Consider the following 61,543-nt stretch of genomic DNA (forward strand, 5'->3'; position numbering starts at 1 on the left):
AAGTCAAAAAGGAACTTCAATACTAGATCAGAACAAAAGAGTGAAGATTGAGTTTGTCATCTCTGTTGTGTCTTGTGATGCTTTTGAGGAAAGTTTTTTCTTTTGATATAATTCTCATTAAGTAAGTACTGATGTGAGAGTTGTTTATTTGAAGCTGATTGTTCTGGTTCAAAGGCGGGGTGGACTGGCCATCTGACCCACCAGGCATCGTCCTGGTTGGAAGTCGACCCAAAGTGACTAAAATTGGGGAGAAAAAGCAGTCAAGTGTGGCCAAAAAATGGGCAAATAAAGAGGAACCAGGTGGGATGTAATGGCAAAGGGAAGCTTAAATGGGCAAAAAGTGGCAAACAATAGTGAAAAGGGGACAAATGTGGAACAAAAAGAAGCAGAATGCAGGGAAAAAGGAAACAAGTGGTATTTATTGGGCAAAATGTAGCTTATTGGAATGAAAAGTGGCCCAAAAAAAGAAAGGACAAAAATTTGATAAGTAAAATAATTTGCAAAAATTGACAAAAAACAAAGGAAAAAAAGGGATTTTTTTGGCAAAAGGAGCTTAGGTCTGATAAAAGTGTCAGAACTTTTTGAAAAAGGATAAAAATGGGACAAAGAAAGTTGCAAAATTGCCAAAGGAAATAGGTAAAAAAGGGTTATAAAAGGTTCCCCCTTTTAAGGTTTTCTGGGGGAATAATAACTCAAATTAAGACATAAAGAGCCACATGTTGAGCATCACTGACTTAATAATATATACTATATGATGTCTCTAATAATGTATTGATAATTTAGTGATGATGTCGTGGTTTAACCCAGGGCTGCATTTTTGTCCCAGTCTTTCCCTGTTTAAAGGTGAAGTCAGGACTAGGTTGAGGTTTTGTTTTTCTGTATCTCAGGAGAAGAATAAAAGCCTTTCTTGTTCTGTTGGTGCTGAAACCATTAACTATCATTAAACCTTCACCTGTTGGTTTCACATGTCAATATGCAGCTGTAAGGTTTCCATTGTTGGAGCTGAGAAGCAGTAACTCAAGCAGAGAGCAGAGGCGTGACTAGTGAAGGTTAATCCCAGAAACTATGTCTGCTCCACTGTTGTGTTTTTACCCCATCATCGTCATGGTCATGGCAACCAGAGCTGCTTCATAAAGCAGCTCAGCAGATGTTCAGGGTTCAGCTTCAGACCAAAAGGTTCAGGAACAGGTGAGTTTCCTCTTCTTCTGCTGCTTTCATTGGCTCAGATGAAGATCAATACATTTATTGGGTTTCATCACAGATTACTCATTGTATTATTACAGCTAATCTTCTTCACTTAATAATGTCATAGTAATGATAAAAGTAGGTTGGTTGGTTTGAACGTCACTAAAGAGTCAGACGTGCACGTGTGTCTCTCTCTCTGTGTGTGTGTGTGTGTCCTCAGGATGCTGACGGCCAGGCTGTGTGTGCTGTGCGTGGTGTGTGTGTGCTGCGTACAACGTAGTGTGTGTTTCTCCAACGGCTCTGTGTCGTACTCCTGCGATCACATGATTCCTGGACACAGCTCCATCGCTCCTTCCTTGCTCAGCGCCCCCTACGCTGTGTCGGCCTCTAGCGCCACCTACAGGCCGGGACAGAAGCTCACAGGTAGAGCGTGCATTAATCTCTGACCTCAAAGGGTTCTAATTGGCTCTGCTATAAACACTTCTTTAAACATTATATAAAAAACAAACAAATATAACTATGAGGCGCCGATTGTAAAGTTGTGCATGCTAAAATAAACTGCAATTTTAGTGAGGTACTTTTGGTAAATTTGCATATTAACTAAATATTTAGTTTCACCTGTGACATTTAGATTTATCATTTAAGATTTTAATTTAACATTTAGATTTAGATTTAACATTTAGATTTAGGATTTATATTTAATGTTAACCTTTAGATTTAAATTCAGATTTAATATTCAGATTTAGATTTAATATTCAGATTTAGATTTAATATTTAACATTTAGATTTAACATTAATATTTACATTTAACACTTAGATTTACATTTAACATTTCGATTGAACATTTTGATTTAGATTTAATAGTTAACATTTAGATTTAAACTAAGATTTAATATTTAGATTTAATATTTGACATTTAGATTTAACATTTAGATTTACATTTAACATTTAGATTTAACATGTAACATTTGATTTAACATTTAGATTTACATTTAACATTTAACATTTAGATTTATATTTAACATTTAAATTTAATATATAACATTTAGATTTAACATTTAGTTTGAACATTTAAGATTTACAGTTAACATTTAGATTTAATATTTAACATTTAGATTGAACATTTAGATTTAGATTGAACATTTAAGATGTACATTTAATTATTAGATTTAATATTTCACATTTAGATTTAACATTTACATTTAGATTAAATATTTACATTTAGATTAAATATTTAACATTTAGATTTAACATATATATTTCGATTAAATATTTAAGTTTTACATTTCATATTTTAAATAAGGTTTAGATTTACTATTTATATTTAATATTTCTCATTTACATTTACATTTAAGATTTAGATTTAACGTTGAGAAGAAACATTAAAAAAAAAATCACATACTGTTTTTAAACGTGGTTTGTTGCTTAAAGTTTCTAAAAGTTATTTTATCATGTGCAACTTTAAAATCAGAACCCCATAAGCAAGACCCAAACAAGCAGAGGAACACCAAGTTTGAAGTCTGTTCAGGGCCAGGCTCACTCACTCACACATGCTGTCCGTCAGACACACACAGACTAAAGTGGGTCACATGGTGATATATTAAAGTGTCTATGAACAAACCTCTGCCCAGAGAAAGCGGCTCATTTTGTTCCCTGTCGTTGTTTCTTTCTCTGCAGTGACGCTGAGCAGCAGCTCTACACAATTCAAAGGTTTCCTGTTACAGGCCAGGAGCTCAGAACACACTGGTACTGGGAACCAAAACCACACACACACACACACACTTGTCTGATATTGTTGGATTGATTATTTAATCTATATTAATATATTTGTTTATAGTTACGGAGTGGCCAATAGGAAGCTTCACCGACATCGACCCCGCCCACTTCACCGCCCTGGACTGTAACAATATGGCGGTATGTGTACACGCCTCACAAATTAACTCCAAAAACAAACAAAATAACTCCAAAAATGAAAAAAACTACAACACAAACACAAAATAACTCCAAAAAAGCACAAAACTACAACATAAACAGACCAACAACAAAAAAACACAAATAGACAAAATAACTCAAACAACACACAAAACTTTAAACTATCACTGGTGATGAAGTTATCTTTACAAATAACTCCATCAATGCACAAATAACTTCACAAATGCACAAAATGACCCCAAACACACAAAATAACTCTAAGAACACACAAAATAATTACAAAAATGGACCAAATAACCCCCCAAAAAACCCCAAAACACACAATTCAACTTAAAAAATGCACAAAATAACTCGTAAAATTGACAAAATAACTCCAAAAACGCACAAAACTTTACACTTATGCTTGTTGTGAAATTATTCCGTGACTGTTTTTTTATTCCCATCTTTGCAGCATTGAATGAAAAAGAGAAAAAAAAGTACACATTTGAAAAATAAAAAACTGGTGGCCCCGGGGCCACGTGTGGCCCTCAAAGTAAACGCACAAAATGAAAAGAAAAATACAAAATAACACAAACTCTTAGTTGTTTCCTGTGTTAGTGTTCTGATTGGTCATTATTCTAATGCTGACATGAATGCTGATCATGATTGTGTGTGTGTGTGTGTGTGTGTGTGTGTGTGTGTGTGTGTGTGTGTGTGTGTGTGTGTGTGTGTGTGTGTGTGTAGAACTCATCTGTCAGTCAGTCTTCAGGAGTTCAGAAGACGTCAGTGCAGATAACATGGGAGGCACCGAGCAACAGCAGCTATGGGGACATTTACTTCTGGTACACACACACACACACACACACACACACACACACACACACACACACACACAGAGTAAGCTGTGACACACATCTGTTGTGTACTTCTACAGTGTGTCTGTGGTTCAGAGCTACACTCAATTCTGGGTGAAGGTAAACAGCAGCTCCTTGAGTTTGGACAGCAGTACAACATCTGCAGCAGCTGTGAGTCTCTCTCTCTCTATTATATAAAGCAAGAAATCTCTTTCTGTGTGTGTGGCTCAAACATCTCTACGGTTCAGGGACAGACAGAGCTGAGAGTTTCAACATGGCTGCTGCTTGGTTCAAAGGTGTGCAACGTCAGATTTGTTTGGACTGCAATCATACCGTTAATGAATCATGAAATTTTAGAACTGATGACAACATCACTGTGGATTAAGCCTTTGCTGGCTTTGATCACGCAGAACAGTTGGACATATTAGAGACAGCTTGCGGGCGCACCACAGCCAATCACCCTGTGGGCAGCGGGGCAGAGGGTGTCCAGCCGGGTGCAGCCTGTCCCGGCGGAAGGCGCCGCAGCGGTCCGTGTGTGTGTGTGTGTGTGTGTGTGTGTGTGATTAATTCAGAATTAAATTTGCATTAGGAATTAAGTGTTTACAAGGTCATTTTAAAGAGGATTTAACTTTTATTCAGAATTAAAGAGGAAATAAAGTTGCCATATAAACCATCCATGAAAAAGCTACTTAACCTCCCACTTTTCTATAGCAACACATACTTCCTACGGACACTGCACTAGTATAAAACAATACATTTGAATAAGTAATAATGATACTATGAACAGTGTGAATATTAAACTAATATTCTGAACCTTTATTTATCACAGTATTAAGATTAGAGTGAAGGTGTGTTTCTGAGTCAAACAGAACAATTATTATGAACAGAAACTATTGTTGTTAAAATTATTATTATTATTATTCTTGGGTTTTTTCCAACCCTGTTTTTTTAATTTAATGTAAATTTTTTGCACATTTGTTGTTTTTTGTTCTAATTCATGTCTGTCCTACAGTTCTTACATTTGCATCATTATGTTGGTAGTTATTATTTTTGTTTCTTTACTGTCTGCTCATTTTTATTGTGTTGCTGCAACATGTAAATTTCACCTATTGTTTTCATCCTCACCATTTTCTATCATCTTTGCAGGTATCATCATCATCCTCCTCCTCCCTGCTCTTCATCGTCCTGCTGTCAGTGTTACATCATCTAAACACTCTTCACTTCCTGATGAGTTTCTCAAGCTAATAAAAACTGAGACTGTGTCCCACTAACATACTTTCCACTACAAACTCAAAGACTCAATGATACGTACTGTCTATTATATACTATAGTATGAAATGAGCGTTCCCACTGAAGTATATTTCCAAGATTCCCCAAGATGCATTTGGAACCTACAAGAACAAAAACCTGAAGCACACTGAGGCTAAATATCGTTAATTCTCCACCTTTGAAAGTTCTGAAAACATTTTAAGTCTGAAAGTGACCAAGTAGAATATCAACATGTGCTCATTTGATCCATAAAACTCAGACATTTCATTCACACGTTTTAAGAGGCCCTCCATTGTGCTACTGACTAAACTTCCTGCTCATTTCAAAACAAGAGCCATATTTACAAGAGTTAAAAAAACATGACTTTATTCTAAAAACCCACCTCTTTTCTATTGCATTTTCTTAATATGTTTCTTGCTGTCTTTACTGTTTTTATATGTTTGGTGTTTTTATTTCCCTGTAGCACTTTGAGATGTGTTTTCATATGTAAAGTGCAATACAAATAAAATTTATTATTATTATTATTATTATTATAATTTTTAGTATGTTTTAGTAGTGTAGCCCTTTTTTTTTTTTGTCCCGATGCCGATACATATACCCAGCTGCATAGTATTGGCCGATAACGATACATGCCGATACCACTGCGAGGGGGACAGGGTGAGACACAGACCACCCAGGAGGGAGCGGGGTGGCCGACTTACACAGTAACACAAACACTTTTGGTGGATTCTTCTTTAGTGGTGTTCGGCAGCTTATTCTTGCGTTCAGCGGACTATCGATAGTAGTTTGAAGGACAGCTTCCCTTAGAACATGTTCGTCTTGCCCAGCCAGTGCCGTGATAGCGGGGAGACTGGGGCGTGGAGGGCGCTCGGGTGCACGTGGGTGGAGATGGGGCCGGGGATTTCCGAGGAAGACAGAGGCAGACGGCCTCGTCGTCCTTGTTTTTAGCCTCACATCGTCGCTGCATGGAGGCCAGCGTGGAGCCAAAGATCCCATCCGCGACTATGGGCATGTCCAGGATGTCGCTTCTTTCCCCGTTGCAAAGATCAGCAAGGTCGAGCCACCGCGCCCGTTCCTGGTTAGGAATATCTTGCGAAGAGCTGTAGTATTACAGGCGGTTTAGCATTTTCCATTCCGTCAAGATGGCTGCTCCAGATGGCGTGACGTCACATAGCGACAAATCGAGATTCAAAATATATCGACTTTTTTGGTGACGAAGAAAAATACAAAATCACAATCGCGTCAAGTCGCGTTGCTTGAGGTTGCGTCATTTACAGTACATTGACTTTTAATGTAATCTAGTCACTTCAGCCGCGTTCAGTGTGAACGCAACTTTGTGGGTGTTAAAAGTTTGTAAATATTTAGTATTTGTGGGTTTTTGTGTACTGAAAGTTTGGTGACCTTTGTGATGAAAGTGGCTAAATTAGCGGTGATTTTGTGCAATCCTTGGTGCTGAAACATGGCAGATTTGACAGCTGTCACTCAGGGAGAGACGGATGCGCTCCGTAACAGGAGATTGTCTGTGTTTCTTTAACGCTGATTCATCATTAATTTATTACATTTTTAGGTTAATTAGTTGTTTGTATTCACGTGATATTATTGGCCCATTTAGTAAGAAAAATGTGCTTTAGAAAACTGCCATACCCATAACAAACATTAGTTGTAACAAACGTTATTTGTTATGGGTATGTGATTTTGGGAAAAAAGTAGCTGGGGCTTAAGAGGTTAAATGAGACACGGGACAAGCTCAGAGTTCATGTGACGCTTTACTTTATTATACACACAGTGTGTGAAATATATTAATCCAAAGTTTTACACACAGAGACACATACAACAGGTACAGGTGTGGGTTTGATTCCCAGAACAGACATCATCACTGAGCTGCTGTGGGACGGAGGACGGATATGTGTAAACACTTATTATCGCTTTGCGTTACAGTCATGTTGTGAGCATGTGAAGTCATTTCCTGTTTCACGTGATTAGCTACAAGTTTTACACGTGGAAATAAACTCTGGGATTAAAACGCTAACGTGCAAACTAAACACACGGTTCATGTTCTGAACTAAAGATCTTTGTTTAGTATCTGATCTAAAACTCATCTCTGCTCAGATTCTTAGACTTGTTACAGTTACTCTTTAAAGGTGAGGAGACATGTTGGCGTGGGACAGCCAGACGAACACAGTGGCGAGAAGGAGGAGGAGGCAGAATCTTCAGTCGTGCAGGTCGTACAGCACCTCCATCACTGTGGCAATAGACCAGGCCTGAGTCTCACAGCTGAAGGGACAGAACTGACCATTCTCATTGGTCAGCTCAGGAAGACCCTTCCACTTGGACCTGTGGGGGGTTAACGATGATCAAAGGTTAAATGATTAAAAAAAACAACATGCATGAGTGTTAAATTACAGTGTCTAATGTTTTTGATGCTCAGTAACCATGACAACGCCATGGCAACCTGTTGGCAGACACTGACAAACTGAACCAGCAGGGAGCGCCCTAAACACCATCAGCAGGTCTTTAGTTCTTACTTTCCGTGCGTTGCATGGCCAGGCCCCTCAGTATATCACTGACTTGTTGTGCCCCTACACTTCAGGGCGCACCCTTCGGTCTTCAGGCCAGGGTCTCCTAAAAATCCCTAAAACGTATTTTAAAACCCAGGGAGACCTGACGTTGCAGACTGTGGCCCCAGAATCTGGAGTGATCTTCACCAGTCCCTCCGGAAGCTTGACTGTGTGGACTTTTTTAAGAAACATTTGAAAACTTTTCAGAAAAGCTTTTGGTTAAATTGATTTTTTTTTAACTTTTATTATCCTAATATAATGTTGCTCCTGTTGTTTTAATTTCTCCTCTGTTCTGAACAGCAGTTTGTGATTTTTATCTGCAAAAAGCGCTTTATAAAAAAAAAATGTACGTACTAACAAAATAACTCCAAAAACTCACAAAATATCTCACTTAAAAAACAAACAAAATAACAGAGATGAGGGGGCGGGGGCTTATCCTACCTCTTCAGGTGTGTGTGTGGGATTGGGCGGGGCTTATTATACCTCTCCAGGTGCATGGGTGAGGGGGCGGGGCTTATCCTATCTCTCCAGGTGGGAGTGAGTGGTGCTTACCCTATCTCTCCAGGTGCATGTGTGTGATGGGGCGGGGCTTATTCTAGCTTTCCAGGTGTGTCCGTGTGGGAATGGGCAGGGCTTTTCCCACCTCTCCAGGTGTGTGTAGGAGTGAGCGGGGCTTATCATACCTTTCCACGTGCATGTGTGAGTGGGCGGGGCTTATCCTACCTCTCTACGTGCGTGTGTGAGTGGGCGGGGCTTATCGTACCTCTCCAAGTGCGTGTGATGTCGTGACAGAACGTTCTTCACTAGCGTCATGGTCTCAGCTAGCTCCACCTCCCCGCGCTGCTTAGCGAAGTAGAGTTTTGCTCTCAGGAAGTAACCGACAGGCCAGAGCCACTCCTACCACGGGAACAAGCTGCTCTGTGATTGGCTGTCAGCACCATCCAATCACAGCCTCTCTATGTGATGTCACTCACCGGGCCTTGGTGGTAGTTAAAGCCTTTAGACACGTTGTAGTTGTCGTTATCCAGGGCGTTGTCGTACACACCACAGTACACCATGTCACTGCAACACAACACAACTCTGTTACACAACTACACAACACACTGTTATACAACTACATAATGCTGCTATACAACAACACAAACCCAACACTAATACATTATTCAGAACTTCATTTGTAAATATATGAATGGATGAAGGATGAAGACTCACTCTGGGTCCAGTGTTTTCATTCCCAGGAACCCCAAAAGTTTCTGCTCCACAACTTTAAGAGACTTCCATGCACGTTCTACTGAGAACAGCTCAGGAGCCTGAAAACACACACGCACAAATCAATTGATCTAATCAGTTATCATTAATTTAAACATTTTCTAAAAGAAAGAAAAAATAGATTAAAACATAATATGAATGTGTGTGTGTGTGTGTGTGTGTGTGTGTGTGTGTGTGTGTGTGTGTGTGTTGGCGCTGTGCTCACCACCACCATGGCGATGGTGAAGTTGGGTCGTAGCTGGTAGTCACACCAGGGGCTGGAGGCCCCCACGCTGTCCTTGTAGATCTGCTTCTTATGCACCAGGTCCTGGCGCCGCTCGTTGGGGTCGTTGGGTTCTCCAGAGACCCAAAACCAGGCCTCGAAGCTCTGCTGGAGCTGCTGGTTCCATTGGCAGTATGACACACGGGTGTCTGCGCCTGCACAGGGACAATACGCACCGTCACACACATAAATATTTATAATAAAGGCAGCCATTTTACCACAGGCAGCTCTCTGGTGGAGCCTGTGGTGCCTGAGAGAAGGTGAGTGATCTACACAAACCTAAATACTCTTATCTCACTGAAATCTGGATGCATTTACAAATTGTTTGGTTTCCTAGCATTATCAAAAACCTAGCATTAGCATTAGCATAAACAAAGCATTAGTTTTGACCTAGAGTTATCATAAGCGTTACATTAGCCTAGCATTAGCAATAGCCTAGCAATAGCAATAACCAAGCATTAGCCTAGCGTTAGCATTACACTAGCATTAGCATTAGCCTAACATTAGCACTAACCTAGCATTAGCTGAACATTAGCAGTGAGGTTGAAAAAGGTTTAAATGGGATAAAAAAGTTTTTATTTATTTATTTATTTATTTTATTCAGTTTATTTCTGACATGGTAAGTTGAAGGTAGTAGCTGAACATGTTAAAGATTGAATGGTCAAAATCAGATGAAGAATGGCTGGGGAGAAATGAATGGGAAAGAAAAAAATTAGTTAGAATTTTTTTTTTTTAAGTTACAAATTCTAAAAGCGATTGATAGCTTATTTGTCAAAATCAGACAAATGGTGTAGGCGGAGTTAAAGCAGACGAAAGAAAAAATGGATAACAATAATGAGGATGCATAACGACACCTGACGTTTATAACAAACCAAATCGGTAGAAAACTGAGCAAGTTATGGTTATTTAAAAATGGTCACACACAAACACACAAGAAGGGGGGGCGGAGCCTCAGTGACAGGGCGGTGTTACCGTCAATCTTCACGGTGACGCCGTCGTACGGGAACAGTCCTTTAGCGTGAAGGTCCACCAGCCAACGCAGTGCAGACTTACTGAGGCCCACAATCTCCACGGCCGCTCCATCTCTGCAGAAGAAGAAAAACACGGAAACGTAAGCGCTGTTCCTCACATGTCCACGGGGGGGCGCACTGTTACTGAAACACTGACCCGCAGGAGGCAACACAACACCATTAAAGCTCCTGATGTAACAGCTTTATATTTATCAAATCTGTTTAAGGCTGCAATGATTAGTCGACATTATCGATAAACAAACAAAAAAGTTGTTAGTTGCAGCTCTATTTTAAACATTGTTTTTAATGTAAACAGTGACGGGGTGTCGGGTTACCGCGGCGTCGCAGGAATTCCTTTGTTCTTCGCTCGCTCGCTCTCGCCCATCTTATCCATCCACGTCCCACAGTTGAAGCGGTTTCCTCCAGACACAAATCCAGTGCTTAGGTCCACCTTAGCCACCACGTTAAAGCCTGAGACCCAGGTGAGAGGGTGAGAGACACACACACACACACACGCACACACAAACACGGGGCCCTCTACCTTCATCTCTCATGTTGCGATCAATCTGAGGGCCGGCGTTTCTCTCTCTGAAGGAAATTCCCACGAGGTGGCGCTGAAGGACCTCCTGGATCACATCGTACAGAGGCTGCTCCTACACACACGCGCGCAACATACACGTTACACACACACACACACACAGTGAGTCACACAAATGTGTGTGTGTGTGTGTACGTACCACCTCTCCAGGTGGGCGGGGCTCGCAGTCGTCCGTCGGGTACATGCGTGTGACGGGACATTCAAGGATCTGATGCCCCTGAGGGACGTGGACGGTGTAATCCTGCAGAATAGAATATTAGGTTTAGGTTCAAGTCTAAGAGTTCAAGTCTTTGAGTTCCGGTGTGATGTCTCTGTGGCATTGTGTGTGTGTGTGTGTGTGTGTGTGTGTGTGTGTGTGTGTGTGTGTGTGTGTGTGTGTGTGTCCTCACCTGGACACACTGCAGCCACCACCACACAGCGTCCCTACAGTTGTAGCGCGCACAACGTCCCTCTCCCAGCAGGTTGGGGATCAAACCGTGACGCAGAGTCCCGGCAAAGGCCAGGATGATGTTTCTATGGTAACACGGAGGAAGGTCACACACCCGCACAAGAAAAAAACACAAAATAAAACAACAACAAAAAAACACTTAACTTTGTGTGTCAGTAGCTATAACGTGTTGTGTGTCAGTAGTTCTAACGTGTTGTGTGTCAGTAACTATAACGTGTTGTGTGTCAGTAGCTGTAACGTGTTGTGTGTCAGTAGCTGTAACGTGTTGTGTGTCAGTAACTATAATGTGTTGCGTGTCAGTAGCTGTAACGTGTTGTGTGTCAGTAACTATAACGTGTTGTGTGTCAGTAGCTGTAACGTGTTGTGTGTCGTACCGAGCCTCCGTGTGTCTCCCGGTGAGGAGCATCAAACCTCTCAGAGCGATGAACGTGTCTCGACCCCAGCAGCGGAAAATCCCGGCAGAGAAGTGAGGAAGACCTGAAGAAGACGAACAGCAGACGTTAAAACACACCATGATTATACAAAGGAACTGAGTTTTTGTTGTCATTTGGTGTTATTTTCCTTTCATTTTGTGTGTTTTTAAACTTATTATCCTCTTTTCGTTCAATGCTGCAAAGATGAGAATTTAAAAAAAAAAAATCAGTCACAGAATAACAAGATTACCAGCTGATCCATCCCACCAGCTGAGGGTGTGCTCAGAGTGTATGAAACAGTCATAGGATAACTTCATCACCAGTCAAAGTGGAACACACCTGCAGCCATTGACACGCAGCACTGCTCCTCCTGGCCTGTGGTTGGACTGACGCGACGAGGAACGCCCTCTAATGAGGCGGACAGAGGCGGGAGGGCGGGGACTCGCCCCACACTGCACATCTGGACAGAACCCAGAGCCAAGTGATGGACGAAGCTGGAGCCATTCTGGATGAAACTGGAAGGAGAAGGTCAGAGTGAAGAGAGGCAGGAGGGAGGAGCCATGTTAGTGTGAGGAGGAGGAAGAAGAAGAAGAAGAAATAATCATTCTTTTCTTTTTTGAAGCTGCTTAATTCCAAATGAGCATCAGGTAATGTTGTGCTGAACTGGTGATCATGTGTAAGTTAGTGTTACAGTGTGATTGGTGATCTTGGTGACTTTGACGTGACTGGTCGTACCTGGGCATGAGTTTGTAGGCGGAGTCCAGCGCGGTGGTGTAAGCTGACACCAGGATGGCGTCAAAGTAACACGGGATCAGATAGCGAGGGACGTGCTTCAGGAAGGAGAACATGGCAACCAGCCAACAACCCACCTGTGGACGCACAACAACAACACAACTCAATGACACACACGTGTGGTGGTGGTACGTTTAAACCAATGGGTGCAGACCTGAGAAAGGGGGCCGTCCCTCGTCTTCAGACGATTAGACACATAGTCAATGAGCCAGTCTCCTTCTCTGAGGTTAGTGCACAGAGGGTGACCCAGGTCGTTGGTGGGACGGATGTCAGCCAGCACCGACATCAGTCCTGCAACATTCAAGGGTTTTTATTTTCAAAAATGGAGATATTGTAACGCAAGTGTCGTGCTTTGTGTCGCAGCGTTTCAAAGTAAAACTCAGTGTGATTTAGAATAAATGAACAATCCCTGGTATTGATGGTCTCGTCCACAACAACAGAACAACTTTATCCACAGATCTTCTGTAGCTCTGGTTAGATGTTTAAACACTGAACAGACGAAGTTGATTAAAGCTGATCATGTTCTTACAGAGCGATGCAGCTACACGAGAAACGGACGGAGTTCCACAGACACATTAAAGTTAAGCGGGCACTGGTCAGCTCGGATTTAGGAGTCAGTGATGATTTGCGTAGTTTTTTGGCAGTTTAGAAGGTGTTTAGTGCAGTTTAGACTGTGTTTGAAGTAGCCAGGACGGGAGGGGGGCGGTCGGTGCACCTAATAAGTGGTCCCCGAAACATTTCCCCATAAAAAAACATCCTTTTCCTCAAGGTGACGGCGTTTTTCCCAATTCTGTCCACTTCCGCGTTCAGTGGTAGATTCTGTTTTCATTGGACGATTCCGTCCGCGACTCTGTTAGCGTGGATTTTACAGGGCCCTAGTGTAGTTGTTGTTAACGCACTCAACTGAGGTGTAACTGAGACTCGCTGCAGCGCATACAAGTGTGTGTCCTGTAACCATCTCTGATTGGCCAGCAGCCCAAGAAGGCGGTTCTTGGCGATTCTGATTGGCGAACATACATATCACTCAAATGATGGAGACGGAAGAAAAAAACCTCCACATCTGAGGTTACGTTATCGCAGTAGTGAAAAGCTCAATATCAATGCGATTAAGGTTAACCTTTCAGCATTAGAATGAACTAACACACAAATGAGTGAATGAATGAATGAAAGAGTTCATCGATGAACAAACTAACAAATGAATAAATAAATGAATGAATTGAAACCTTGCAGGCCGGCGTATTTCAGGCTCTCCCATCCTGGAATGCTGTAACATCCTCCTCCGTCCTCTTGTTCTTCAGCGTCGCAGCGGAACAGCAGAACGTTGAGGTCGGCTAACGTTAGCTTAGACATTAGCCTGAACATTAACAAGAACATATGACAGTATAAAAGTCTGAAGAAATGGAATTAAAAACATTAAAAACCTGCAGCCATATTATTTAAATTATCTAACTGGATTTGGTGTCTGAAATTTACACTGAAAATAATTTGAGCTTTACTTTTACATCCTGACCAAAAATACATGTAAAACAAATGAATCATTAAAAATTTTCAGAGCGTTTCTGTTTGACTGCTTCTTATTTCTCATACAAAGATGTGAGGTCTATCAGTTCAACTGATGATCATTATAAATAGTGACTCGTCATGTCAGAGGCAAAGCTTTAATGCTGTTTTTTTTTTAATTATATCGCTCACGTTAATGTAAGCACTGAGTCACCAGTTATAACGATGACCAGTTAAAGTGATACACCGATGTATCCACTCACTGGGCAAGTGGTTTCTGCAGCTCCTCTGGGGGCGTGTCATCTGGCGTGCTGCCCTTCCTGTACTTGGGGCTGAACTGGGTCAGATAGTAGCGCAGAACCCCCACCATCCTCTGAGCCTCTGGATCCAGACTGACCCTGGAGGAGGAGGAGAGGAAGGGGGCGGGGCAAACAACATTTCAATCAGACGCTGTCGCATGTGGTGTCAAACAACTGACTCAGCAAATGTGCTGCGTGAAGATGTTAGATTTTAGATTTGTAAAAGAAAACTCTGACTCATCAGTTTCTTTGGCTCACTCAAAACATTTGCTGAGTCATTGGTCTGCTAAATCACGCACATTTAGCAAACGTACAAAAGTAAAAGGATTCTTTGTACTCATTGTAAATGTTGATGAGTTAACGATAAATATTAATGAGTCATTTGGAAATGTTGCTGGGTCATGGTAAATGTCACAGAGTCAGGGAAAATGTTTTGAGTGATGGATAAATGCTGCTGAGCCATGGGTAAATGTAACAGAATAATGGTAAATTTTGCTGAGTTATGTATAAATGTTGCTGAGTCATCTGTAAATGTTGTTGTAAAAGTCAAATTCCTTGTACTGTCCTCAAAACTGTACATGGCAAATAAAACATTTCTGATTCTGATTCTGATTCTGATTCTAAATGTTGCCGAGTCATCAGTAAATGTTGCCAAGTCATGGTAAATGTTGCTGAGTCATTAGTAAACATTGCCAAGTCGTGGGAAAATGTTGCAGTCAATAAATGTTGCCGAGTCATTGTACATGCTGCAGAGTCTTTGGTGACTGTTGCAGAGTCATCGGTAAATGTTGGTGGGTCATTGTTATTGTTGCAGAGTCATTGTTAATGTTGCAGAGTCATTGTTAATGTTGCAGAGTCATGGGTGTCTGACCTGAAGGCGATCACACTGCCTGGTGTGAGCTTCTCAAAGTGGATTTCCTGAAGAAACTCAGAGCGACCTTTAGACGTGGCCACGCCCACACGCTTCACCACAGAGCTCTGCTCCAACTACACACACAGAGGCTGTTAGCACACACACGTACATGCACACACATACACATACACACACACACACACCTGGATGTGCTCTCTGAGCTCCACGGTGTACTGAGGAAGTCCGTTGATGTATTTGTGGTCCTGGTGATAAACTTCTGCCTCTCTCTCCACCGTCCTGGCCTCCAGCACCACCTCCTCTATCTTCCCTGTTAGAGCCACACAAACACGTTTAACACAAAGATCAGAGAAATGCTGAGGGCGGGGAGGGGGCGTGGCCTCACCAGGGATGAACATGGGGGGCACGGTGCTGCTGTATGAGTGTGTCTTTGGGTCTTTGAAGGCTGTCCTGCTCACCATCACCACAGACTGATGGGTGCTGGGACAGTGCCGAGTTACTGCCACCACGTCCCTGTCCACCTGGTCCACAAACACCTGACACACACACACACACAAAGGAGCTGTTACACAAACACCTGACACACACAGGTGTGTCTTTTTGGTGCCATTTTGTTCATTTGTGATGTCATTCTGTGTGTTTTTGCAGTAGTTGTGTGTGCTTTTGTTGTCGTGTGTGTTTTTGTGTGGTTTTTGGTGCCATTTTGTGTGTTTTTGCAGTAATTTTGTGTGTTTGTGTTGTCATTTTGTGTGTTTTTACAGTCATTTTGTGTTTTTGTGCGTTTGTGTTGTCATTTTGTGTGTTTTTGGGTCCCGTTTCCTGTGGTTTGGCAGTAGTTGTGTGTGCTTTTGTTGCCATTTTATGTGTTTTTTGCTGTAGTGTATTTTATTGAACAAAAACTATTGGTTAATTGACAGATGGTTATTGTGTGTCTTTTGTGTGATCACTTGTAACTGACGTGTGTACCTGGTTGAATCTGTGCTGCTCCCTCACACACACACACACACACACACACTGATGTGTGTACCTGGTTGAATCCGTGTGCTGCTAACTCCTGGTGCAGTCTGTTCACTGCCAGTTTCCCAGCAATGATCCCACTGTGAGGTCCCACCTCATTGGTGGAGCTGGGATCAGCTGACGGGTTCCACTTAGGATACAAACGCTCCTCCTTCACCACCGAGATCTGCACACACGCACACACACACACACACAGAGGGAATAATAAAAACTATGTTCACGCAGTGTGTCTTGATGAGGAATGCATTAGTGCACGTGAGAGCGCTCGTGTGTGACCTGATGTGGAACCAGTTCATCATATCCTCGTGTGGATCCTGTAGCACAGCACGCCATGGACACGATGGCAGAGCTGGGCAGAGAGTCGAAGGCTGAGCGCAGCTGAGGACGCACACACACGCACACATTCAAACCGTTAGGCCATCTGTGGCCCCGCCCCTTTTTACTGGTTTGTACTGGTGTATACTGATTAAACTTGTCCTAGATGGGTGGGACACTCACCTGGATGGGACACTCGTTGTCGTGCGTGACGTCCAGGAACATGGCGTGTGCGATGGAGGGCATCAGTGGGCGGAGACTGGGCTGGACAAAGGCTCCCACTGGTTCTCCTCCGTAACGATAAACCAGTCGTCCTTCTTCATGGCTGTCAGCGGCCGACATGGCCTCTGAGTGAGGAGAGCAGCACACACACACTCAGCTCGTTTACTCAGAGAGGAAGTGACTCAACTCACAGGTCAACCACCAATCATTTCAATACACAGAGACGCTCACAATTCCAAAGTCCTTCAGTCCAAGTCTTTGGGTTCATGTCTTTAAAAATCTAGTCTTTACGTTCAAGTCTTTACGTTCAAGTCTTTACGTTCAAGTCTTTACGGTTAATTCTTTACGGCTAATTCTTTACGTTCCAGTATTCACGTTCAAGTCTTTAGGGTTCATGTCTTTAAAAATCTAGTCTTTACGTTCAAGTCTTTACATTCAAGTCTTTCAGTTCAAGTCTTTACGTTCAAGTCTTTCAGTTCAAGTCTTTACGTTCAAGTCTTTACGGTTAATTCTTTACGGCTAATTCTTTACGTTCCAGTATTCACGTTCAAGTCTTTAGGGTTCATGTCTTTAAAAATCAAGTCTTTACATTTAATTATTTCCATTCAAGTCTTTGAGTTCAGGTCTTTACGTTCAAGTCTTTACGGTTAATTCTTTACGTTCCAGTATTTCCGTTCCAGTCTTTGAGTTCAAGTCTTTGAGTTCAGGTTTTCATGTGACGTCTGATGTACCTCGTATGAGCGATGAGATCCCAAGCCTGGTAACGAAGACGTTATCAAGCTCAGAACTGCCGGTGAAAAGCTCAGCCACCACATACAGGTTAGGACACACATTTCTGGCCACATCCAGCATGAACTGCAAGCAGCGAGGGAGGAAGGGGGCGGGGCAACAGAGAAGCAGTGCAGTTAGTCCGTCTTCGAGGAATGACATTCTGAGGGAGCAGAAACCACCTCCTCGCCAGGATTACACACGCCACACAACCATCAACCAATCAGAAGAAAGGAACCAAATCTGACTGGCAGATTATCGTCCAATCAGAGGCAGTGATCAAACATCCTGAGACGGTTCCAATGTGTCACCTCATCTTACCTCTGTGTTTTGAGGAGGAAGATGCTGAACTAGTTGGTGTTGCAGTTTAACTCGTGGACATGTTATCTTGTGACTACTTTTCCTGATCTGAGAATACAGTGTTCTGATTGGTTCATAATGAATTAGTGAGAGCAGAGAGAGTTAGTTTTCACTCGTGCAGAGGTGCGGCACAAATCCAACGCCTCTAAGTCCGACAGCCTTAGAGGAACCGCGGTGTGCAGTGAAGCTAGGGCCGTCGTGCTGGACACGCCCACACGCAGGGACACGCTCACATGCGAACGCTACCTCGGATCAGGCTGGTGATTCCCAGACGGTTAACGAACACGTTGTCCACGTGCTCGCTACCCGTGAACAGCTCGGCTATCACATACAAATTGGGTCGGACTGCTCGCGCAGCGTCTAACATGGCCTGGAGGGGGCGGAGCAATGCACCGCACACATGATGGAGAGAGGAAGAAACACTGCAGTTACCAAAATAAAGGGATTATATACAAGTACACAGGCCTCTGACCCTGTGGTGTTACGCTCTGACTAGTGATCATGTTATCTTGTGACTAGTTTCTGATGTAACAACAGAACACTAAATCGTAGCCGTGTATTTTTGTTATATTGTGAAAAAATGAAATTTTCTGTAAAAAATATTTCAAAGCAATGCAACAATGTCTTAAATTTTATTTATTTAAATATAATAAAAAATTACACTTCAACTAGTCATCATGTTATCTTGTGACAGGTTTCATTAAATCATAGCTGTATGTTTTGAACTAAGGGGCCATAGGTGCAAAATGGCAGCCACGATTCTGCCCCAGGGCAGCTGTGGCTACATTGTAGCTTACCGCCACCGGTTAGACTGGTGTGAGTGACTGGTGTGAATGAAAAATGCTTTTTGTACGCGCTTTGAGTCTCCTCAAAAAAAGCGCTATATACAGTAAATCCAAGCCATTATTATTATTAACACACAACACAAAAAAATATACATAAAATCACTCAAATAACAAAAAACAACTGCAAAAACACACAAATAAATTGCAAACATATAGAGTGACAACAAAGCTACACAATATAACAACAAAAATATATAAAAGGAAAACAAAAATACACAAAAATAACAGAAAAATACAAAAACTGATTCTAAAAGCACACAAAACAAAAGAAAACATGAAATCACTCAAATAACATACAAAAATACAACTTTGTGATAATTGAAGTAAAATTAAACATTAATGATCGTTTGTGGGCGTGGCATGGTGTGGCGTTACCTCGGCGACGTGCAGTGGCGTGGAGTGGCAGTTGTCCAGTCTGACTCCATGGAAATACGTGGCAGTGATCTCTGTGTACTGCTTCATGTGTTCCCACAGGTAGGGACAGTCGTCTGGTCCTTTCCCGTAGCGTAGCTTCACGCTGTCGCCCCAGCAGATCAGCTCACGACGCAGGTACACGTTGGACCCTGTGATGAAGATGAGGAGGAGGAGCATCACTTAACACCACACGCGCACACACATGTATAGCTTGGGTTACCTGGCTCAGCAAAGTTCCTGAGCGGGTCGTCTCCCATCACCCAGCCATTGTGAGCCAAACAGTGTCGTGTTTTCTCAGGGTCTTCCATCAGCTCCAGCTCCTCATCCAGAGTCAGACCTTTGTACGGGAACGTGAAGTACCTGAGACACAACAGTCACAGGCTTTTATTTTGAAGGGCATTCATCTGTGCACTTCATTTTCTTACACAGTAACACACTGATATTCGTTACACCTTTAAAAACATCGTCTTTTTTATTACATATATAATCGGATTACAAATGATTACGGTGACCTCATTGTAATCCTCATCAGCTCTTTATCAGATCTCTGTGGATCATGTCTCAGAGTCAGTGTTACCTGGTCACTATGGGGTTCTTCCTGCTGATGGGACCCAGTTTGGGGCCGTGGCTGGCCAGACGTTCATACACTACGTTTTCCACAATGCAATTCACTGCCTGGTTAGAGGAAAGAAGGAGAAGAAGAAGAAGAAGAAGAAGAAGAAGAAGAAGAAGAAGAAGAAGAAGAAGAAGAAGAAGAAGAAGAAGAAGAAGAAGAAGAAGAAGAAGAAGAAGAAGAAGAAGAAGAAGAAGAAGAAGAAGAAGAAGAAGAAGAAGAAGAAGAAGAAGAAGAAGAAGAAGAAGGTGAGTTAACGATAATTAATAAATGTATCATCATGGGCTGTGAGTCGCTACAGTCGTGATCGGTGTTTTTATTACAGATGTTTTATCTATTACAGATGTGTTTTTATTACAGATGTTTTATCTATTACAGATGTGTGTTTTGGTTACAGATGTGCTCACCTGCTCCTGATGCTGCTGCACTATGTTTCGTTGCTCTTGGTTCAGTTGGTCCAGCTTGTTCTTCAGCTGAGCGCAGCATTCGTCCACATGAGGCAGTGATGAGCTGCAGAGAGAACAGCTTTTATTATTTATTGATTTATGATTCATATGATAAAACATCTACATCCTTTATTTATTTACAGTAATAGTTTCACCTCTCTTTGTATTTTATCTCGATGTTTTTTATCTGATCGTTCATTCATCTACAAGTTTGTAGCCGGTGTTTAGCTTTAACTGGTGAGCATTCTAAATGGTGATTAACCCTCCGTCTTTAATTTTTTATTCCTTTATTTTTGAAATCATGAAGTGTTTTTCTAACATTTCCAATACCTTTGAGGTACGAACGTCTCCAGAGCCGAGTCCATGTCCACACGGTTTCCATAGCGACGGTACTGCTGGTCCTGGACCATCTTCAGCCCTGGTTTCCCTCCAGTCTTAGTCTGGTCAGGCTTTGTACCTGCAGACAAACTCTCAGGGTTTACGGCTTCTCTTCTCCTCCTCCTGCCCTCGGGCTCCGCCTACTCCTCACCTTTCTGAAGCAGAGTCCTGAATGTCTCCAAGGCAACGTCCACGTCCACCTCAAAGAACTCCCACAGTTTGATACGCGGGAACACGTTGTCCCACAGCACACTGCGAAGGGCCTGAGAGAGAAAAACAATAGGCTCCGCCTTGGTGTCGCACTTCAGCTGGTGATCGTTATAACTAATGACTGAATACAAGCACAGGTTGAATAACACATGGCAGTGGTTCCCAACATTTTTCGTGTTGTGACCCCATTTTTATTTTATCATAAATTTCTGGCAACCCCAGATCTAAAATTAGTTTATTTTATCATGTTTATTGTACTGTGTTACAAATAAAAGATGTGCCAGCTCAGATATTTTATACTGTGTTTTATTTTAACTAGATTTATATTTGAGAAATTAGTGAAAGTATAGATTACATTTGTTTGGGATTGTGTGTAATATTTTAATTTAAAAAAAAATATATATAAATTGTTATTTAAGCTCTTTGAGCTTTCTGCCTCTTTATCTATTTATGTGCTATTATGTATCATTTTTTAATTGTGCAAAATAGATAAATTCATTAAAAAATGTAATCCTAATCAGTATTTTTAAATGTTATTATTACTAGAAATTTTAGGCAACCCCATTTTATTTCTAGGTGACCCAAAATGGGATCACAACCCCAAGGCTGAAAATCCCTGACATCTGGTCTTAGAATCAGTCAAAAGATAACACGATCACCAGTCGAACTATAACACCAATGGTAAGAGTACTGAATAAAAGTGCGTTTGTTTTAGTAGTTACTCAGTTTGTGTTCGTCTCACACTAAACAGTTTAATTGTTGGTGTATCAGTTCAACTGGTCATTGTTATAACTGGTGACAGTGTTCACATTCATCTTATTCTTCTTCATTATTAGTCACAGAATAACATGACCACCAGTCGAACCGTAACATCAACCCAATGACCAGGTGGCGGCTCCTACATTGAGCTGGGCGTGGTCTGTGATGTCAGCAGGTAGGCCCCGCCCCTCGTACCCGCCCTCAGACACCTTACAGGTGAGATGGTAGAGGGTGCGGTCCAGGATCAGAGCAGGACGCAGGTGAGGAGAGTTCTGGAGGTTGTAGCCACACTCTGGATGTTCTCTGATCCACTGACTGTTGGAGGCTGACACACACACACACACACACACACACACAGGTCAATTACATTAGCCTAGCATTAGCACTAATCTAGCATTAGCATTAACACTAACCTAGCATTAGCTGAACATTAGCAATAAGGTTGAAAAAGGTTGAAATACATCCTCACTAATTACATTCTCAATTACTAAAGTTCAATTACAATTAATCACAATTACTGAGCCTTTAATAAATCACCCTTATTAAACATAGCCCTCCTCTTGTGTCAGGTCAGTTTGACCCATGTCTTAAATCAGCTGTAGGATACATATAAAAATGTTATTTATTAGCTAATTAGTTTATCATCTCTAGGTTACCTGGTTAAGCTTCCTAATCAATGATATTATTGGTATTAAGATTTTTGGTGTGGACGTCTGAGGCTTTTTTGTCAGTATACACCTCGATTTATATACTTAGTTAAACTGGTAAAATTTGGGAAAGCTTGATATGAAACATATTTTAATAATTATTAACATGTGTAGAACTGTAACATAGTTTTGCGTTAAAATATAATTTACAACTTTTATAGAATTTTCATGGCAAATACAAAGTCAATTATCTGAATTCAATTACAACAGCAACATATTTTTAAAATTACAATTACATTCCATAATTGTATATAATAATTATTTACGCGATTACAACTATAATTGGCACGCACACACACACACACACACACACACACACACACACACACCACCTGATATACACACACACACACACACACACACACACACACACACACACACACACACACACACACACACACACACACTAACCAGTGTGGTTATAAACCACGTCAGTGATGGACAGCATGCCCCAGTCCGTCCTCAACCTTTCCACCAGCGCTCCCATGTCATCCCAGGTGTAGCTGGTGCCTGCAGGGCTGAACTCAGGGCTAAGGCTCAGCTGGTCGGCCAATGAGTAGCAGGAGCGAGACTTCCCCAGAGTCTGTAGAGGAGTGAAGTGGATCATGTTGTATCCTGGTGCACACAAACACACAAACACACACACTCTGTTAGTCGCTGTGTGGGGTGCCGTGGCATGGGGACGATGGAGGCCACACCCACCGGACTCCTTGGCCACTCCCAGCCTGTCCATCCACCCGTCCAACGTCCCCAAACACTTGGACAGGTACGTCTGGATGCTGATGCAGTCCAGAGGGAGGACCTGGTTCTCAGGGCCCACACGGAGCACAGGGTCCACCACGATGTACCCGCCCCCAGAACGTTCCACGCCACTGGAAGAACACACACTCATTATTACAACCATGTGTGTGTGTGTTTGTAGTACTGTGTGATGATAGATTTATATCCTGATAATGATATAGTATTTCTTCCTTAAAATGACATGAAATGAATGGAAAATCGCTGTTCAATATATTATTTTATTATATATAAAAAATGGTTTCTAAAAATTAATATGTAACATGACCTTTTCCTATTTCTCAGAACCTTTAAGATTAAATGGCCAATTTCTGTGATTGATACGACCTAAAACACCTAATTTTGCAGCAGCTTTTTCCAAATATTGTTTCAAATGTTGTGACAAATGCTACTTATTTTTTATAATAAGGCTTCATTATTTTTCTATAACTTTGCATTGACTGATTAATTTTCAACAACAAAAAAACCCTGATTGCTTTTCAATTTTTTCATATCAATACAGAAACAGCAGCTTCACAACAATTTACCATCTTCTCAATTCAGGAATATTGTGTGTGTGTGTGTGTGTGTGTGTGTGTGTGTCTCACTCGTATCCAAAGTAGAACTCGTAGGACCCGGCCGTCTGCAGATCCAGAGAACAGAACTTATCAGAGTCCTCCTCCCTCCCTGTGGGGTAGACCCAGGACAGGGATCTGAAGTGAGAGCGTACGAAGGATTTCCCCTTCTCAGGATAGTTGGTCTGGACCTGCACACGGGAGCCCTGCAGGCTGGGACCCAGGTGGAACTGGAGCTCAAAGCCTGAGACACAAGGTCACAACATGACATGGTCACAAGTTACACTGGAACACCAGCTGCTGCAAACAATTATTGAGTCTGAAGGAACATGACCAGTCTGACTTTTACACCAGCTGCTCTGAGTGTCACAGGATAACATGATAACCAGTCTGACTCTAACACCAGCTGCTCTAAGGGTCACAGGATAACATGATAACCAGTCTGACTCTAACACCAGCTGCTCTGAGTGTCACAGGATAACATGATGACCAGTCTGACTCTAACACCAGCTGCTCTAAGTGTCACAGGATAACATGATGACCAGTCTGACTAACACCAGCTGCTCTAAGTGCCCTGAGTGTCACAGGATAACATGATGACCAGTCTGACTCAAACACCAGCTGCTCTAAGGGTCACAGGATAACATGATAACCAGTCTGACTCTAACACCAGCTGCTCTGAGTGTCACAGGATAACATGATAACCAGTCTGACTCTAACACCAGCTGCTCTAAGGGTCACAGGATAACATGATAACCAGTCTGACTCTAACACCAGCTGCTCTGAGTGTCACAGGATAACATGATGACCAGTCTGACTCTAACACCAGCTGCTCTAAGTGTCACAGGATAACATGATGACCAGTCTGACTAACACCAGCTGCTCTAAGTGCCCTGAGTGTCACAGGATAACATGATGACCAGTCTGACTCAAACACCAGCTGCTCTAAGGGTCACAGGATAACATGATAACCAGTCTGACTCTAACACCAGCTGCTCTGAGTGTCACAGGATAACATGATGACCAGTCTGACTCTAACACCAGCTGCTCTAAGTGTCACAGGATAACATGATGACCAGTCTGACTCTAACACCAGCTGCCTAAGGGTCACAGGATAACATGATAACCAGTCTGACTCTAACACCAGCTGCTCTAAGTGTCACAGGATAACATGATGACCAGTCTGACTCTAACACCAGCTGCTTTAAGTGCTCTGAGTGTCACAGGATAACATGATGACCAGTCTGACTCTAACACCAGCTGCTTTAAGTGCTCTGAGTGTCACAGGATAACATGATGACCAGTCTGACTCTAACACCAGCTGCTCTAAGGGTCACAGGATAACATGATGACCAGTCTGACTAACACCAGCTGCTCTAAGTGCTCTGAGTGTCACAGGATAACATGATGACCAGTCTGACTCAAACACCAGCTGCTCTAAGGGTCACAGGATAACATGATAACCAGTCTGACTCTAACACCAGCTGCTCTGAGTGTCACAGGATAACATGATGACCAGTCTGACTCTAACACCAGCTGCTCTAAGTGTCACAGGATAACATGATGACCAGTCTGACTCTAACACCAGCTGCTCTAAGTGTCACAGGATAACATGATGACCAGTCTGACTAACACCAGCTGCTCTAAGTGCTCTGAGTGTCACAGGATAACATGATGACCAGTCTGACTCAAACACCAGCTGCTCTAAGGGTCACAGGATAACATGATAACCAGTCTGACTCTAACACCAGCTGCTCTAAGTGTCACAGGATAACATGATGACCAGTCTGACTCTAACACCAGCTGCTCTGAGTGTCACAGGATAACATGATGACCAGTCTGACTCTAACACCAGCTGCTCTAAGTGCTCTGCGTGTCACAGGATAACATGACGACCAGTCTGACTCTAGCACCAGCTGCTCTAAGTGTTCTGAGTGTCACAGGATAACATGATGACCAGTTTGACTCTAACACCAGCTGCTCTAAGTGCTCAGTGGGAACACATGGGAACTGTTTGATGAGCGTGTGTCAGATCACGACATTCTCTCAGCACACACACACACAAGATGCTGATTGGCTGGCTCAGAGCGTCCTCAGGTGGTCAAAGTGTGGTGCGTGTCCCTCACCCTGCTCCAGGCGGTACAGCATCCTCTCTAAGTTCTCCTTGTGATTGAGCATCAGGACTCTGATCTGCTTCAGATGCTGAGGTAACATAGTAGGATGGGTCTGTCCTCCTACACACACACACACACACACACACACACACACACACACACCATTAATTATTTTATCCATCTACATGGGTCAGACATTGGGCTTACAGTGTTAAAACAATAAATTTAAATTACAAATAAAAAATCCATTCATTTTCAGACAGGCTTTGTCCTATTTCAGGGTCACGGGGTCTGAACCTGAATTAAAATAAATAATATTAAAGCAGGTGTATTTGCAGGTGTTCTTGTGCTCGCTGCGTGTGACTAGAGCATCAGATAAACTTTAGCTTCAGGTTTGAGGAAGAAACAAAGAATGTGCAGAAAAACCTGCTCAAACATTTCCTTTTCCTGCTTCAGCTCAAAAATATTAATAACAAGTCGATCACAGCTGAAGTGGAATTTAACCGTCACACAGAGATAATTTGAAGAAATCCTTTTTTCTTATCAAAATAAAAGACAAAAGAAATCAGAATATTTGGATCTTCTGTTGGTTGGTCCTGGTGTCAGAATGCCGGCCTGTGATTGGTTGGTTCTGAATGCAGATATAAGTCAAAGTTTGCAGAAGATAAGAGAGAGAATGGTTCAATGTCAGACGTTGAAAGGTTGAGACACGACGACAGAGTTTGGAAATCAGCTTCACACACAAGTGTTGAAACGACATCAGGAAACTATTCTACACCACATGGATGTCAACGCTACGAGAATCTATTATAGAATCATCCTTATAGCAGTGAATTACAAGTTGATATTATTAGTTTAGTCATCAGAGTGTAAGTCCTCACATTTAGGTTCAGTGAATTACAAAAATCTTATTTAGTGCATTTTTAGTCTGTTTTGCCTGTTTTAGTAATTTATTAAATATATATTCAGTCTATTTTTTATTTCAAGTCTTTACTGTATTTTTCTGTGTATTTTCAGTCTAAATTAGTTTCATATAAACTGATTTTAAACATACAGAGAAAAATATTTGTTTTTTCGGTTGAATGTTCAGCTTTTATATTTTGAAACAAATTCCTTCCTCGCTCAGCAACAATATAAATAAGGCACATAACTTATGTTATAATAAATAAATAAATAAATAAAACTGTTTCATTGGACTTTGTGTTGTTAGTTTGATCGAAAAATGCTAAACTTTCAGGAAATAGACAAAAACTGACGCTTCAATAAGTAAGAGCAGCAGGTGTTTTAATCTTATATCACATCTGTAACACACACACGCACGCACGCACACGCACAACAGTATGTACGACAGGTTCACGGACCATGGATCTGTGAACGTTCTGCGTCTGCGCAGAACAAGGTCAGGAATCCAGCCTTTAATGTCACACTATTTTTAAAAGTCCCAGCTGTGTGAAGCATACTTTGTTCATTTCTAATGTTCTCCAACACTACACCATTAACACACATTTAACACTAAAATCACCCCCAAGTCATGATAAACACTGTGTTTTAGTGCAAACACGCAGAAACCGGCTGCGTTCAAAACTTAATTAACAAATGGGATCATTTATTGTCTGTGTAAAATAACATTCATCAAAAAGCAGAAAACACACTAGTTCTTGGACATGAAGGTCGTAGTAAGGATTCGGCTCATGTTTAGTGACTTTAACGCAAACATACTTTGGTTAGTTTGTCACATTGTTTGTCCGCGAGCAGCCGCGCGCCTCAGTGGGCGGAGCAGCCGAGCTCTAGTTTTAACGGGAATGTGAACGGACTTCGGCTCCGGTTCGGGAATCGAAAACCGAGGCGCAGATTGAACACGACAAAGAACGTTAATGTAAATATGAATACGTGACTCACCTGTGAGGTGTGTGGGTGTCACAGATCTGTCACACACACTGTTGTGTGTATTCTACTGCAAGCAGCGGCCGAGACGTGAGGGGGCGTGGCTTACACTGTGTTACCGTAATTATTGAACTAAAGGCGGCGAGAAAACCAAAACTATTTTTATCTTATTTCCTTTTTTTTAATTTCATGAACTTCTATTTTATTTCACGTCATTTAATAAAATGTATTATTTGCTTTTTAATATTTTGTTTTACTTTATCATATTTCCTTGTGTCATTATTATTTTATATTTTACTTAGTTCTTGATTGTCGAATGATTGTTTCATGATTTTTTTTTTTTGTCCAGTCTGTGAAATAAAGTCAAACACTTTGTTTTTATGCCTTAGATAAAAGTGATGGTGTTATTTCTACTGCTCCTTTTCACAAACATTACGTGGCACGTCTGCATTACGTAATGTGCTGCAGTCACTGGGCAGACAGAACCATAGACATGATATAATACATTTATTATATGTGTCTATGGACAGAACCAGTTTGAACTTCATCGAATGGTTTCAAACATAAAACGTTGTGATTTTTAATCAAAGAAACGATAAAAGTGTTTAGAATATAAGATAATGCAAAATTTTACAGCAAGTGAAGCTAAAAAAATGTGGATTTATTCACTTTAATTCAATCCAAACGGTGTTTATGTGAATTAAACACAATACACTATATTTCACATATTAATTTAACTCCACAGAGAATCAATTATAAAAGCTCAAATCATGACTTTTCTTTATTATACTGAAAATCACCAAAATATCATCTTTGAAATTTCAGTTTTCAGCCTCACAAACTGAAAATAAAACATGTTAAAGTTTATTGTCGGAAACAAGTTAAAGCAAACTCTCCACATAATTTAAAAACATGTGAAATAAATAAATAAAACATGTTAACATTATGTATACTGCTGTAAAATGTCTAACACAAAAATGTGAAAACAAATAATAATTTAGAATTTATTTGTTTTCTGCCATTATTCCTTTTGTATTAATGATAAAAAAAATAAAATTTCAATTTTCTTTATTTATTTTTTACGTGCGTAATACCATGTCACACCACATGTTGGAGAGGCGCTATTTCCCCGCTTTTAACAACAACGATAAAATACATTCCTTCCACTTTTTTTTTTGTGCTTGATTTGATCTTTTCCTGATCATGTTTTACAATTTAAAGTGATTTTGTGTTTTTGTTGCAATTTTGTGATTTTTTCTACTTTTTTGGTTGTTTAGTGTGGTTTTTGCATTTTTGGAGGCAATTCTGGTGTTTTTGTTGCCGTTTTGTACATTTTTTGAGTAATTTTGTGTACCTTTGTTGTTTTTGACCCCATAAACTGTTTTTGGACTCATTTTGTGTATTTTTGTTTACTTTTCTGTCATTTTCTGTGTATTTGAGAAATAAAACTGGTTAAAAGTTGCAAATTAGAGTGGTCAAAATCAGACAGAAATTAGTTTAAACTGGCAAATATCGGACATGACAAATGGTGAATGTGATTAAATTGGCAAAAAATATTCATTAAATATGGTGAAGAGGTTAAAAGTGACAATAATGGTTCAACATATGTGACATTAGGTGAAAAAGTGGTGGAAAGGGTTTATAAGTGCTGAAAAAGTTTTGAAAGTGGAAAAAATGTGCAGAAAAGGCTTTGATATTTGATGGAGAAGTGTCAGAAATTGAAGTAATGTAGGAAAAATGCATTAGAAGGAGCAAAAATATGGCAAGAAAAAGTGATGAAAATAGTTTAAAATATGGAAAGTTTGGTGTAGTTGCAGAAAAAGGGTAAAAATAAGCAAACATTGGCTTAAATTGTTCAAAAAAGAATTTCTTGAGGCATCTGTTTTTGCAGATGCCTCAAGGCATCTGTCTCGTGACCCCAAATGGGGACCTGACTAAAAGGTTGAGAACCCCTGCTTTAAAAAGTCACTCAAAAACTTTAAATCCTGTAAAAAACAACACAAATTTAACCAAAATAAAGATTTAAAAACAGTCACCATGATGACTAATAATATTGATTACTAAAACTGGGTCAAAATAAAATCATTTTATTAATAAATACAACATAAATAATACAATATAAAAATGTAAAAATAAAGTACATTTTTCTGTGTTTGAGTCACTGAAGACGTTTCTGTGATTTTCCCAGAATGCCGTGCAGCTCAGAGGACATGAAGTAGGGTTTCTGTGAACTACCGTCGTTTTGCTCCAAGTCGTCACCTGAAAGGAAGAAGCAGAGAGAGGAAGAGGAAGAGGAAGAGGAAGAGGACGTGGGACCAGTGTGAGGTCAGAGTGAATCATGGTGGAGTAGTGGGCGGGGCTTACAGAGGCAGAGGAAGAGTGTGTCCACACATGTGCTGTAAACGCTGAAGAAACAGTGAGCGACGAGGAAGGAGCCACTAGTCGCCATCTGACACACACACACACACACACACACACACACACAGTTACACAAGAAGAGTTTAAAGAATTAAAAACATCTGACGCAGCGTTTTCTGTGCTTTTCACTTTCTTTTCTAAACGTGTCTTCAATGTAATTTTGTATATCATTAAACATTTTGAGTGTGTTCATTGTTGTTTTGTGTGTTTTTTAGTCATTTTGTGTATTTTTGTTGATGTTTTGCATCATTTATTGCAATATTGGTTATTTCTGTTTTATTGTTGTGCATTTTTGTAATTTTTTTAGTTTTTGTGTATTTTTGTACTCATTTTGTTTGTTTTTGGAGTAATTTTGATATTTTAAGTAATCTTTTCTGTGTTTTTGTTGCTGTTATGTATATTTTTCTATTATTTTTGTGTACTTTCAAAGCCATTTTGTGTATTACTGATGCTGTTCTGTACATTTTATTCTTATTCAGAAGTAATGAAGAATGTTTTGACCAGAGAGACATGTAAACCCATGTAAATTTGCGATGGTAAAACAGGGGACGGGACCCGGATAAGCAAACTGCTTCTCTCGTCTCCTTTTTCGGCATGTACAAAAAAGACAAAAAAAAAAAGTGAATGTAACCATGTCGGAAATAAACTGAATAAATAATAAATAAATAAAATTAAAAAAATTCTTCTGCAATTTCCTATAATTTTGTATGTTTAGAATAATTTTGTGTATTTTTGCATTAACTTTGTATATTTTTGCATTCATTTTGTGTATTTTTGCATTCATTTTGTGTATTTTTGCATTCATTTTGTGTATTTTTGCATTCATTTTGTGTATTTTTAGGGGCCACATGTCACTAACCAGCAGGGGGAGCCAGGGGTAGTGGAGGATGGGGACCTGGTCCTGATCAACTGGGAGTTTATTAGAGAAGAAGAAGAAGATGAGAGAACCTGAAATAGAGACAAGCAGCTCTAGAATGTTACCATGGTGACCACATTAAGTTTATCATAATTTACTCATTCACTCACCGACTCCTGCTGAGATCAGAACTTTAGCCATGAACAACAGAGCGTCTGTTAGTCTGTCCACCACCGCCACCCTACACACACACACACACACACACAGTCAGTGAGTCACTCAGTGTGTGTGTGTGTGTGTGTGCGCGCGTGTGTGTTTCTAATGTGTTCTAACCTCAGAACGTTTCTCATCAGAAGGTAAAAAGCGTCTCTGGCTGAGGTGCAGAAGTTCTTTCCATAGATTGCCATCTAGTGGTTAGAATGGGAATGAATAAGTGTGTGCGTGTGTGCGCGCGCGTGTGTGTGACTCCTACCATGATGAAGGCGTTTCTGTTCACGTAACGAATGAATTTCTCCAAACAAACAAAACAGCAGCGAAGACAACACAACAGGAACCTGGACAGGCCGTTATTTACGCCTGACATACAATAAACACACAATAAACACACTCAGATAAACATTCACTGTGCGTGTGCGTGTGTGTGTGTGTGTGTGTGTGTGTACCTCTTAGTTTCTGCTCCATAAACTCCAGAAGGATTCGTAGAAGTTGAACCACAGAAATAATCAGAGCTCCAAAGGCCAAGGAGCCGCAGTGAAACCTGAGAACCAGCAGAGGGAAACACTGAGCACATTATTAGTGACAATGATCATGTTTATTATTAGTGCTTTAGGTTAGTGTTAATACTAGGTTAATGTTAATGCTAGGCTAATGCTAAAGCTTGCCAATGATAAGATCATGCTAACACTAGGTTAGTGCTAATGCTTATAATAGGTGAGTGCTAATGTTAATGCTAGGTTAGTGCTAACACTAAATTAATGCTAGGCTAATGCTAAAGCTAGCCAATGTTAATGCTAGGTTGATGCTAATATTAGGCTAATGCTAAAGCTAGCCAATGCTAAGATCATGCTAATGCTAGGTTAGTGCTAATGCTCATGTTAGGTTAGTGCTAATGCGAGGTTAGTGTTAACACTAAACAAATGTTAACGCTAAGCTAATGCTAAAGCTAGCCAATGTTAATGCTAGGTTAGTGCTAATGTTAGGATAATGATAGTATTAGGTTAGTGCTAACACAAGGCTAACTAATGCTATAGCTAGCCAATGCAAATGTTAGGCTGATGCTATAGCTAGCCAATGCTAATGCAAGGCTAATACTATAGCTAGCCAATGTTAACGCTGGGCTAATTCTATAGCTAGCCAATGCTAGGATAATGTTAATGCTAGGTTAGTGCTAATGTTCATGTTAGGTTAGTGCTAATGTTAACGCTAGGTTAGTGTTAACACTAGATTAATGTCAATGATAGGTTAATGCTAAAGCTAGCCAATGCTAATGCTAAGTTAGTGCAAATGTTAGTGCTAACACTAAGCTAATGCTAAAGCTAGATAATGCTATGCTGATGCAAGTTAATGCTAAGCTAATTCTATGTTCATGTTAATGCTAGCTAATGCTAAGCGGGCCAGCACCTGCATTTACTTCAGGAAATTCTAGTTGTTGGTTGAGTAGTTTGGTAGTGACTATTTTTTTGTGCTGCTGTGTCTCCTTGTTTGTTTGTTTGTTTGTAAACAAAGCTGGAGTAGCTACCTGAGCGCTGTGTGCAGTGAGCGTAGCAGCGCGTACGTCGCTACATCCGGTGGTTTCTTGTGAGTCCAGTAGAAGGAGGAGAAGCTTCCTGATAGGGTGATGTCCTGTAGAGCCAATGAGAAGCTGCAGCTCCAGCACAGCAGCAGCACATTAGAAACCTGCAGCAGCACCAGGTAACGCTGTATGAAGGAGGTCAAGGACCAGCTGGAGGAGGAGTTACAGCCAGAGCCCCCACAGCTCTGAGGCACACACACAGAGAGTACGAGTAATCAGATTACACTGTAAACTAATACAAACACAAGTTAAAGTTGGGAAAGTTTCACTTTAAAGTAATCTGATTACCTCAGAGTTACAGGTCAGAGTAATCTGATTACCTGGGTTACACTTTAAAGTAATCTGATTGCCTCAATTCGACAACAGGTTAAAATAATCTGATTACAGGTCAGAGTAATTGACTTCGAATCAGGAAAGTGAGGGTTCGAGTCCCTTCATGGTCTGTTATTGACTCGTCATTCTCATAATCATACAGGTCAGAGTAATGTGATTACAGGTTAAAGTAATCTGACTACAGGTTACAGTAATATCTGATTACAGGTTAATGTAATCTGATTACAGGTTAGATTAAACTGAGTGCAGGTTAAAGTAATCTGATTACAGGTAAACATAATCTGAATACAGATGAGAGTAATCTAATTACAGGTGAGAGTGATCTGATTACAGGTTAAAGTAATCTGATTACAGGTGAGAGTAATCTGATTACCTGGGGTGTACAGGTGCTGTTGTTGACGCTACAGTTCCCATCAGGTAAAGTCAGGTTGTGAAAGTGTTCTGATGTCGACAGGAAACTGGTTTCAATGGTTAAAGATGTTTCACACCAGTCAGTGATTGATGAATCTGATTAATTTATTCTAATCAATATGATTAACTTATTCTGATAAAAGTCATGTAACATATATAAAGATACAGGGCAGAGAGGGACCAGCAGGAAATGCACACGCTCAGTAGGATGAAGGTGAAGATGGGGAAGAACAGCGTGGACATCATGTGACCCACCACTCTGCGCACACACACACACACACATTAACACGCGCACACACACACACTTTAACATAAACACACTCCCTGAACATCCTTCATGTATCACCTGCTCGCTTCAGTCAGCAGAGCCATGGCTATTCTGACTCTCCTCCTCAGAAAGATCAGCATCACAACCAGCACTGTCTCCATGACAACCAGGATCACCACTGACACACACACAAACACACATTGGGACTTTAAAACACCGACAATGTTCTAATGAATGTTCCGATGAAGGTTCTGTGGGACTGTGTGAGACTCACAGAGGCAGACCCAGGTCTGTCTGAGGTGCAGGTAGACCTCCACGTTGGTCTGTAGACCCACCTCCATGACACTGAGCTCTGAACCAGGCCTGGAGCTAAGCTCAGACCACCGAGAACCACAGAACCACATACCTGCACACACCATCATCATCATCATTATTTGTATTTTTTGTCCTTTGTTTATTTGTAAAACTCACACAGAACCAACTACCAAACCAATGCCCAGAACTAACCAGCAGGTGACAGCAAAGCACCACTGATGACCTGAACTTTGGATCGAAGATCTTCTCGACCTGTTTATCCTGTACAGCAGGGTTCTCAAACTTGGGGTCAGGGCCCCATTTAGGGTCGTGAGACACTGGGAGGGGGTCGCCAGATGCCTTAAAGAAACTAAGAATAAGAATTGTTTCTCTTTTTTTCTGCAACTACACCAAATTGCCATATTTTCACCTATTTTCATCACTTTTTGTTGCCTAATGCTTTTTTGCAACATTACTCCCATTTCTGACACTTCTCCATCAAATTTCAATGCCTTTTCTGCACGTTTTTTTCCCTTTCAATACATTTTCAGCACTTATAATGTCATATGTTGGCCCATTATAGACATACTGTGATGCCGGTGAATCCAGCCTTGGTGTTGTTCTGTGTTGCCATGTCTGGGTTGCCACGTTGGGTGTTTCCGTGTGTGTTTGCCGCCCTGAATTAATGTATGTGATTGTGACGTTTCCTTTTGTTGTGTCCTCACTCTCGCGTTAGTTCGTGGTTGGCGGGAGTAGAACGAGGATTAATAAGGGTGGGCGGGAGGAAAAGGAGTGTGTTAGTTCACGTGCTGACAGTGTGGATGGTGTGTACGAGCACTGTGTGCGATTGTCCTGCTCCCTTGTTCAGCAATAAAAGGCAAATTCTGACAAGACTTCAGTAACCCTTATTTCACGGCTCATCCACACTACAATATGTTTCACCATATTTCATGATTATTTTTGTCAATTTAACCACATTCACCATTTGCCACTCCCCCTTATTTGCCAGTTTAAACTAATTGTCCAAATATTGACACTTTGAACGCTTTTTACCACTGTTTTTGGCCACTCTAATTTGTAACTTCTAACCAATTTCTGTGGTTTTTAAAATCCCAGTTCACCACCTTTTCACACCATTTTTAGGGTTTTTAACACATTTCATTTCTGATTAAGACAAGGATTTACTGTACATTTTTAAGATGACTATATATACTATGGCCCAAATAATAGTAAACTTCCTGGATAACAGTAGGTATTATTGAATTCATAGAACAATGACCATCATTTTTCTGACTTTATAGATGGACCCCAAAAATCTCTCCCCTTTAGTCCACCTTATAGATGGGCCTGTCTCCACATGACTCTTCTTCAATGTTCATGTCTGTGTTCAACCACCTTCAGCTACAGTGGGGTTCCCCGGGCTCTGAGGGTCGTGGGGTGAAAAGGTTGAGAACCACTAATGCACAGGGTCACATGGTGTTTCCAAACCTAAAGTCTCACCTGCAGTGAGCAGCATCAGCACCGATAGAATGATGATCCAGAGGAGGAGAGCAGCTGTGAACCTCAGCAGGAGGACGAAGAGCAGACTGATGATGGAGGAGATCAGCAGAGCTCTAAGGAAACACCAGATAAACATCTGGAGACATCAGAGAAACATCTGGAGACATCAGGAGGACACGTCACCTGCTGGTGTTCCACTTCAATTGGTCATAACAACACCACCAACTGGTTCATGAGTCAGGAACCAATCACAGGATAGCTGGATCACCAGGTGAAGCATGAAACCAACTGGGTTATGTGCCCGTCATGTACGGAGATTGTATGAGCATATATGCACATACACACTACCGGAAAATTAATTTTTGCTAATAAAAACAAAACTAAACATTTTTGTTTATTTTTGTTTACAAAGTGAAAGGACATGTTTTATTTGTTTATTGGATTAGGTTAGGGTTAGGGTTATAATCTCAGCACGGAGGCAAACTCAGTACATTACACCGAAACCAGTCACAGGATAGCTGGATCACCAGCTGAAGCATAACCATGTGATTGATTGTTATTGATCAGAGAATCAAAGGATCTGAACACAAACTTACATTAGGATCCATTTCCATGACTTAGTCAAATCTTCCACCACCTTCCTGCCGACCTCCTTCGAGGTCAACAACCCCGTCATTACTCTGAAAAACAGAGGAATTTCGCAATAAAAGTGCATGTGTAAGCACCTGGTTAAAAGTCAAAGGTTAAAGGTGAAGTGAGCGTACTGAGCGGTGTGCTGCAGGTCACCAACACTGCTGTTTGACACAGAAACGTTTAGAGAACGAAGGTCTGGAACACACCTCTGAAACACTGACACACACACACTTTGAACCTTCACACATCAAACAGTAACCAACAGGAGGAAGAAGGATAAGGTAACCAACCTGGGGTGCTCGGCATGATAAAGGATGGACAGTCTTCATCAGCAAGAAGATCTGACAACGACTGCAGAGAAAACAGAGAAAGAGAAGAAACATCATCCTGAGTGGAGAGATGGAGCGATGATGGAGGGATAGTGATGATAATGATGTCAGACCTTCTCTGGTTGGTTAAATCCAGGTCTGCAAAAATTTCTGTAGAAGCTCCAGGAGCTGATGTTGAGCTGAACCTCAGCCAATGAGAAGAAGCTTTGAGGACACTGGGATACACACACCTACACGCATCGGTGCACACACACACACACACACACACACACACACACACACACACACACACACACACACACACACACACACACACACACACACACACACAAACTGACTGACCGATGGTGATAGGGTTAACTAGCAGTGACGTGCAGTCAGGGTAGGCAAGGTAGACAGTGCCTACCCAAGGGTGAATTGATTATTTGTTTTAATTATAAATGATTTATTTTTCCATTTCCGATAGCCTACAGTACTTATAAGTTTGAAAGTGTCAGCATTTTGTGCTTTTCATAGCCCAAATGACTAAACATTGCTATTTCCTGGTACGGCAGAGATGCTGCACAGTCTCACTCCGCTGTAAGGCAGGAGGAGGCCACACCCCCTTCCAAAAGCCCATTGCTGCTCTGCCTCTATTCCATAGCATGTTTTAATGTGTTTATGCATGCGCAGTCAGTTCCCCAAGTTGACAACCATTTACGTAAAAAGGCAGCTCTCTATGCTGCTAAATGCTATACGCACCTTCAGAATGCATTAGTGAAGTGAAGTCACCAGAGCTTGAGCAAAGCAAAGGTCAGAAAATTGTTCGTATTTTCCACAGTGAATGGAAGGATTGACTTTCTGGATGCTCCTCACTGAGGCTGTTCTAAGTTGTTGTTGTTGTCTTTTTCTCTGTGTTTCTGTGTTTTCAACACAAACAATGGATGCGATGCCGTGTCATGAGATATATTTGTTGGGAGAGTATAGAGGCTATATCGAATAATTGCATATGTTTCTTTAATGGTGTTTTACGATGTTGATTTTGTTAGATGGCTAAATGCTTGTTCATATGGATCTTGTTGGGTTTTTTCTTGCTTATTATGAATTTTATATTTTGATAAGCGCATTTTGAGATTACTTTGTTGTAAATTGCTTTATACAAATAAAGTTGAATGGAATTGAATTAACACTTGCCAGCAGAAACATATGAAATTGTCATTGGTGTTGACATTAGTGGTCTCGATTTGCAACGCCCTGCCCACTTAACCCTAGTGCTCAAGGCACGTCACTGCTAACTAGGGATACTTACCTGAGGGTTGGGGCACTAACTAACTAACTAACTTACTAACTAACCCATGGTGGTACCTGAGGGGTGGGGCACTAACAAACTAACCCGTGATGGTACCTGAGGGGTGGGGCACTAACAAACTAACTAACTAACTAACTAACCCATGGTGGTACCTGAGGGGTGGGGCACTAACAAACTAACCCATGATGGTACCTGAGGGGTGGGGCACTAACAAACTAACCCATGATGGTACCTGAGGGGTGGGGCACTAACAAACTAACCCGTGATGGTACCTGAGGGGTGGGGCACTAACAAACTAACTAACTAACTAACCCATGGTGGTACCTGAGGGGTGGGGCACTAACAAATTAACCCATGATGGTACCTGAGGGGTGGGGCACTAACTAACTAACTAACTAACTAACTAACTAACTAACTAACTAACCCATGATGGTACCTGAGGGGTGGGGCACTAACTAACTAACTAACTAACTAACTAATTAACTAACTAACTAACTAACCCATGGTAGTACCTGAGGGGTGGGGCACTAACAAACTAACCCATGATGGTACCTGAGGGGTGGGGCACTAACTAACTAACTAACTAACTAACTAACTAACTAATTAACTAACTAACTAACCCATGGTAGTACCTGAGGGGTGGGGCAGTGCAGGCTGAGCATCAGTGAAGGGTTGGAACATTTCAGGATGTTGAAGTAGAACAGGAAGGGTTTGTTTCTGCAGCACAGGTTTCTGATTAATAATCAATAACTAATCACTAATAATCAATCATCAATAAAGATAAATAATCAATCACGTATAATCATAAATGATCAATCAATAATAATCAATCACTGATAATCAATAGTCAATCCTTCCTAAAGGGTCACTCACGCGTTGGATGTTCCTTCCTCACCGCACGACCAACCATAGCTGTCGGTCGGATGGAGAAGCTTTCTGAGGTCAACGTGAATCCAGGCTGTAAAATAAAACATCCAACCAACATGAAACATCCAGCCAAAATGAAACATCCAACCAACATGAAACATGTGTGTGTGTGTGTGTGTGTGTTTTCTCACCCACTGCTCCGAGGCCGAGGTAAGTGAGGATGACTAAGATGAAGATGAAACAGCAGAAGACGTCGGTGCATTTCCTGAAAGAACAAAAACAATCTGAGGATCTGTTTCTGTTTCTATGAAAAGATTTAAAGGATGAAGAAATAAAAACTGTGAGAAAACTAATGATTAAAAACCTACTCATTAATACTAATACCCTCATAGGAGTCACGTTTCTATGGTGTGTGTGTGTGTGTGTGTGTGTGTGTGTGTGTGTGTGTGTGTGTGTGTGTGTGTGTGTGTGTGTGTGTGTGTGTGTGTGTGTGTGTGTGTGTGTGTGTGTTGTGAAATGTTACCGTTTGCTGGTCGGGCCTTTAAAGGAAGAGTCAAACTGATGAGTTTCTCCTGCAAACACACCATAAATAATCTCTGTTTATGAATCTTTTTAACTGAATCACTGAGTCCTCTGAGGAGTCAGTTTGATTCATAAGAGTCCTGATAGTTTCAGGGAGGTCTGTGACTCTTTAGAGTCACCCAGGTCCTGTGAGTCCTGACTCTTACTGCTAGTGAACAAACACTGTTTCTGGGATTTGATTCTTTTGAATCCTTTAAACCAGCAGTGTTTATGCTGAATCTACATCCTGTGCTCAGCAGATCCACGAGTCATGGTTCACCACAAAGAGTCGAATCTTTATCCAAGATGATTCATTAAACCAGCAGCTGCTGAGTCGAGTTAAATTAAATAAAATGAGTTTAATCTGAGTCATTTTAGTCACATTAAATCACCACCTGTTAAAGAAGTTTATCTTTAAACATCAAATAATAAAATGTATAGTGTGTGTCTCTCTCACACACACACACAGCTGTGACGTCACACCGCATGAGCGTTAATTCTCAGCTAATCTTTATCTGAGACTAAAATAAACTCCGTGTGTTTACGTTGTTCAACCTTTTCTTCCGTGTTTTCCTTTTATTTCACACATTCATATGGCTTACATATAATTGATATATATTTAAAAAACATTTATATATCATGTTAATTATCACTTTAATGTGTTGGGACAAACACACACACACACGTACAATGTGTGTGTCCCATAAACACAGAATTAAAGGTGAAACCTCGACCTAACAGAGAGACCAGTGAGTATAAATGTATAAATATATAAGTAATAAAGATGTTATAGTTGAACTCACCGTGAGTTACAGAAGCTTTGCTCGGTGAGACCCGGGGAGCAGCCATTACTGAGGAAGAGGAGGAGGAGGAAGAGTTCCTGCATTTGTTTCAATTAAATTAAATAAATAAATTAATAAATAAAAACTACAACAGCGTTTTAGGTTCAACAATTCAATAAACTGGCCTTCAAAATAAAGTCTACATTTATGAAGAGAAAAATAAATACATTTGAGAATAAAGTTCAAATTTATGAGAAAAATAAATTAAAAAGACTTGATAATAAAGTCAAAGTTAATGAGAAAAAAATTTAAATGTTATGAAACAAAGCTTACATTAATGAGGGTAAAAAATGAGAATAGTCTATATTTATGAGGAAAAAAATAAAATATTATGGGATAAAGTCTAAATTCACGAGTGAAAAAATATTTGAGAATAAAGTCTAACTTTACAAAAAATTAAAATATTGAGGGATTAGTCTAAGTTTATGAGGAAAAAATGAAACATTATGAGAATCAAGTCTAAATTTATGAGAAAAACAATCGTGAATAAAGTCTTAATTTATGATTAAAAACAAATGAAATATTGAGAGAATAAAGTCTAAATGTATGATCATTTTTACTTTAGAATAAAGTCTAAATCTATGAGGGGGAAAAAATTAAAACAAATTGAGAATAAAGTTTAAATTTACGAGAATTACTCGAAATTTATCAGGGAAAAAAAGGACATTTTATGAGAAAAAGTCCAAATTTAAGAGGAAAAAAGGAAATATTGAGAGAAAAAAGTTTGAATTTATGACAAAGAAATTTGAATAAAATCTGAATTTATGAGGATAATATTGTCAGGATGGGGTTTTATTTTGTAGGGCATACAGGAACTCTTGGTCTTCCTCCCAGCAGCTTTCTCTTCCTGGTCACCAGCTGCAATTAACTGCTCTAAATAAATAAATGGGAGGCTTTGCCTTAGTTCAGTGCTGGAGCATTTACTACATTATCACTTGTGACCTGATCTGGGCTCGGGTTCATGCCAGTAATTCTTGGATCAACAAGCGTTTCTACTTTTGGACATCCTTCTTGATTACCCTCACTCTGTGTTCTTGGTTTTGTGGCTATCTGCCTCCTTGGACTGACCACTGTGTGCCCAATCCCTGCTTGCCTGACCGTGTTTAAACGAACAATAAATATTGGTTTAATGCTCCACCTCTGTTCCTGCATTTGGGTCTGCACCTACACCTGCACGTGACAAATATGAGAATAAAGTCCTACTGGCATTAGAAAAAAGCTCATACGATAATGAAAGTTGTAATTTTGACAAAAAAAAAACTTAAAGTTAAAATAACATAATTTTAAAAGATAAAAACTCTGCAACGTGGTCCTAAAACGCTGTTAAATAATACATATTTTAAAAGCAATCACAGCAGTTCTAGTTGATGGAGAAGGCAAGGCAAATTTATTTGTATAGCGCATTTCATACACAAGGCAACTCAAAGTGTTTTACATGATAAAACATACAATTGTTTAAAATCAATAAGAACATTTAAAATCGTCAGTAAAATCAATTCATATCAACAAACACATGACATCAACAACATGACCAAACATCTCTCTCTCAATCATACGCAGTAGAGAAAAAAAGTGCCTTTAACTTTGATTTAAAAATGTTCACATGTGATGCTGACTTCAGCTCTGCTGCAGTTTGTTCCACTTCTTTGCAGCATAACAACTAAAAGCAGCATCACCATGTTTACTGTGAACTCTGGGCTCCACTATCTGACCTGTAGCCATAGATCTGAGAGACCTGCTGGGTTCATACCTGACTAACATGTCACTGATGTATTCTGGACCAAACCCATTCACACATTTATAAACCAGCAGCAGAACTTTAAAGTCTATTCTGAGGCTGACTGGGAGCCAGTGTAAAGACTTTAAAACTGGAGTAATGTGCTCTGATGTCTTTGGTTAAGATCCGAGCTGCCGAAGCAGAACATTTTCTCCACAAAGTATTTCTGAAACAAATGCATCAATAATAACAGAAACATTTCTAATGAGCTTTCTCCATCTATTACTGACTTCATCTTGTTTTCCCCACAACATCCATGTGTTATGAAGAATAGACGAATGTGACAAAAACTGATTGTTTGACGTCTTTATTTCCAACATGATTAAATAAAACACACACAAACATTCAAACACTTTACATGAAAGTGACAAAGACGCAGAAAATCACGTTCACGTTTTTAACCGTTACGAATACAAACGGACATTTTTAAAAGCCTCCGCGACCCTGAAAAAAGGAACAAGGGGGTCAGAAAATGGATCGATGGATGAGGGATGTTTTAAAGCAGCAAAGATGACAAAAAGCAGAGGATTTGAACCAACAACCACTCTTTTAACACACACTTTTAAAATAGAGGAGACTCAAGTTTCAGTATGAATATCAACAGTTTTCAGCAAAACAAACAAAAACTGAGTCTGAGATGAAATGTGTTATTACCACAATAAAATGAACATTTGCTACAGTTAAACCATTAGAAATGTAATACTGAGTCTTTCCTGCTTTCGTTCTTAAACGTGATCAAACATGAGCGAAGGCACTGCATTGAGGACAAGAGGCAGACGTTTCTCTGACTCATTCTCACTAAATTACATTGTAAGAATTCTAAAAATCACTAAACGAGGAACAACGAAGGTGAAATATAAAGAAACACCAAAGTGTTTGGACCCAAAAATAAAAATAAACATCTACACTGTAAAAACGTGCAATGAGTTAAACCAGAGCCGTTTAGAGAGTGAGTTATGAAAACGGAAGTTCGAAATAGACTGAAATAGTTCCCGGAAGTGGCAGGCAATTCAAATCCATTGATTCCGAGTGACATAACTGGGATTTTAGATAATTTGTTGTCAATAACTGCATTGATTTACAATATTTATACAGTACACTGTCATATGGACACGTTAATGTATTATTAATTCTTCACTAGTTAATAATGCACACGTTAATTAGATATGCTGATGCTAATAATATCCAATGTGATTATTTAAACGTCTTAATATTCAAAAGTCATAAACGGTCTAATCCGCTCTAGCTCCATTGTGCTACAATAATCAACTTACTTCCAGGAACTATTGTGAGGCTCCATGAACCGCCATTGCTGTAAAAAAAAAAACCCAAAAAAAAAACGAACCATTGGAGTGAACGGAGATGTCGCAATTCTCTCTCTAACTGGCTCTGAGTTAAACTAATCAACACTGAACAGTTTTATAGCACACGATAATTATATTATTAATGAATGAAATACGGCAAAAAATAAGAAAATCATATTTTGCTGCTAAAATGAACACAAAGTGCATACGTTATCATTTTAATGTTGAAATGTTCAGTTTTAGGTTGTTAATAATCAGGTGTTTTCCCCAACTGTGGCTCTTAACTTTTTTTAATTTAAAAGTGACTCACCAGTGACAGATCACTGATATTTTTGTCGACTAAAAGTTTTCATCATAGTTTGTGTCGAAACAACTACATTTTTGACAATAAGTAGACTAATAAAAAAAAAATTCTAAAAAAAACATCACGATGTATTTTTGGCGACTAATAAAAAAGACAAAAACCCCTCAGAACTCATGTGATTAAGGTGATATTCATAAACCCTTTTTCTTTATAGTTTAGACAACTATATCTGATTTAGTCGACCAAAAATGTAATGTAATTCAGTTGACTAAAACTAAACTATACTTGAAATAGTCCTGATGACTAAATTTGGACTAAAACTATTTTGCATATTAGTCAAATGACTAAAACTAAATCAAACTTTGTCGTGAAAATGAACACGAGTGCAACTTTTATCACAACAGGAGTGACAAACATCATGTGATCTAAAGGTCACATGATCCACATTAATGTCAACGTTTAGAATAAAGACCAATCAGAGCGTTTGTGTTTTTGTCTTTTTCTGTTACTTTGTGCATATTTTTTGTCGTTGTGTGAATATTTGTTGTCAGTTTGTGCGTTTCTGAATGCATTTTGTGTATTTGTTTTGGAGGCCACATGTGGCCCGCGGACCACCCGTTGCCCATGTCCGAGTTAAAGCCCGCCCCCAGGCATGCTCTAATTGGCTGAGTTGTTTGATTGGCACCTTGAGTGGAAAGTAAACCGAAATGAAGCAGCTATATTCAGTCATGTGACTTATAGGGTGGAGCGACTTATCTGTGGATCAATCAGGGGAAGCAGGGGAGGTGGTGGAAAAAGGTGACTTATAGTCCAGGAAGTACAGAACAAACACCTTCATGCATGAGCCCGTGTGTGTGTGTTAACACTGTTCTTGTGTGTGTGTGTTCACTCCTGTTTCTTGGAACGTCCTCTGAAGGTGTCCATCAGGTTAAAGGCTCCAAAGTACTGACCCAGTATGATGCACTGCTGCATGGGCAGGATGCTGCAGGACACACACACACACACACACACACACACACACAGTATGTAGTGTAACCAAAATGTCCACATAAAACAGAAAGCTGTGCATGTGATTCTGATAGTGAAAGAGCTGCTGATCAATAACATCCAAAGAAACTGACCACTAAAAACCTCAGTGACCAATCAGAGCAGAGCAGCACTCCTGCCGTTAAGTACTGACTAGTTAATACTGACTATTTAGCACCGACACTCATTCTGAGGATGATGATGATGCAGTGAAACAGGTGGTGTTCTATGTCGAAGTGTTAAATGTACCTGTATTGTAAATGCATAAAACAAAAAATGTGTTTAATGTGTTACCAATAAACAAAGCATGTCCACCTTTTTTATTACAAAAAAAAAAAACAATGTTAAAGCTTGGGGCATAAACTATGGAGAGCTGCCATTCTGGACAGGATATGACACACAACAGTGTTTCGTTGGTCTACAGTTTCTGAACAATGGTGAAGTGTAAAGCTAATGGTCGCTATAACAGAAACATTTATTTAGCGTCTCCGAGAAAAATAACCACACTAAGTCAGAGATATCCAGACATCCATAATATCAGTACGGGAAACACACTTAAAATGTTTACATTCACACCACATTGGGTGCTATGAAAAGGATCTGTGGGCTAAGCTAATGGGCATCAAGCTAAAGTTCCATCTGAAACCAGACATGGTCGACAGAATTCCTTCACAATGCAGCTTGTAAACGTTCTTGTTCAGAGAACTACTATGTTTCTGCTCACAGGTGACACTATGGGGGGTGTCATGGCACTAACCGCATCCCCACCACATTGTTCCCTCTAATATACTTGTGGCTAAATTATGAACTCTGTCAGGAGAACTTACCTGTTGGTTAGGGCGCCGTCAACAATGCACCAGTTATTTAAAGCCACAGGCCGTGACCATCAACCAACATGTGTCATATCCTGATTAAAATGTTAACTCTCCATAGTTTATGACTCGTGGTATAAAATCATTATGATTATAAAAAGGTGGATATTAACAGATAGAGGAGTAGCAGTAGTCTGCAAAATCAACCTTGTTTATCCATTTCTGTACATTCTGATTTCTTCTAGTATATTCTCTATATTCTGTATTTATATATTTCAACTCTGTGTGCTCTATTCTTTTCTGTAATGCTGCTGGAAATACAATTTTCCTGACAGAGCCTTCCCAAGGAATTAATAAAGTGTATCTAATCTAATCTATTATGTGTATTGTATCTAATCTAATCTATTATGTGTATTGGTTACACATTACAAACATTTTTGTTATATGCAGATGGAGTCCAGCACCCTCAGTCTGTGCACTGGTTTATACTGGTTTGAACTGATATAACTCAGTAAACATGACACTAATAAAGGAAGGTTGGTTGTTTGTTTCCTGATCTGTTCCAAGCAGCAGGCTGATAAACAGCAGCCTCAGACATCATTATTAGCTCACTGTGTAATGATGTGTACATATGGGACTCCTGCCTGTGATAAACTATTAGCATCACCTATTGTTAGCTTGTTAGTGTTTGATTTGTGGCGCCCAGGCAGAGTGGGAGGAGCTAAAACAGCCTCTGAACAAGATGAAAACACATCATCATATGACAAAATTAAACTTTTATTAAATACAATCAAGTTTTAGTAATAAAAGCTCCTGCTCTGAGGAGGAAACACACACTTTATTAATGAGCACACAAACCAATAAAAACCATCAACCATCATAAAACAAAGCCACAAACCAACACCGTGTGAAGTAACACAACTACACAAACTGCTGACTACACACCTGTGCTCCCTACAGCACACACTCCCCCTGAGCCCTGTGTCTCTGTGTAAACATGAACTGGACCAGTCTGTTGAACCAGTTAGTGCTGAGCTAGTGGGCGGGGCCTCACAGCCTGACTGTTTACGGTGATTCCCAGGAAGGAGGCGAGTAGAGCCGTGACCTCCCACTGCAGAGCGCTGAAGAAGAAGAAGACCGACACACACTCACACTTTAGTAACACACAGGGGAGAAAAATGGGAGGTCCTGAAGGGCCGCTGTCCTGCACGCTCACATCATTCATTACGCACTACGACATAACGGTCACCAGAACGACTGCAACACCAGCTGGTACGAGGAATCAGCGTGTTTGCAGCCAGTTATAAGATAGCATGATCACCAGTTGAACTGTAACACCAAGTGGTATGAGTGCCCAGTGGATCAAAACATAACATGATCACCAGTCGGACTGGTACACCGAGTGGTACGAGTGCCAAGTGGGTCACAAGATAACATGATCACCAGATGAAATGTAGCACCAAGTGGTATGAGTGCCCAGTGGGTCACAAGATAAAACAATCACCAGTTGAACCATAACACCCAATGGTAGGCGCGCCCAGTGGGTCACAAGATAACATGATCACCAGCTGAACTGTAACACCCAGTGGAGCACAAACTAGTCACAAGATAAACCGATGACAAGTTGGAACGCAAAACCAATGTGAACCAGTGCTCAAAGTGACACAAACCAGTCACAATATAACATGATGACTAGTATAGCCATGATATCATGACCTGTTTTCTAACTGTAGATTGTTTTCTGCTGTGTGTGTGTGTGTGTGTGTGTGTGTGTGCGTGCGTGTGTGCGTGCGTGTGTGCGTGCGTGCGGCAGAGGTGAACACACTCACTTCTTTATGGCGATGATAAGGTACATGCTCTTTGGCATGAGGAGGAACACCTGGTCAGTGAGGACAGCTTGGATGATCTTCTTGGCCACGTAGTCTGGTTTGAGGATGGGGAGGATGGACGGCCACCTGACACACACACAAGCACACAGTGAACCAGGAGCCACACACGCACGCACGTCATGTCCACAGAGGTAGAAACACCTACTTGGTCACACATCCATTGAACATTCCCGTGTTGATGAAATATGGACACACGATGGTGGTCTTCACTCCGTCTTTACCCAGCGCCAACATCTCCAAACCCACCGACTCAGCAAAACCAACCGCTGCAAACTTACTGGCACAGTAATCTGAGAAGGGACCAATCACACAAGTTCACATAACGATTAGAGGATGGAAACACAAGACACATTATTCTACACAACCCATTATTATCCCCCACCACAAAGTGGAAGGAGGATATGGGTTTGAGCTCGTTCAGTCCGTGCGTTCGTCCGTCTGAGTTAAAGGGGACAGTTTTTCTCAGACATTCCTACACAGACGCCCCAACGCCAGTCAACTCCAAGGACGGAAACACCACCACAGCCAGCTATGATCCACCCGCCGGACGTTCCTGGTCAGTATAACAGGCGCACACTCACTCCTAACACTCTCTTCCCGCAAACTACACTCATTATCAGTGATTCAATAACAAGGAATATTAGATTATTTAATGCCATCATACACTGTATTCTAGGTGCTACAGTTCACACTATCTTAAATAAACTTCATCAAATGCTACCCATGCTGCCAGCAACTGTCACTAAAATAGTGTTACATGTAGGAACGAACGATACCACCCAACGTGAATCAATACAGACCATGAACGAGTTTAACCTTCTCTTTGACTTTCTAAAGGCAAGTTGGAAATCAATATTCATTTCTGGCCCTCTTCATACATTAAATAGGGGTATAGAACCTCTTTTGGAAACGTGCTGATATATTCAAAAAAGACGGTGTCCATGCTAAAATTAAATCTACAGTCTGTGATTCAAAACTCCACACACGCATTACTAGCTGAGCATAAACCAGCAGTTACACCAAAAGCTCCCATAGATAAGCCCTTGACTCAAAGTACAGAGCACGTATACCCCATAAACACCGTGCTGAGCATTACAGAACAACATGCAACACTAACTAAAGCACACAATAGAGGAGTTAACCATGAAAATCTCATTAAAATTAAAACTACGAATAGAATACAAAACAATGAAAAAACTATTAAATGTGACTAATAAATATCAGATAGCATCGTTTTCATCTAAATCTCTTTTAGTGAGTGAAGTTATAACTGACCAAATATTACGACGAGTGGTGGAATCGAATCATTGGCATATACCAATATATAAATGGGGCCCATTACCCCGTAAGTGTCACAGGGGTGCCAGAGGGCCCCATTTTTCAAATGACTACCCCTCTGTCAGTTTTCCTTAGATCGGAATGCAGTTTGGTATGAATACCCTATGAATGAATATGATGAGACACTCGGAGCCCTTTTTTTTTTTTTTTAAATGGGGCCTGGGGGCCCATTTCGGGTCAGTTCCAAATTCATGGGAACATAGTCATGTGATATATCGTTTCAAAGGTAAATCAAAGTAGATTCCGATTATGCCTCATGCAATTCAATTAGATGACTACTCCTCCATTAATGCTCGTTGAATCGGGCAGTAATTTCACATTGATCTTCTATGAGCGAATGTCAACAGCCTCGAGGAAATGGCTTTAGCTAGAACTAGCTAGCATTAAAATTAACATAGAATTTGCTAGTGTTAACATTAGCCGAGCATCTGCATTAGCTAGTATTAGTTTTAACTAATAATAGCCTAGCATTAACATATAGAATTAGCTAGCATTTTCCTAACATTAGCATAGCATTAATATTAGCTAGAATTAGCCTATGATTAAATTAGCATTAGCATTATCCAGAATTAGCCTAGCATTGCTATAGCCAAACCATTTAAAATATTCTTAAATATTTTCAAAGTGATTGAGAATATTTAATAAAATGATTAGAACTAAGTAACTTAAACTTAGCGCTACCCCTAAAGGTCCCTTTTGGCTATCCCCTGTGGCAGCAGCTCCTCCCTCCCACTATAGTGAGATGGGCAGCGGGAGGCTTCCTAAACGTACCGGGGGGAAAATGAAAGCAGTTACCTTATTGAATAAGCCTACATACTGAGTGAACTCATCCTTTAGTAACTCAGTAAGTTGACCATTTATACCGTAAAAGTGGCGCTGTTTATGATGAGTGAAGTGATCAGCCAGCTGTCTCCCCTCATCCTGCAACACATGCACACACACGCACGTTCCCTGGTAATGATGTCGATGAAGTGATTGGGTGACCAAAAAGCACCACTGAAGCGATTGAAGTGACTGCAGTCGCATTCGGTGTGAACGCACCTTTTAGTGTGTATCGGACTGCCGTAAAGCAGTAGGTCTTGTCGCGAGAATGAAAACAGAGCTGCAAGACTGCCACCGGGTCAGAGGCAGGGAATGTTGCAAGTGCAGTTTTCTGGCCAGAGACAGTAAGGGGAGATGACAGACACCCCCAATCACCCCATAAACTCTTGTATTACCCTCAGAGGGACTACGAGAAGGATTTATTAAGCTGAAAAAGTTACTTAGTTCTGCTTTAACTTTTTTTTACCGCCAAATCTGATTATTTATTGAATTTCTGATTCATTTATCAACTAATTTTTATTAAATTATTTATTATCATTAATGAGATTAGGACAGACCTGCTAACCCATTGACTCCGATCAGTCCGGCGCTGCTGGCAATGCTGACGTGGTGTCCGTGGTTTTTGGCCATCATCGCAGGAAGGAAAGCTTTGCACGTCTGAGAGAAACAAACAGCTTTAATAAGTTGATGGGGGAGGAGCCTATTAGCGCCCCCTGGTGGAATAAATGTCCCACCACACCTCCACCTCCCCCACCCTCTGGTTCCTGGTCTGACTCAGGTGTTCAGCTGAGAGGAACCTGAGGAAATGGCAATGTCATCATCAAAGGTAATAAATGATGATAAATAACCGACCCAGAAGTGAGCCATGGTGTTGACCTCCATCGTCTTCTCGATCAGCGAATCAGGAGCTTCGATGAACTTCTTCCCCGACACGATGCCAGCGTTATTCACCAGAATGCTGACATCACCCACCTCTCGCTTCACCTGAGCACAGAGGAGAGAGTTAATTCAGTTTTTCTCCATCAGCGACCTGCTCCCATCTTATAAGATTCAGCCAACACTATTTTGAAGTCAACACAACATATTGTCTTTCCGCTAGAGCTGTTAGTGTCGGACGCCACTAAAAGCGGCGCCCTCTGAGAACGCAAGGCATGATGAGCAATTTTGACATTGAGTCTTTTTCAGGAATGGACAGTCAACATGTGTATCAAATATGTAGTAGTTTGAACTTTGCTTTTGAGAGTTATATGCATCCTTATATGGGTCCTAAGTGTTCTGGCCGAATGTGAATTGAAAGAGGCCCTTCAGACTAGTTTGCGCAAAAGCGAAACGCCATTAACCCAAGATGGCCGACTTCCTGTTTGATTTTGGGCAGGGTTATCTGTAACGTTTTGCTCATCTTGGGGTCAAGAACACATGTGGCGAATTTCATGTGTAGGACAAATCTACTAGTCGTGCGGGTCCATCACAGTTTGTGCTCATTTTTGCGTTACATTTGTAATGCGCGCATGACCAAAACCGTTAGATACGCAAATTCTTTCGATGATTTTTAATCTTTAGTGGGTCTTAAGTGTTCTGGCCGAGTTTGAAGCAAATCGCATTGAGCCCCTCAGACTAGTTCGCACAAATGCGTTTTCAGGGCGAAACGCCATTTTTTCACCAAAGATGGCTGACTTCCTGTTTGGTTTTGGGGTGGTCAGAATGTAACTTTTTGCCCATCTTAGGGACAAGAATGTTGCGAATTTATATGAATCGGGCAAACCTGCCGGTCGTGCGGTTCCATCGCATTTTTGGCGCCTTCATTGTGCCAAATTACCTAGTTTTTCAGCAGGCCTGAGGTGCGTGAGACTTTGGGCATCCTAAGGAGGTAAACTGGTGTGGAATAATAATAATAAAAGCAAGAATAATAGGTTCCCATGGCCTTCAGGCCTTCGGACCTTAATTAGCTAGCATTAACTTTAACCTTACATCAGCATTAACAATAGCTTTAACTAGAATTAGCTAGCATTAACATTAGCCTAACATCAGCATTAGCAACCATTAGCATTAGCCTAACATTAACATTAGCTAGAATTAGCCTATCATTAACATGAACTAGCATTAACAACAAAAATATCTTCAAATGATTTCAAACTTAGAAAAAATATTTTAAATTATTTCAAAGTTATTAAAAACATAGAAATGTTTTAAAAAATAAATAAACGTCATTAAAAAAAGTTAAGACTTAAAACAGGGTAGGTGATTTTCGAAAGCTAGCATGATTTTGAATGTAGCTTCACCGACGGCTCTGCCTTTACCCCCCTCCCCTCTGTGCTCCATCTCACTTACATGCACGAGCACTGCTGCTCCAGAAGTGGAGCTCAGCTCATCGCTTGTATTGTGTAGAAACTTCGTCATCTCATGTCTCATTCAGCAGTAAGTAAACACAACTTTATCATTATATATGACAAAAAACGTGACAAAGTGTGTCTTTGAGTGTGGGCTCATGCACGCAAGGGGTCGAGAACAAGCAGGGAGATAGGGAGACGTGATTGGTTAAAAAAAAAAAAAAAAAGAACCGTATTTTTTCCATTGGTCAAATGTTTTTAAAACAAATACAAATCAATAAGCTTGGTTAACGTATTGCTGAGTAGGAAGTAGTATGTGTGTGTGCGTCACCTGCTCCGCCACCCGGTAAACCTCACTCTTCATGCTACAGTCACACACGTAGTGGTGAACTCTGATGGCGCCAGCGCTCTTGGCTAGCCGGGCCGTCTCCTGCAGACCCTCCTGGTTGATGTCCCACAGCACCACAACCGTTCCAAGGGCGGAGAACTCCTGAGCCATGAGGCGTCCAATCCCGCTGCCCGCCCCCGTTATCAGAACAATCTCCCCTGTTACACTCTTCCTGCGCCGCGGTACAAAGATGTGGGCGAAGGACTGCAGGCTGTACCAGAGGCACAGGACGAGCACTCGCAGGGTTTCCACCACAAAGTTCATCCTTAGTCTGAAGGAAGAAGAAGGACAAACAAGAAAAAAATCAAAGTAAGAATGAAAGTCCACATCCCACAATGCAATGCACCACATTATACAACGTCAATGATCTGAGATTTATTGATCTAAGAATGTTTCATAAACCACACATTCATTCTGAGGGCCATCGTGTCCGTCTGCTAGCCTCAGTATTTACATCACATTTGAAATTTGATCAAAATAAGTTTGAGAAAGCTTGACTCAGCAGAGTTTGAGTTTATTAAGACAAAAGCTCCATTTAGTGTTTGAGGTTTTAAAGAAGACAAAAATCAGACCTGAAACTCAAACACTTCCTCTTTAAGGTTCTTTAAGTTCCTGCTCAAACCTCAGTGTGTCTGCTGATGCAGGGTGACTGAAACTGATTTAGTCTTTGAAAACTTAACTAAATTAAACCGAAAGTGTTTCATACCCGAGGTTTAACAGTCAATGGACAAACCTGACACACATTACAGATTAATAGTGCTAACATTAGTTAGCGTAGCATTAGTTACTTTAGCATTAGTTAGTGTAGTATTAGTTAGGGTAGCATTAGTTAGGGTAGCATTAGGTAATGTTAAGAATTAACTCAGTTGGTTGAAGACCACCTTCTCAATGATCTTGGCTATGAATGGAAGGTTGGTGATTGGTCTATAGTTAGCCAGTATAGAGGCATCCAGTGTTGTCTTTTTCAACAGAGGTTTCACAGCAGCTACTTTCAGGGACTTTGGTACGGTGCCTGATTGGAATGAGCAATTAATTATCTGACACAAATCAGTGGCAACTGACTTTACAACAGTTTTAAAGAAGTTTGAAGGTATTGTATCAAGGCAACACATTGATGGATTCAGCTGCTGAACAGTTTCCTCTATTGTTTTTGGGTTCACTGTAATAAACTCTAACATTGTAGTTGACTCATCCCTCAGTGGTTGAAGCTGTTCAAGCTTTTTGCTATTTTGTTGGTTTGTTTTGATGTTTGACCTTATTGATTGTATTTTTTTATTGAAATATACAGGAAATTCATTGCATTTCCAGTTGACAGTAATTCAGGGGCTATCTGATCTGGGGGAGTTTTGAGCTTTTCAATTACAGAAATCAATGTGTGAGAGTTGTTGACATTTTTAGCAATCATTTCAGAAATGTATTGCTGCCTTGCTTTGAACAAGCCATCATTGAAATTACGCAGGCTTATTTTTACAGTTCTAGATTAATTTGGAGTTTTGTTGATCTCCATTTACGCTCAGCTCTTCTACCATCAGATTTCAAATCCTGCATTATCTCAGTCCTCCTCCATGGTGTTTTCTGTGTGTTTGGTTTTCTCTTTGTTTTGACTGGAGCCACCACATACAACGGATATAAAAAGTCTACACACCCAGGTTTTTGTGAAGTAAAAAAATGACACCAAGATAAATAATTTCACAACTTTTTCCACCTTTAATGTGAATAAACTGTAAAATGCAATTGAAAAATAAACTGAAACCTTTCAGGGAGGTGAAGTAAAAATAAAAACTGAGTGAGGTTACAAAAGTGTGCACACCCACTTATAACGGGGGACAGGGCTGTGTAAGGATTTAACCAATTACATTCAAACTCGTGTTAAATTGGAGTCAGCACACACCTGAGGCCATTTAGAGTGCCTCTGATTAACCCCAAATAAAGTTCAGCTGTTCGAGTAGGCTTTTCCTGACATTTTTGTAGACACATCTTCCAGCACAAGCCATGGTCCGCAGAGAGCTTCCAAAGCATCAGACGGATCTCATTGTTCAAAGATATCAATCAGGTGAAGGCTACAAAATAATTTCCAAAGAACTAAATATAAGACGGAACAAAGTGAAGACAGTCATCAGGCAGAGAAAATATGGCACAACAGTGACTTTACCAAGAACAGGACGTCCATCCAAAATTGACGACAAGACGAGAAGAAAACTGGTCAGGGAGGCTGCCAAGAGGCTGACACTAACATTGAAGGACCTGCAGGAATTTCGGGCAAGTATTGGCTGTGTCGTACATGTGACAACAATCTCCTGTCTTCTTCATATGTCTGGGCTATGGGGTAGGGTGGCAAGACGAAAGCCTTATCTTAGAAAGAAAATCATCCAAGCCCGTCTTCATTTTGCAAAAACACATTTGAAGTCTCCCAAACGCATGTGGGAAAATGTGTTATGGTCCAATGAAACCAAGGTTGAGGGAACAGGGAGGAGAGGCTCGAGGTGGGAAATGGAAAGGGTGGGGAAGAGGAACAGTTCCAAATACCAGGCAGTGTTGGCATAAAACCTTTGGGTTTCTGTTAGAAAGCTGAAGATGAACTTTATCCTTCAATACAACAATGACCCTAAGCACACAGCCAAATCAACAAAAGAATGGCTTCAACAAAATAAGATTGAGGTTTTGGAATGGCCCAGCCAGAGTCCAGACCTGAATCCGATTGAACAACTGTGGGGTGATCTGAAGAGGGCTGTGCACAGGAGATACTAGGGATGTAACGATTAATCGTAAGGCAGTTAAAAATTGATTCATAGGTATAACGATTCACATCGATGCTGTGAAAATTGAATCGCAGTACTTTTTTTTAACCAGCAGAGGGCGCTACCCGGAAGTGTTGGCGGCGAGCGAAATCTGCTAATACTTTCGTTCTGGCCATCTTCTACTCTTAAACATGTTCATAAATGATTCCTTACCCCTTTAGCACCGAAAGAATATCTGTAATATTACGTGAATATCTGTAAAAGTCACGTTTCTCTATTAGCTCTGTCTGCTCGCATAGCATCTCTTCTTCACTGCAAAATATCTGCATGCCAACCGACCACTGGGTTACCAGCGCCCTCTGCTGGTTCAAACAAATATCTGACCTAAATACAGTAAAATGACTTTTTTTTTTTTTTTTGTTAAGTCCAATTGTTAAGGCACAAAATACATTTTCAGTTGCACTTTTAAAAAGAAAAATAACTATTGTGCAGTTTTGTATTGTTTACTATAGAACCAGAATTTAAATAATAAGCTTCTTCTTCATTTGTATTATTCCTTTCTTTATTTCATTCAAGATTTATTTTTAGTTAAATTGCATTGTTTTGAATAGTTTACCAAGGGATTCTTTTGACAATGATAAATAGTATAGTATTTTCCCAAAAAAAAATAAAGGAATATTTTTCAGTCATTTATATACAGTCACATTTTGTAAAATAAATCGTGAGAGAATCGTATCGTGAACCCAGTATCGTATCGGGAGTTGAGTGAATCGTTACATCCCTAGGAGATACCCTCGCAATCTGCCAGATTTGGAGTGGTTTTGTAAAGAAGAGTGGGCAAATATTGTCTCATCAAGATGTGCCACACTGATAGACTCACCCAAAAAGATTGAGTGCTGTAATAAAAGCCAATGGTGCTGCAACAAAGTATTAGTTTAAGGGTGTGCATATTTATGCAACCAGGTTATCTAAAGTTTTTTATTATTCCCCTTTAAAGGTTTCAGTTTGTTTTTCAATTGCATTTTATAGGTTATAGGTCACATTAAAGTGGAAAAACTTGTAAAATTATTTATCTTGGTGTCACTTTTTTACATCACAAAAACCTGGCATTTGAACAGGGGTGAGTAGACTTTTTATATCCACTGTATATGACAATAAAGACTTTTGTATTCAAACTCAAAAGATTATCAACTATCTCAGCACTCAAGGTTGGTGTCATCACTATGGCTTCCATAAACTGTATGTGTTGTGATTTATGTATCTTTTCTTTAAACACACAGAAGTATGGGGGACAGATGTTACAGTCTCTAAGTAAAAAAAAAAAACAGCAATGATCAGATAGAGCTACGTCTCTTACGTCAACAGCAGAGATTAAATTACATTAGAGATAATCAGATCCAAAGTGTGACCTTGACTGTGTGTCGGACCAGTCACATCAGAATCAGAATCAGAATCAGAAATGTTTTATTTGCCATGTACAGTTTTGAGGACAGTACAAGGAATTTGACTTGGTGGTTGGTGCACAAAACAAGCAACAAAAAGAAATAAAAGAAATAAAAACAACACAACAAAGAACAACCCAGCAACAATAATAATAATAATAATGATAAATATAAAGGATGAGGGATAAATAAAGGATAGATAGAGAATAAAGGATAAATAGGATAAATATAAATATATATATACAGTGCAGCAGGTATCAAGCTGGTGGAGGTGGTGATCGGGTGGGGGGGGGGGGGGGGGGGGGGGTTCAGGGGGTGACTTGGGGTGTGTTCATGTGGATGGTGGCAGAGGGAAAGAAGCTGTTTTTGTGTCTGGAGGTTCTGGTCCTGATGGACCGAAACCTCCTACCAGAAGGGAGAGATTGAAACAGTTTATGACCGGGGTGGGAGGGGTCGGCCACAATCTTTCCTGCACGCCTCAAAATCCTGGAGGCGTACAGGTCCTGGAGGGAGGGCAGATTGCAGCCGATGACCTTCTCTGCAGAGTGGATGATACGCTGCAGTCTGGCCTTGTCCTTGGCCGTAGCTGCAGCGTACCAGATGGTGATGGAGGAGCAGACATGACCAAAAGTGTCCATTAAAGCATATAGTTCTTTGGCAGTATTGTCCATGTTATCGTCTACATGAATATTAAAGTCACCTGTTATTATTAAAAAGTTGTATTCAGTGCATACAACTGACAGCAGTCCAGCAAACTCCTCCATTAATTCCTATAATATATACGTCTATAAATGACTAAAAACAGAACTCTTGAATCACCCTTCAGTAAGAATGACATATATTCAAAGGAGATAAAAATCACCAAATGTTATATCTTTGCACTAAAATATTGATTTAAAGATGGCAGCAACTTCACCACGTTTCCTGCAAGTATGACACTTATTGAAATAAAAAAAAAGTCTTGTGGTGCACTTTCATTGAGAATAGTATTACTGATACCATCATTCAACCACATTTCATTAAGAAGTAAAAAGTCCGTGATGTGTCAAAATAATATCATTAATTAGCAGTGATTTGTTAACAAGAGATATAACGTTAAGAAGAGCTAATTTAAAAGACTTTACTGGAGACACTGGTGGACTCTATGAATGACATGTTATAGTAGTCAAATTTTGATCTCAATTAAGCTTTTTGTTTTGCTTTAATTTAACAATTTTATCTGTTACCTGTTAACACAGGAATTAAAGAAGCTGCAGTAACTTCATAAGGCCCTGACTTTTTCTGGTCTTAAAATAGAGGTATTGCAGTCCAGACCCAGCACACATCAGACCTGTGTCGCTCTAATTTGAACACAGCAGGCCTGAGGACAAGCGTGATCCTGGGCCTGGTATCGTCAAGGAGGGATGGGTAGTGCTGATTGGTTCCTTAGGGGAGAGAAAATGGGACCGTGGTGGGGTGTCAGTCTTGTGCCAGCAAGAACCAGCTCGTTCATCTGGGCAGTTAAATCCAAGAGGGCAGGGGTAGGAGAGAAGCTGGATGAGGTAGAAGTAAGCAAATTTTGGTGTGAAGCAGGTGGGTCCTGAGATGTGGGGGCTGAGTTGACCTCTTCATTTTGGCGATTTTGATTTTCATTTCTTGATGGAAGCTCATAGACTGCATGGTCTTTCCTTGTTGTTTTGTTCTCCGATGGTACATGTTATCCTCTGTCTTTATCAGGATTGATAGTAGTGTGACTGGTGAAGTAAAATAAGTTGGATGTGAAAAGTTTCACTCCTGCCTTGTTTAGACAGTCCATCTGCTCTAAAAAGATGACAACGTTCCCAAAAAACTCTGAATATTTTCGTAAAATTTAGTGAAAGGGCAGCACAAGCCGAAGACAAAAATTTATTCAGAGAGTAAATCCTTGAGAATTTCAGATCTCCTTTGTGGACTGGGGGTATCGGGCCACTGACGAACACTTGAGGCTGCAAACTGCTCACAGTTTTTAGCAGGTGGGTGAAATCCTACTTTAACACCTCAGACTCCTTCTTGGCTCAATCATTTAATTCAAAATGAATCACAACATTCTTCAAATGTGGGTAATCTGCAACAATATGAAAGATTTTGTCAGCAGGTCTGATACTGTCATTAGGTAAGCAGTAACTTTCACAATGTTGCTGAACATCTTCTGGGCATATTTAACAGAAACGTTCCCCACTATCAGTGTGTGAGGTTGTTGCTTTGGCCTAGCATGTTGCTTTTGTTTTCCTGAAGCACTTTCAATCCTCGCATTTCCGGAAGGTTGTGTGTTGACCTCATTAGAGAAAGATCCTTGGTCATTCAGCAGTGGGGCAAATCGATTATCCAGTTCTATATGAAACTGGGCTTGTGATTTGGTGATATTCCTGCCTTTAACAGATGTCCACTTTTGTGCCTGGGCAGACAAGGGAGTTGATGTCGAGGCTGCAGTCTAAGAAGGGAGTGCAGGCCAGTCTGTCTCATTACTGATATCAGGGCGCTTTGCTTGGCCCGTTAGCCTCTGAAGTGGATATGACGTTCTCTTAAGCTTAGTTCCCTGGGTATTCCAGGAGGACTCGCACCTGTTGGCTTTGTTAGCGCTGTTTTGAAACAACGCACAGTTGGATCTATTCACATAATCCACGTATCAAACATAAGGATAATCCATGTTCTTGTGCAGAAAAAGGATTGATTTAACAGTAAATGCTTGTTTCAAACCTGTCTTAATTTGTTCCTTCTCTGCTCTCTGCTCTGAGGGCAGCACACTGACAGCTAAAGTGCAACCGTTTTTTTTTTTTTTTTTAACAGTGCAGCTAGCACTCACACAGAGCTGTTGATGGACATAAAATCATGTTTAGGCACTAAGTATATTATATTGATATTTAATTCTTATTACCCATAAAAGTGCATTGCATTTTTTTTTACGGTATTGAAACTGATACCATTACTGGTCGACCAATGAAAATCTTGGTCGACCACGAAGGCATCGACCAATTAGTCGACTAAACGACTAACGTCGGCAGCCGTAGTTCTTAGTATAGCATTAGTAAGTGTTCTTAGTGTAGCATTAGTTTGTGCTCTTAATTTAGTATTAGTTAGTGAAGATAGTGAAGATAGTGCATCATTAGTTATTGTTCTAACTTCTATTAGTTAGTGTTCTTAGTGTAGCATTAGTTAGTGTTCTTAGTGTAGCATTAGTTAGTGTTCTTAGTGTAGCATTAGTTAGTGTTCTTAGTGTAGCATTAGTTAGTGTTCTTAGTGTAGTATCAGTGATGTTAGAGTATCATTAGTTTGTGTTCTTAGTGTATCATTAGTTTGTGTTCTTAGTGTATCATTAGTTAGTGTTCTTAGTGTATCATTAGTTAGTGTTCATAGTGTAGCATGAGTTAGTGTATCATTGTTGTTAGTGTTAGTTAATGTAGTTAGTGATGTGTGTAATGATACCTGAGACTTCAGGGACTCACAGCACAGCTCGAAGTGACACGGAAATCGCCGACAGACCGCAAGCTAACCGCTCATTAAAGTATATTTCTGCGTCAACTCACCGGTTTTTAAAACGTCCTCCGGGGATGATTATCAGCTCTGAAACAACCTTTCACCGTCACCGGCCCCGGAGTTACGAAACTTGTGGTTGTAAAAGGACAAACACTTTCCGTAGCCTGAGGGAAGGAAACAGGGTGCCGACCCGCCCTATGTGACGTCACACATCAGCTACTGAAAGGCCTCATGGGAAATGTAGTTTGGCTTATGAAAATGTGGTTTAACACTCCCCGAGCTCCTGTTACAGCACAGACTGGGACATTTAGAATATTTAAAAATTTACATAAAGGTGGTGATAATAATAATAACTTCGTCTCTTTCGAGAATTCTACAGCTGCAATGGTTATTTAATAAATCAATAAGTCAAACACATCCTTCGTTTACAACTATTTCATGATGGAACATCGTCCATAGTTAGCACATGGAAATGTAGCTTTACTTATTCACTAATCCAGTCACCTGTGTGGAAGACAGCAGCGGTTAGCGTTGTGCAGATTTTAAAAAATGCAGTTATCACAACAAAAATCCAAAAACAGACAAATCATATCTAGACAGAGGGAAAATGTTGGTCAATTGTTTATTAATAATGATTTATGAGCTCCACAAGTGGAAAAACTGATGTTTAAAAAGGACATTTTTTCATTGACCTTAATTGTTATTAAGAGAGACTAATTAAAAATACTGTATGAAATTCAGGTTTAAGATAAAATTCCAAGATTTTCCAAACATCATCTACGATGACTCCATATTTTGTCTTTTTTTGTAATGAACATTGCTATAATATATTTAGCAAGTACATGTTTACATTAACGTTGACAGTCAAATATTTTGATGCACTGCTCAATTATTGATCAATCATAAATGTTTGATGAACCATAATTGTGCAGATGTTTGTGTAGGACAGTCTGAAGATGAGCTGTAGACAGTAGAAGAAAAAAGAAAGAAGATGCAGAATAACAATATGTAACAATAATAATTATAATTATAATTATTATTATTATTATTATTACGATAATGGTTGCATTCATGCCACACTTTATGACAGAGTGTGAGCTGTAAGCTTTGGTATCAGCTGACAATGTTTGACTTTAGTGATACTGTAATCACATCTTTGAACCTTCACATATTTCACAGTCAGTGGGTGTGACTGTGTGAACTATATAACGTGCTGTAATACACTAATATATAATTAATTAGGCAGCGGCATATCTCACAGCTTGTTTCTCAGTAAAGTTTAGATTGTTGGTCAGGGTCACACACACACACACACACACACACACACACACACACACACACACACACACACACACACACACACACACACACACACACACACACACACACACACACACACACACACACACACACACACGTTCCGGCTGTGATGGAGTAACAGTTAGGGCAGGGGTCTGCAACCAGCGGCTCTGGAGCCTCATGTGGCTCTTTGACTCTTTTGCAATGGCTCCCTGTAGCTTTAAAAAAATATGTTAAAATAATGAATTGCTATTTCTTACAGAGGGTATTGATGATTAATGACATTAACTTCAAATAAAATGATGATGAAACAATTGGTTAACCTAAAAATAAATCACATTGTGCAATAACTCTGCCACCTTCCTACTTCAACTTTCCCTGCACCTGTGGTAAACCTTACGTTTTAAAGATAACTAAACTAACAAAAAGACTATTGTGGAAGAAAACAGAGTTTGTATTTGTGTGGGGAAATATGTATGCTTGATATGTTGCAAGAAATGAGCAATTAGCATGTGTTCACCGACATGATCATGTGTTCTCAAATTCAAGT

General features: G+C 40.4%; 5 protein-coding genes and 1 long non-coding RNA gene across 10 annotated transcripts; 1 reads left to right on the top strand and 5 right to left on the bottom strand.

Annotated features, from left to right (window-relative positions):
- The first annotated feature begins 1,115 nt into the window (after positions 1-1,115).
- On the top strand, positions 1,116-5,595 carry LOC114479744 (putative ferric-chelate reductase 1). The gene is made up of 7 exons (XM_028473583.1): positions 1,116-1,188; positions 1,406-1,608; positions 2,863-2,931; positions 3,023-3,099; positions 3,841-3,938; positions 4,031-4,121; positions 5,097-5,595. Exons 1-7 carry the CDS (start codon positions 1,148-1,150, stop codon positions 5,193-5,195), a joined length of 678 nt encoding a protein of 225 aa, XP_028329384.1. The 5' UTR covers positions 1,116-1,147; the 3' UTR covers positions 5,196-5,595.
- A 1,371-nt stretch (positions 5,596-6,966) lies between these two features.
- agla (amylo-alpha-1, 6-glucosidase, 4-alpha-glucanotransferase a) lies at positions 6,967-27,754 on the bottom strand. Of its 2 annotated transcripts, none has more exons than XM_028472669.1 (35): positions 27,659-27,754; positions 25,772-25,879; positions 23,679-23,889; positions 22,996-23,165; positions 22,705-22,908; positions 21,730-21,911; positions 20,769-20,880; positions 20,570-20,696; positions 20,201-20,303; positions 19,758-19,855; positions 19,401-19,540; positions 19,142-19,329; positions 17,525-17,648; positions 16,755-16,918; positions 16,533-16,634; positions 16,267-16,422; positions 15,625-15,775; positions 15,425-15,549; positions 15,240-15,355; positions 14,333-14,467; positions 13,793-13,923; positions 12,724-12,860; positions 12,513-12,646; positions 12,117-12,292; positions 11,739-11,841; positions 11,306-11,429; positions 11,056-11,157; positions 10,860-10,971; positions 10,654-10,789; positions 10,281-10,393; positions 9,252-9,463; positions 8,990-9,087; positions 8,752-8,839; positions 8,541-8,674; positions 6,967-7,553 (listed from the first exon to the last, which is right to left on the bottom strand). In XM_028472669.1, exons 2-35 carry the CDS (start codon positions 25,857-25,859, stop codon positions 7,430-7,432), a joined length of 4,620 nt encoding a protein of 1,539 aa, XP_028328470.1. In that variant the 5' UTR covers positions 25,860-25,879; positions 27,659-27,754; the 3' UTR covers positions 6,967-7,429. The 2 variants fall into 2 exon arrangements, with proteins under 2 accessions (XP_028328470.1, XP_028328469.1); XM_028472668.1 differs by lacking the exon at positions 17,525-17,648 and adding an exon at positions 18,168-18,291.
- A 2,036-nt stretch (positions 27,755-29,790) lies between these two features.
- On the bottom strand, positions 29,791-36,351 carry LOC114479139 (choline transporter-like protein 5-A). 2 transcript variants are annotated; one of them, XM_028472656.1, is made up of 15 exons: positions 36,280-36,351; positions 36,112-36,195; positions 35,516-35,628; positions 33,996-34,127; positions 33,800-33,899; positions 33,620-33,712; positions 33,416-33,500; positions 32,656-32,894; positions 31,580-31,674; positions 31,390-31,493; positions 31,251-31,324; positions 31,088-31,158; positions 30,921-30,970; positions 30,008-30,092; positions 29,791-29,902 (listed from the first exon to the last, which is right to left on the bottom strand). In XM_028472656.1, the coding sequence occupies exons 2-15, from the start codon at positions 36,189-36,191 to the stop codon at positions 29,802-29,804; spliced, it is 1,422 nt and encodes a 473-aa protein (XP_028328457.1). In that variant the 5' UTR covers positions 36,192-36,195; positions 36,280-36,351; the 3' UTR covers positions 29,791-29,801. The 2 variants fall into 2 exon arrangements, with proteins under 2 accessions (XP_028328457.1, XP_028328456.1); XM_028472655.1 differs by having other exon boundaries at positions 30,921-31,009.
- On the bottom strand, positions 36,190-40,043 carry LOC114479140 (choline transporter-like protein 5). Its single transcript, XM_028472657.1, has 7 exons — positions 39,997-40,043; positions 39,156-39,204; positions 38,824-38,897; positions 38,639-38,723; positions 38,398-38,482; positions 36,591-36,707; positions 36,190-36,499 (listed from the first exon to the last, which is right to left on the bottom strand). The coding sequence occupies exons 1-7, from the start codon at positions 40,040-40,042 to the stop codon at positions 36,389-36,391; spliced, it is 567 nt and encodes a 188-aa protein (XP_028328458.1). The 5' UTR covers position 40,043; the 3' UTR covers positions 36,190-36,388.
- A 2,060-nt stretch (positions 40,044-42,103) lies between these two features.
- On the bottom strand, positions 42,104-59,895 carry sdr16c5a (short chain dehydrogenase/reductase family 16C, member 5a). 3 transcript variants are annotated; one of them, XM_028473091.1, is made up of 7 exons: positions 59,745-59,895; positions 51,966-52,293; positions 50,160-50,291; positions 49,865-49,964; positions 47,293-47,437; positions 47,088-47,213; positions 42,104-44,402 (listed from the first exon to the last, which is right to left on the bottom strand). In XM_028473091.1, the coding sequence occupies exons 2-7, from the start codon at positions 52,284-52,286 to the stop codon at positions 44,306-44,308; spliced, it is 921 nt and encodes a 306-aa protein (XP_028328892.1). In that variant the 5' UTR covers positions 52,287-52,293; positions 59,745-59,895; the 3' UTR covers positions 42,104-44,305. The 3 variants fall into 3 exon arrangements, with proteins under 3 accessions (XP_028328892.1, XP_028328894.1, XP_028328895.1); XM_028473093.1 differs by having other exon boundaries at positions 59,644-59,895; XM_028473094.1 differs by lacking the exon at positions 42,104-44,402 and having other exon boundaries at positions 47,084-47,213.
- On the bottom strand, positions 48,621-49,831 carry LOC114479425 (uncharacterized). The gene is made up of 2 exons (XR_003675994.1): positions 49,527-49,831; positions 48,621-49,406 (listed from the first exon to the last, which is right to left on the bottom strand). It is a non-coding gene; the product is annotated as an uncharacterized LOC114479425 (long non-coding RNA).
- Positions 59,896-61,543: the final 1,648 nt, after the last annotated feature.

This window comes from Gouania willdenowi, chromosome 17 (assembly GCF_900634775.1).
Source record: "Gouania willdenowi chromosome 17, fGouWil2.1, whole genome shotgun sequence".
NCBI lineage: Eukaryota > Metazoa > Chordata > Actinopteri > Blenniiformes > Gobiesocidae > Gouania > Gouania willdenowi.

Coding starts and splice junctions, on each gene's coding strand:
- LOC114479744 (XM_028473583.1), top strand. CDS start 1,148: ATGTTCAGGGTTCAGCTTCAGACCAAAAGGTTCAGGAACAG. Junction 3,100..3,840: donor TGGACTGTAACAATATGGCG/GTATGTGTACAC, acceptor GTGTGTGTGTAG/AACTCATCTGTCAGTCAGTC. Junction 4,122..5,096: donor GTACAACATCTGCAGCAGCT/GTGAGTCTCTCT, acceptor TCATCTTTGCAG/GTATCATCATCATCCTCCTC.
- agla (XM_028472669.1), bottom strand. CDS start 25,859: ATGTTACCTCAGCATCTGAAGCAGATCAGAGTCCTGATGCTCAATCAC. Junction 15,356..15,424: donor AGCTCAGAGAGCACATCCAG/GTGTGTGTGTGT, acceptor CTGTGTGTGTAG/TTGGAGCAGAGCTCTGTGGT. Junction 14,468..15,239: donor GGCAGTGTGATCGCCTTCAG/GTCAGACACCCA, acceptor CTCCTCCTCCAG/GGTCAGTCTGGATCCAGAGG.
- LOC114479139 (XM_028472655.1), bottom strand. CDS start 36,191: ATGACGGGGTTGTTGACCTCGAAGGAGGTCGGCAGGAAGGTGGTGGAA. Junction 33,501..33,619: donor TGCTGGTCCCTCTCTGCCCT/GTATCTTTATAT, acceptor CATTGAAACCAG/TTTCCTGTCGACATCAGAAC. Junction 30,093..30,920: donor ACCCCTGGCTCCCCCTGCTG/GTTAGTGACATG, acceptor TGTGTGTGTCAG/ATGGCGACTAGTGGCTCCTT.
- sdr16c5a (XM_028473091.1), bottom strand. CDS start 52,286: ATGAACTTTGTGGTGGAAACCCTGCGAGTGCTCGTCCTGTGCCTCTGG. Junction 49,965..50,159: donor ACACCATGGCTCACTTCTGG/GTCGGTTATTTA, acceptor TGTTTCTCTCAG/ACGTGCAAAGCTTTCCTTCC. Junction 44,403..47,087: donor CTTATCATCGCCATAAAGAA/GTGAGTGTGTTC, acceptor TGTGTCCTGCAG/CATCCTGCCCATGCAGCAGT.
- LOC114479140 (XM_028472657.1), bottom strand. CDS start 40,042: ATGGCTGCTCCCCGGGTCTCACCGAGCAAAGCTTCTGTAACTCACG. Junction 39,205..39,996: donor CAAAGCTTCTGTAACTCACG/GTGAGTTCAACT, acceptor GTGTGTTTGCAG/GAGAAACTCATCAGTTTGAC. Junction 38,724..38,823: donor CCTCGGCCTCGGAGCAGTGG/GTGAGAAAACAC, acceptor TTTATTTTACAG/CCTGGATTCACGTTGACCTC.